The sequence below is a fragment of the Nerophis lumbriciformis genome, linkage group LG22 (assembly GCF_033978685.3).
Source record: "Nerophis lumbriciformis linkage group LG22, RoL_Nlum_v2.1, whole genome shotgun sequence".
Taxonomy (NCBI): Eukaryota; Metazoa; Chordata; class Actinopteri; order Syngnathiformes; family Syngnathidae; genus Nerophis; species Nerophis lumbriciformis.
Genome location: NC_084569.2, coordinates 6,301,100 through 6,373,188, shown reverse-complemented (window position 1 = coordinate 6,373,188; position 72,089 = coordinate 6,301,100). Strand labels below are relative to the sequence as shown.

At 40.3% G+C, this 72,089-nt stretch overlaps 2 protein-coding genes across 6 annotated transcripts in view; both read left to right on the top strand.

The window, feature by feature from the left end:
- The window catches only part of grid2ipa (glutamate receptor, ionotropic, delta 2 (Grid2) interacting protein, a), a 138,727-nt gene extending 120,262 nt beyond the window's left edge, over positions 1-18,465 (top strand). For 3 of the 4 annotated variants that reach the window (XM_061974350.2, XM_061974353.2, XM_061974351.2), the window contains 8 exons: positions 618-719; positions 4,918-5,114; positions 5,199-5,354; positions 10,278-10,364; positions 10,551-10,680; positions 14,057-14,175; positions 14,253-14,417; positions 17,435-18,465. In XM_061974350.2, coding sequence (XP_061830334.1) covers positions 618-719; positions 4,918-5,114; positions 5,199-5,354; positions 10,278-10,364; positions 10,551-10,680; positions 14,057-14,175; positions 14,253-14,417; positions 17,435-17,515 — 1,037 coding nt within the window. In that variant the 3' untranslated portion in view covers positions 17,516-18,465. The remainder of the gene's footprint in view (positions 1-617; positions 720-4,917; positions 5,115-5,198; positions 5,355-10,277; positions 10,365-10,550; positions 10,681-14,056; positions 14,176-14,252; positions 14,418-17,434) is intronic. The other variant, XM_072915834.1, reaches the window with a different exon arrangement.
- Positions 18,466-24,616: 6,151 nt separating this feature from the next.
- slc5a11 (solute carrier family 5 member 11) lies at positions 24,617-67,654 on the top strand. 2 transcript variants are annotated; one of them, XM_061974377.2, is made up of 16 exons: positions 24,617-25,430; positions 32,887-33,045; positions 33,122-33,193; positions 35,074-35,178; positions 37,650-37,709; positions 37,787-37,891; positions 37,967-38,072; positions 42,152-42,232; positions 46,446-46,651; positions 52,646-52,781; positions 60,893-61,000; positions 61,061-61,211; positions 61,333-61,441; positions 66,621-66,836; positions 66,913-67,024; positions 67,093-67,654. In XM_061974377.2, exons 2-16 carry the CDS (start codon positions 32,887-32,889, stop codon positions 67,314-67,316), a joined length of 1,950 nt encoding a protein of 649 aa, XP_061830361.1. In that variant the 5' UTR covers positions 24,617-25,430; the 3' UTR covers positions 67,317-67,654. The 2 variants fall into 2 exon arrangements, with proteins under 2 accessions (XP_061830361.1, XP_061830360.1); XM_061974376.2 differs by having other exon boundaries at positions 61,273-61,441; positions 67,093-67,653.
- Positions 67,655-72,089: the final 4,435 nt, after the last annotated feature.

Here is a 72,089-nt window from a genome sequence, read left to right as displayed (position 1 = left end):
CACTGTCAGGTTCCAACACCGAACTATCTTTTACACAAGACAAGAAAAACAAATCAGGCAGAGACAGAGTTCAATTTTTCTCATGAGGAGAGACGTATTGGGCTGTACACTCACTTACAATTTGATCCTACGCTCTAAGGTACAGTCCCACGTGCTCCTCTATTTATTCGGGAGGTCCCTGGTTAACATCACTGAAGCTGCTTCTGAAGGGAGGGGTAATGCAAGCAGCCCCAGTAGACACATTACATGATTATTCAGAATAGAAATGTGCTGGCACTCGTAATTTCGCCCTGTCTCTGCTTTGTCTGCGTTGAGGTACTCGATGTCCGTCCTCGGCTGTCAGCAGGCAGGGTCCGGAAACAAACTGCTGACACAAGACAACCCGCAATTGAATTATACAAGTTGTGCCTTTGCACAGATTGAAAAGTACAACTTCAGCACAATTGATAATAACTATAGCAACGGCCTTTAAGCATAAGAGTTGTGTGATAACTTACACATGATTATTCTAACACACACAGACCGAGACACGCCATTTGCAAATGATTTTGCTACAATAATACTTCCATAAATACCGCTTAAAATTTGCACACAACCGTTTTGTTTTATCTCCCAAGCTCTTCTTTTAGTGCCCACTCCAGAACCTTTGCCACAGCTCGAAGCATTTAAAAAAAAAGATGTGGTTGAAATTCTGTCCCACAAGAAGGCCTACAATGCATGTAAGTTGTTACATATACTATAATATTGTACATGGTAATTGGGATTTGTTATATATTGTATATATTATATGAAAAAATAATATAATATATCACTATATATTATATACTGTTTATATAATGTTTAAATATTACATATATATTATATTTTATATTGCTACTATGGTACATTTTTAGTCTACTTTATACCTCCTTTCCATCCTTACCCTCTCCATCCTTTGTAACTGAGCTACTGTTTGAGGTGGGCGGGGTTGGGGGGTCAGGGTTGAGGTGGGGACGGGGGGCGGTGTTTGGTCGTAGCGGGGGTGTATATTACAGCGTCCCGGAAGAGTTAGTGCTGCAAGGGGTTCTGGGTATTTGTTCTGTTGTGTTTATGTTGTCATTCTTGTTTGGTGTGGGTTCACAGTGTGGCGCATATTTGTAACAGTGTTAAAGTTGTTTGTACGGCCACCCTCAGTGTGACCTGTATGGCTGTTGACCAAGTATGAATTGCATATACACTTGTGTGTTTATAAAAGGCTCATATATTATGTGACTGGGCCGGCACGCTGTTCGTATGGAGGAAAAGCGGACGTGACGACTTCTGGGTATTTGTTCTGTTGTGTTTTTGTTGTGTTACGGTGTTGTAGAGGACGCTAAAGGCAGTGCCTTTAAGGCACGCCCCCAATATTGTTGTCCGGGTGGAAATCGGGAGAAATTCGGGAGAATGGTTACCCCGGGAGATTTTCGGGAGGGGCACTGAAATTCGGGAGTCTCCCGGGAAAATCGGGAGGGTTGGCATGTTTGCTCTAGACCAGTGTTTTTCCAACCACTGTGCCATACTTGCCAACCCTCACGGTTTTTCCATAGTGGATCTAACATTATAGTGAGAGAGTCCAGTCCATAGTGGATCTAACATAATAGTGAGAGTCCAGTCCATAGTGGATCTAACATAATAGTGTGAGAGTCCAGTCCATAGTGGATCTAACATAATAGTGTGAGAGTCCAGTCCATAGTGGATCTAACTTAATAGTGAGAGTTCAGTCCATAGGGGATCTAACATAATAGTGTGAGAGTCCAGTCCATAGTGGATCTAACATAATAGTGTAAGAGTCCAGTCCATAGTGGATCTAACATAATAGTGTGGGAGTCCAGTCCATAGGGGATCTAACATAATAGTGTGAGAGTCCAGTCCATAGTGGATCTAACGTAATAGTGTGAGAGTCCAGTTCATAGTGGATCTAAGATAATATTGTGAGAGCCCAGTCCATAGTGGATCTAACATAATAGTGTGAGAGTCCAGTCCATAGTGGATCTAACATAATAGTGTGAGAGTCCAGTCCATAGTGGATCTAACATAATAGTGAGAGTCCAGTCCATAGTGGATCTAACATAATAGTGAGAGTCCAGTCCATAGTGGATCTAACGTAATAGTGTGAGAGTCCAGTCCATAGTGGATCTAACATAATAGTGTGAGAGTCCAGTCCATAGTGGATCTAACTTAATAGTGTGAGAGTCCAGTCCATAGTGGATCTAACATAATAGTGAGAGTCCAGTCCATAGTGGATCTAACATAATAGTGAGAGTCCCGAATTTCAGTGCCCCTCTTGAAAATCTCCCGGGGCAACCATTCTCCCGAATATCTCCCGATTTCCACCCGGACAACAATATCGGTTGCGTGCCTTAAAGGCACTGCCTTTAGCGTCCTCTACAACACCGCAACACAACATAAACACAACAGAACAAATGCATTTGTTTTGGTATTGTCATATTGTGTCTTCCTTTTGGGTGGAAGTTGAAAAAATGTGTTTAAGGATTGGTTTGTTTATGAAGCTTGATGTGGTTTCTGTTATTTTGGGAGAGTTCATTGACAATCAGGATTTAATCAATTTAATTATAGTACTCGGTAAAAGGTTTATTTTTAAGGCCAAAAACAGATATTCACTTAGTATTACTTTCTTTAAAACATTTATTCAGTATTTTTTAACTTTAGAAAGTTGCATGGTTGAAAACGATAATGATGCCAAAAAACATTAAAAAAAGATGGGAAGTCCTCAAAGGCTTATGTTGAAAGTGTAATTATGTTTATAGATTATATGCTATCTGTTGTTGTATTCCCTAATTTTTAGTGACCTGAACATAATCTGGACTGTACATACATTTTTTTTTTTTTTTTTTTTTTTTTATAAATGTAATTTTGTTTATAGATTATATGCAATCTGTTGCGTTCCAAAATTTTCTTTTTTTTTTCTTTTTTTTTTTCTTTTTTTTTTTTTCTCTGTGTACATGAATGAAGGTGTGTGTTGCTGGACCCGACTTGGACATTATCTGGACTGGACCTGGTTTAAAAAACAAACAAACTTTAACTTTAAACGAAGCTAATTTCATTTACAACCAGGTCTGATGAAGATAAGGTCCTTTCTTTCTTTCCTTTTTTTTTTTTTTTTTTTTTTTTAAATAGATAAGATAAATAAATATTTTCTTGGATAAAAAGGAACGTAAAACAATATAAAAATAATTACATAAGGGAGAAAAAAAACCAAAAAACTATTAGCCGCACCTAAAAACCACAAATTTACTCAAAAGCTGACAGTGCAGCTTATAACCCGGTGCGCTTTATATATGGATTAATATTAAGATTCATTTTCATAAAGTTTTGGTCTCGCAACTACGGTAAACAGCCGCCATCTTTTTTCCCCGTAGAAGAGGAAGTGCTTCTTCTTCTACGCAAGCAACCGCCAAGGTAAGCACCCGCCCCCATAGAACAGGAAGCGCTTCTTCTTCTACTGTAAGCAACCACCCGCCCGCGTAGAAGAAGAAGAAGCGCGCGGATATTACGTTTCATTTCCTTTGTGTGTTTACATCTGTAAAGACCACAAAATGGCTCCTACTAAGCGACAGGTTTCCGGTTCATGAAAAGACGCAATCTCTCCATCCGCACACGGACTACTATTTCACAGCAACTGCCTAAAGACTTTCAAGGAAAGCTGGCTACTTTCCGTGCATATTGTAAAAACAAGATAGCTGAAAAAAAGATCCGGCCAGAGAACATTATCAACATGGACGAGGTTCCACTGACTTTTGATATTCCTGTGAACCGCACTGTGGATACAACGGGAGCACGTACGGTGAATATTCGCACCACAGGGAATGAGAAGTCATCCTTCACTGTGGTTCTAGCTTGCCATGCTAATGGCCAGAAACTTCCACCCATGGTGATATTCAAAAGGAAGACCTTGCCAAAAGAGACCTTTCCAGCCGGCGTCATCATAAAAGCTAACTCGAAGGGATGGATGGATGAAGAAAAGATGAGCGAGTGGTTAAGGTAAGTTTACGCGAAGAGGCCGGGTGGCTTTTTTCACGCAGCTCCGTCCATGTTGATATACGACTCCATGCGCGCCCACATCACGCTGGTTTTTAATATATTATTAAAGTTTGACTGACCTATCTGACTGTTTTTTGGACATTCCTTTAGCGCAGTTAGATGCGGCTTACAACACGGGGCGGCTTATAGGTGGACAAAGTTTTGAAATATGCCGTTCATTGAAGGCGCGGCTTATAACCCAGGGCGCCTTATGGTGCGGAAAATACGGTAATTAAATGAAAATGTTAGTGGACCAGCAGCACTGTGTTGTGTCCCTTGCAGAAGTGTTGTCCATGTTGTGGGAACCAGAATATTGATAGCAGAAAGAAACAACCCCTTTTGTGTGAGTGGGTGTGTATGAGTGTGAATGGGGGAGGGAGGGTGTTTTTTTTGGGTTGATGCACTAGGTGAAAGTGTATCGTGTGTTTTTTTTTCGATGTTGATTTAATAAAAAAATTAAAAAATATATATAAATAAAAAAAACTAAAAAAAATAATAAAAAAAACACAACAGAACAAATACCCAGAAGCCCTTGCAGCACTAACTCTTCCGGGACGCTACAATATACACCCCCGCTACCACCAAACCCTGCCCCCTCAACCTCGCCCACCTCAACCACCCCCCACGCCTCAAACACCCCCCCTCCCCGTCTCCCGAATTCTCAAGGTTGGCAAGTATGGTCTAGAGGTTTATTCGTGAAAATCAGCAGGTGGCGCCAAAGGACTCCACTCCGAAGTCAGAACTTTTCTTCCTGTCACTCACAAACACAACTGACTTGGAGACATTTTTTTTTTCTCCCAAAAAGTGTCTTATATTGGCATCGACGCAGTACTCTGTGTTCTTTCCGTCCTCGGTCAGCCATCCTGATAGCCCACCTGAAGCTGTCGCCAGGAGAGCTGCGCCAGGTGCTGATGAACATGACCTCCGACAGGCTGGAGCCGCCTCACATCAAACAGCTGCTGCTCTACGCGCCCGACGCGGAGGAGGTGAAAAAGTACAAAGAGTACAGCGACCACCCGGGAAAACTCAGCGAGCCGGACCAGTTTGTGCTGCAGGTACTGCACGGTGCGGCGTCGTTACGGTTCTTAAGTGGACCTGATCAACTCCCATCACTTGCTTTTGTTCACTTTATTCATCAGATGCTGTCAGTGCCTGAGTACAAGACCCGCCTGGAGAGCCTCCACTTCAAGTGCTCTCTGCAGGAGAAGACAGACGAGCTGCGGGGAGCTTATGAATGCATCTGTAAAGCATCCTCAGAGTTGAAGAGCAGCAAGAAGCTGGCAAAAATATTAGAGGTACATAAGCAGGGGTGTCCTGTCAGGGCCAGCAAGGCCTTCTCTAACATAACCAGAAATCATCATCATAATTAAAGATAAAAGTCATTTTTTATTTACTTTCCCTAAATATCTAAAAGTATTTACAGTCGTGGTCAAAAGTGTACATACACTTGTAAAGAACATGATGTCATGGCTGTCTTGAGTTTACAATCATTTCTTTTTTTTTTGTGATCCCGTCCATAGTGGATCTAACATAATAGTGAGAGTCCAGTCTATAGTGGATCTAACATAATAATGTGAGAGTCCAGTCCATAGTGGATCTAACATAATAGTGTGAGAGTCCAGTCCATAGTGAATCTAACATAATATTGTGAGAGTCCAGTCCATAGTGGATCTAACATAATAGTGTGAGAGTCCAGTCCATAGTGGATCTAACATAATATTGTGAGAGTCCAGTCCATAGTGGATCTAACATAATAGTGTGAGAGTCCAGTCCATAGTGGATCTAACATAATAGTGAGAGTCCAGTCTATAGTGGATCTAACATAATAGTGTGAGAGTCCAGTCCATAGTGGATCTAACTTAATAGTGAGAGTTCAGTCCATAGGGGATCTAGTTAATAGTGTGAGAGTCCAGTCCATAGTGGATCTAACATAATATTGTGAGAGTCCAGTCCATAGTGGATCTAACATAATAGTGTGAGAGTCCAGTCCATAGTGGATCTAACATAATAGTGTGAGTCCAGTCCATAGTGGATCTAACATAATAGTGTGAGAGTCCAGTCCATAGTGGATCTAACATAATATTGTGAGAGTCCAGTCCATAATGGATCTAACATAATATTGTGTGAGAGTCCAGTCCATAGTGGATCTAACATAATAGTGTGAGAGTCCAGTCCATAGTGGATCTAACATAATATTGTGAGAGTCCAGTCCATAGTGGATCTAACATAATATTGTGAGAGTCCAGTCCATAGTGGATCTAACATAATAGTGAGAGTCCAATCCATAGTGGATCTAACATAATATTGTCAGAGTCCAGTCCATAGTGGATCTAACATAATAGTGTGAGAGTCCAGTCCATAGTGGATCTAACATAATATTGTGAGAGTCCAGTCCATAGTGGATCTAACATAATATTGTGAGAGTCCAGTCCATAGTGGATCTAACATAATAGTGTGAGAGTCCAGTCCATAGTAGATCTAACATAATAGTGTGAGAGGCCAGTCCATAGTAGATCTAACATAATAGTGTGAGAGTCCAGTCCATAGTGGATCTAACATAATAGTGTGAGAGTCCAGTCCATAGTGGATCTAACATAATAGTTTGAGAGTCCAGTCCATAGTGGATCTAACATAATAGTGTGAGAGTCCAGTCCATAGTGGATCTAACATAATATTGTGAGAGTCCAGTCCATAGTGGATCTAACATAATAGTGTGAGAGTCCAGTCCATAGTGGATCTAACATAATAGTGTGAGAGTCCAGTCCATAGTGGATCTAACATACTTTTGACCCAGCACATTTGCTCACATTTTCAGTCGACCCATAATAAATTCATAAAAGAAGCAAATTTCATGAATGTGACCAACAAGTATGTGCTCCAATCACTCTATCACAAAAAAATAAGAGTTGTAGAAATGATTGTAAACTCAAGACAGCCATGACATTATGTTCTTTACAAGTGTATGTAAACTTTTGATCGCGACTGTATGTTCTCTTCATGTCATATTATGCATATTTTAGTTTTTAGTTTGTATCCAATCAGAATTCAGCGAGCTTATGTTGCCATTCTGTACCAAATCTGCTAAGGCCTTCAGAGTCAACAATGCGGGCGTCCGTGCACTGTTAGTGAACGGACACATACAGTTGATAGACAGTTGCGATAGCCAATCAGATCAGGAGTTGTTGTCAGTAAGGCCGTTTAACGTGACATTTACGCGTCCTGTGATTGGATACTCACCACCGGGATCGTTAGTGGATGAATTTGATAACACATACAGTTGATAGACAGTTGCGATAGCCAATCAGATCACAAATGGTTGACAGTAGCCTATCTAGGTAGCCTGATGTTAACGAGACTATGATTGGATACTCACTTGTGAGTATCCAATCACAAGTTTCAATAGGTCCTACTAATTGTAAGTTCAAATATGTTATTTTTTCACTTTTAATATGTTTTTAGCAGTTTTAATTTTAACAGTACCACATAAGATGTGTTTTAATTGCTGATGCGTTTTAATTGATTTCTAAATGTGCCAGAAAATAACCCGTTTTGTACACTGTTGATGTGATTCAATGGCCAGTAGTGCGTAAATATGTTAATGTATAGTATTTCTCCAGCAATGGTCATGTGGGGACATCAATTATGTTTTTTTGCGAGGTCATCTTTGAAGTCGGACATCACTGAAGGCCTAGGTGGGAAACTCACGGCCCGCCACTGTACAATAGTCGTAGGATAGTAAACAAACTATGATGTAGTATTGGGACCTAAGTTATTGATACTTTATATAAATGATATTTGTTCAGTATCTAATAAATGGAAATGTATTACTTTTGTAGATGATACAAATGTATATTGTTCAGGAGAAGACTTGAAGGAAGTGTTGAGGATAATAGAGGTTGTGTTGATTCAGCTAAAAAAAAAAAGTTATCATTAAATGATAAGAGAACTAAATGTATGGTGTTTAGTGGTGCAAGGACAAATTGTGAAGCAAAATTAAAATTAAATCAAGTGGAAATTGATAGAGTACCGTATTTTTTGGAGTATAAGTCGCACTGGAGTATAAGTCGCACCTGCTGAAAATGCATAATAAAGTAGGAAAAAAACATATATAAGTCGCACTGGAGCCCGGCCAAACTATGAAAAAAAACTGCGACTTATAGTCCGAAAAATACGGTATATGAAACTAAATTCTTGGGAATAATAATTGATCATAAATTATGTTGGAAACCGCATATTGAATATATAAAGGGAAAAATATCCAAATCCATTCTTTATAAAGTAAGACACATGCTGAATAAGACATGTCTGCATATGTTATCTTATTCTTTTATTTTTCCATATCTAACATATTGTGTTGAAGTTTGGGAAGATGTTTATAGAACAAACATAGACCCAATAATTAAACTTCAAAAAAGGGTCATTAGAATAATACACAAAGCGTGCTACTGTGAACATACCAATCCAGTATTTATAAGTTCTAATGTGTTAAAATGTTCATATATTGTGTTTTTAAAAACAATGGAAATTATGATGGAGTAAAGAAAAGTAAGAAGGAATATAAAATACAAATGTATTTCAGTTTTAGGAGTTAAATGGTGGAACAAGCTCAGTGATGAGCTGAAGACATGTAGTTCTTTGTTAAGGTTTAAGAAAGCCTTGAAAGGTGAAATTATGGAAAATGATCAAATATAGCAACGATTATTTTCATCCCATTGATTTTTTTTACGGCAATCTAATTTTCAGTGAAGGTATAGGATAGGCAAATATAAGCTTTGGCTTCAGCCTATTCCCTTTTCCGTCATTCTTTTTCTTTTCTTTTTGTGTGTAAATGCTTACTCGTCAGTGAAGCAGCCCGTCACGGTAATCTATCTTTATCGTATTATTCAAACGGACTTGAACCCAAGAATATAACATACGAAAGGACCTTGAACCTAAATCTTTATCGTATTATTCAAACGGACTCTAACCCAAGAATATAACATACGAAAGGACTTGAACCTAAATCTTTATCATATTATTCAAACGGACTCTAACCCAAGCATATAACATACGAAAGGACTTGAACCTAAATCTTTATCGTATTATTCAAACGGACTCTAACCCAAGAATATAACATACGAAAGGACTTGAACCTAAATCTTTATCGTATTATTCAAACGGACTCTAACCCAAGAATATAACATACGAAAGGACATTGAACCTAAATCTTTATCGTATTATTCAAACGGACTCTAACCCAAGAATATAACATACGAAAGGACTTGAACCTATATCTTTATCGTATTATTCAAACAGACTCTAACCCAAGAATATAACATACGAAAGGACTTGAACCTCCAACCATTCTAGTCACAGGTGAAAGATTTAAGACGCAATGACATGAGTTGGCCACCATATGCAATGGCGGACAAGGCAAAATGCAACCAATCCATCAAAATCGCCACTCTGTGTCTGGGGTACAAACAGTGTTTGACTTACATACTTCAAGACAGACTCCTAAAGCAGATTTTAGAAAAAGGCTCTGCTTACCTTGTTTTATGTTTGGCCGCTAGTGAGTCTGTCCAGAAGAGTGTAAGAGGTGTCCAATTCTCAGCGTGTCGCATCCCGGACGAGCCCCCAAATTGTTGCGTTTTGGACCAGTTGTTCCTCCCAGGGAATTCAAGTCACAAGTCGCTCCCAAGCTCTTTATGACACTTAAAGCTGAGTTGAAAAACCACCAGAGACAGAATAGGTATTTTGTAATATATTTGCAAAGCTTTGCATATACATTCAGACCAGTCCAGCATAGAACATTCAATTGCGTCGCCAAGATGGTCTTCCCCCCCCGACCAAACCCTCTCCCCTCTTAAGTCCCTGGCCGTCATGTCTCTCTAGCCAAAACAAATGCCCATTATCGCTCTTTCTAACATTCCAAAGCTTCAAGGTTAACACACACAGTTTACTTGCAGACAAACAGAAAGAGAACAAATGGAAAAACACGAGCTGTTTTCAAATATGACTATGAAATAAAAGAAGTAACACTTAAATTCGGATATATGTAAACATCTGCCTCCGACAATGTGTACGATTGTTAAATATGTATCATCTGTACTGTTAAACTACTCACACAAAATGCTTGATGGTTGATTATATGACCGAAATAAACTTATTTCATTCAAATTCATTCATGTATACTGCAATAATATCACAAGACTGTTTTTTTTTTCCTCATTTGTCAGTTTGTGTTGGCCATGGGGAACTACTTGAATAACAGCCAGCCTAAAACCAGCAAGACAACAGGCTTCAAGATCAACTTCCTGACGGAGGTACACAAATACACTTCAAATTAGATTCAGGAATGACATTTTCTCCTACATATGCTTTACCTTTCTCATAATAATGAGTCTATTATTCACTGAAAAATGCATCGTTTCAGTCAAGTGTTGTGTGTGTTTTTCCTCAATATAGCAGAAAAGTAAGACTTGTTTTAACTCAGTTGTACTTTTCTACAGTTAAGCACAACAAAGACGGTGGATGGCAAGTCAACATTTCTGCATATTTTGGTCAAGTCTTTGTGCCATCACTTTCCGGATGTGCTGGATTTTTCCAAGGATCTCACCAAGGTTCCACTTGCAGCCAAAGGTAAGTATTAAAGGGGAACATTATCACAATTTCAGAAGGGTTAAAACCATTAAAAATCAGTTCCCAGTGGCTTGTTTTATTTTTCGAAGTTTTTTTCAAAATTTTACCCATCACGCAATATCCCTAAAAAAAGCTTCAAAGTGCCTGATTTTAACCACCCGTCCATTTTCCTGTGACGTCACATAGTGATGCCAACACAAACAAACATGGCGCATAGAACAGCAAGCTATAGCGACATTAGCTCGGATTCAGACTCGGATTTCAGTGGCTTAAGCGATTGAACAGATTACGCATGTATTGAAACGGATGGTTGTAGTGTGGAGGCAGGTAGCGAAAACGAAATTGAAGAAGAAACTGAAGCTATTGAGCCATATCGGTTTGAACCGTATGCAAGCGAAACCGACGAAAACGACACGACAGCCAGCGACACGGGAGAAAGCGAGGAGGAATTCTAACCAACGTTTGGTATGTTTGTTTGGCATTAAAGGAAACTAACAACTATGAACTAGGTTTACAGCATATGAAATACATTTGGCAACAACATGCACTTTGAGAGTGCAGACAGCCCAGTTTTCATCAATTAATATATTCTGTAGACATACCCTCATCCGCTCTCTTTTCCTGATAGCCCATCTGTCCAGTTTTGGAGTTGAGGTCAGCAGGCCAGGGAAGCTAGGGTCGATATTCTTCTATGCCATCTCTGTCGTAGCATAGCTTTCGTCGGTAAAGTGTGCGGAACAAACGACTGACCATTTCGTCGGCTTTCCCCACAGCCTCGTATTTTTAACAAATTTCGTCTAATTTCTTGCCACTTTCGCATCTTTGGGCCACTGGTGCAACTTGAATCCGTCCCTGTTCGTGTTGTTACACCCTCCGACAACACACCGACGAGCATACTTGCCAACCTTGAGACCTCCAATTTCGGGAGGTGGGGGGTGGGGGTTGGGGGGCGTGGTTAAGATATATATATATATATATAAGAAATACTTGACTTTCAGTGAATTCTAGCAATATATATATATATATATATATATATATATATATATTTATTTTTTTTATTTTTTTATTACATATATATATATATATATATATATATATATATATATATATATATATATATAAATAAAAGAAATACTTGAATTTCAGTGTTCATTTATTTACACATAACACATAACACTCATCTACTCATTGTTGAGTTAAGGGTTGAATTGCCCATCCTTGTTCTATTATCTGTCACTATTTCAGAACACACACATTATACAAATATACATTATAAAATCAATAAGAAAACGGGAGCTCTAATGTGGGAGTCTGAATTAGGATCAGAAGTTCCTATATAAACATTGCGCACTCACGTCGCCTTTTTGTATTGATTACTGCAAGCTGTGCACTGGATTCATTCACAAATACAAACTACAACTCACAAACACTTTAGAGTTAGGCTCCACCATCAGAATGTGTACTTAAACTTATAAAGATCACATGGATATTATTCAGTGAGTTGATTCACCAAAACTAACCTGTTATGCAGGAGGAAAAAGCACACAGGACGTTTCAATTGTTCACAGACTGGTCGCGCTCATCAGAATGTGACAAGACACTTCCGGTCTGCAGGTGATAGCATTCAATTGGGAAGAAACGCCCTACTGCCCCCTACTGACCAATGTGAATACGTTAATGAAACTGCCTAATAAGAAACCAAGAACTTGCCCTCGATCATTAGCTGTTTATATTATGGGAAAGCGGACGTGTGAACAGGCTGTCAACACGTCACTCAGGTCCGCATGGAGCTGGAGGGGGCGTGGCCTCCAGCTCCGCCTGAATTTCGGGAGAGGCGCTGAATTTCGGGAGTCTCCCGGAAAACCCGGGAGGGTTGGCAAGTATGCCGACGAGGCATGATGTCTCCAAGGTACGGAAAACAGTCGAAAAAACGGAAAATAACAGAGCTGATTTGACTCGGTGTTTGAGAAAATGGCGGATTGCTTCCCGATGTGACGTCACAACGAGAGCGAATAATAAAAAAAGTGTTTAATTCGCCAAAATTCACCCATTTAGAGTTCGGAAATCGCTTAAAAAAATATATGGTCTTTTTTCTGCAACATCAAGGTATATATTGACGCTTACATAGGTCTGGTGATAATGTTCCCCTTTAAGCAATACAACACTTGAAGGTCCCCTATTATGTTGATGTCTCAAAAAGGGTAGAAATACAAGCACACACACTAGAGATGCGCGGATAGGCAATTATTTCATCCGCAACCGCATCAGAAAGTCGTCAACCATCCGCAATCCACCCGATCTAACATTTGATCAGAACCGCATCCGCCCGCATCCGCCCGTTGTTATATATCTAATATAGACGATGCAAGGCATTAGTGAGGTTATAAAGCTTTTGCCTGTTAAAGAAAGGAGACTGATCCAATGCAGCAGAGACATTCGCGTGCCACGCTGTCACGACCCAGACGCACACCAGTGCGCAATCATATGGGAGCCGCGCTGAGAGCACCTCCAAGCGCGTCTCGCTGCAGGCGACGGCCGGGTATATGGGCCCGACGCTCCAGCGCCATCCATTTTCAGGGCTAGTTGATTCGGCAGGTGGGTTGTTACACACTCCTTAGCGGGTTCCAACTTCCATGGCCACCGTCCTAGCTGCTGTCTATATCAACCAGGGTGAGCCCCACCCCTTTCGTGAGCGCACTGCGCGCGGAGTGACCCCTGTTACGCGCCCCCGGCAACAGGGGTGGCGGGCAGGTAAGCTGCGCGGGCGGAGGGCGCGGAGTGACCCCTGTTACGAGCCCCCGGCCACGGGGGTGACGGGCAGGTAAGCTGCTTACCTGCTGCGCGTGACGCCGGCCGCGGCGAAGGCGGACGAGGCGGGGTGTCGGTGCGGTGGGCGCGGTGGTGACCCTGGACGTGCGTCGGGCCCTTCTCGCGGATCGCCTCAGCTACGGCTCCCGGTGGGGCCCTCTCGGGGGAAGGGGCCTCGGTCCCGGACCCCGGCGAGGCGTCACTTCTCCACTCCGTAAAAGTGTCCATCTCTTTTTCTTTTTTTTTCTTCTGTTGTGGCATATGCTGCAGGTGCCTGCTCGTTTTTCGTATGTGGGTAACAACATTTAACTATGTATATATATTTCCCAATTGGTTTAACTGCCACCTGCCTGAATCTATTTAAAATCTAATTTTTTTTTAACCACCCGACCCGACCCGACCCGCGGATAAAATCTAATTTTTTTAAATTTCATCCGCCCGATCCGCATCTCTAACACACACACACACACACACAAATACATATTAGACAATAGTATAATATGGGACCTTGCCAGTGCATTCATCAGGAATATGGTGTTCCATATTTAATTAAACATGTGTTGCTCAGTCAATCAGAGGACCATCACGTCCGACGTTAACGACCTCCACGCCACCATCCAGACCATCCGCTCAGCCTGTCAAAAAATGCCCACGACAGCCGAGGACCGCTTCGCCGTGGTCATGAGCGTATCCTTCGCCGTTTAGGCCAGAGCATGCTCATGCGATGCACGACTAAGGAAGCCTTGACTCAACGACATTCCTAGAACTTTCTGGAAAACAGCCATCCGGCCGTGCAGTCGCTGGAGTCTCTGCAGCAGAGAGCCGTGGAGGAATTCTCCAAGACGGCTTCGTTCTTTGGAGAGGACAGCAAGAGCACCAACACTGAGGCCTTCTTTGGCATCTTTGCTGAATTCATCAACAAGTTTGAGGTGAGGAGACCAGATTTCAACGTGATTAGAGATGCAAATACAAAAAGTGAAGTTGTCACGTTGTGTAAATGGTGAATAAAAAGAGAATACAACAAATCCTTTTCAACTTATATTCAATTGAATAGACTGCAAAGACAAGATATTTCATGTTCACACTGAGAAACTTTGCAAATAATCATTAAGTTAGAATTTAATGGCAGCAACACATTGCAAAAAAGTTGTCACAGGGGCATTTTTACCACTGTGTTACATGGCCTTTCCTTTTAACAACACTCAGTAAAGGTTTGGGAACTGAGGAGACACATTTTTGAAGCGGAATTCTTTCCCATTCTTGCTTGATGTACAGCTTAAGTTGTTAAGCCTTCATATTGCACCACACATTTTCAATGGGAGACAGGTCTGGACTACAGGCAGGCCAGTCTAGTACCCACACTCTTTTACTACAAAGCCACGCTGTTGTAACACGTGGCTTGGCATTGATTTGCTGAAATAAGCAGGGGCGTCCATGATAACGTTGCTTGGATGGCAACATATGTTGCTCCAAAACCTGTATGTACCTTTCAGTATTAATGGTGCCTTCACAGATGTGTAAGTTACCCATGTCTTGGGCACTAATACACCCCCATACCATCACAGATGCTGACTTTTCAACTTTGCGCCTAGAACAAACCGGATGGTTCTTTTCCTCTTTGTTCCAGAGGACACAACATCCACAGTTTCCAAAAAACAATTGGAAATGTGGACTCGTCAGACCACAGAACACTTTTCCACTTTGCATCAGTCCATCTTAGATGAGCTCAGGCATTTCTGGGTGTTGTTGATAAATGTCCTTCGCTTTGCATAGTAGAGTTTTAATTTAGATTTAGATGTAGCGACAAACTGTAGTTACTGACAGTGTTTTTCTGAAGTGTTCCTGAGCCCATGTGGTGATATCCTTTACACACCGATGTCGCTTTTTGATGCAGTGCCGCCCGAGAGATCGAAAGTCGAGTACCCACACTCTTTTACTATGAAGCCACGCTGTTGTAACACGTGGCTTGGCATTGATTTGCTGAAATAAGCAGGGGCGTCCATGATAACATTGCTTGGATGGCAACATATGCTGCTCCAAAACCTGTATGTACCTTTCAGCATTAATGGTGCCTTCACAGATGTGTAAGTTACCCATGTCTTGGGCACTAATACACCCCCATACCATCACACATGCTGGCTTTTCAACTTTGCGCCTAGAACAATCCGGATAGTTCTTTTCCTCTTTGTTCCAGAGGACACGACATCCACAGTTTCCAAAAAACAATTTGAAATGTGGACTCGTCAGACCACAGAACACTTTTCCACTTTGCATCAGTCCATCTTAGATGAGCTCAGGCATTTCTGGGTGTTGTTGATAAATGTCCTTCGCTTTGCATAGTAGAGTTTTAATTTAGATTAGGTGTAGCGACAAACTGCAGTTACTGACAGTGGTTTTCTGAAGTGTTCCTGAGCCCACGTGGTGATGTCCTTTACACACGGATGTCGCTTTTTGACGCAGTACCGCCCGAGAGATCGAAAGTCGAGTACCCGCACTCTTTTACTACGAAGCCACGCTGTTGTAACACTTGGCTTGGCATTATCTTGCTGAAATAAGCAGGGGCGTCCATGATAACATTGCTTGGATGGCAACATATGTTGCTCCAAAACCTGTATGTACCTTTCAGCATTAATGGTGCCTTCACAGATGTGTAAGTTACCCATGTCTTGGGCACTAATACACCCCCATACCATCACACATGCTGCCTTTTCAACTTGGCGCCTATAACAATCCGGATGGTTCTTTTCCTCTTTGGTCCAGAGGACACGACGTCCACAGTTTCCAAAAACAATTTGAAATGTGGACTCGTCAGACCACAGAACACTTTTCCACTTTTGCATCAGTCCATCTTAGATGAGCTCAGGCCCAGCGAAGCCGGCGGGCGTTTCTGGGTGTTGTTGATAAATGTCCATCGCTTTGCATAGTAGAGTTTTAATTTAGATTTAGATGTAGCGACAAACTGTAGTTACTGACAGTGTTTTTCTGAAGTGTTCCTGAAGTGAAGTGAAGTGAATTATATTTATATAGCGCTTTTCTCTAGTGACTCAAAGCGCTTTACATAGTGAAACCCAATATCTAAGTTACATTTAAACCAGTGTAGGTGGCACTGGGAGCAGGTGGGTAAAGTGTCTTGCCCAAGGACACAACGGCAGTGACTAAGATGGCCGAAGCGGGGATCGAACCTGGAACCCTCAAGTTGTTGGCACGGCCGCTCTACCAACCGAGCTATACCGCCCATGTATATATATACTGAGCCCATGTGGTGATATCCTTTACACACGGATGTCGCCTTTTTGATGCAGTACCGCCCGAGAGATCGAAGGTCACGGGCTTTTTCTCCAGACTTTCTGAACTTTTTGATGATATTACGGAGCGTAGATGGTGAAGTCCCTAAATTCCTTGCAATAGCTGCTTGAGAAATGTTGTTCTTAAACAATTTGCTCAGGCATTCGTTGACAAAGTTGTGACCCCTCGCCCCGTCCTTGTTTGTGAATGACTGAGCTGCTTTTATACCCAATCATGGCACCCACCTGTTCCCAATTAGCCTGTCCAAATAAGTGTTTGATGAGCATTCCTCAACTTTCTCAGTCTTTTTTGCCACTTGTGCCAGCTTGTTTGAAACATGTCGCAGGCATCAAAATTCCAAATGAGCTAATATTTGCAAAAAAAATAACAAAGTTTACCAGTTTGAACGTTAAATATCTTGTCTTTGCAGTCTATTCAATTGAATATAAGTTGAAAAAGATTTGTAAATGATTGTATTCTCTTTTTATTTACCATTATTTACCATTATTTACCATTTACACAACGGTTTTGTAGTTAAAGATTATGTTATGTCATGTAAAGCCTTGGAATACTGTAAATTAAAGTTTGTTTTTTTATGACAGCATGTCTGATTTTTCCCCCCAAAAATAACTTTTTCAACACTTTTATTTATTCACCACAGAAGGCTCTGAGCGACCAACAAGTGGCAGAGAACCCAAAGAGCCCAAGAAGTCCTCGCATGGCCTCACCACTGGCCTGGTAGCTCCGCATATGAGATTAGGTGTACACTGGATTGACTTGGGACAGACACTTTATTAGGCACACCTGAGATGAATGGAATGTTGTGTGTGCATCATACAGAAAGTCAAACATGTTTCTGAAATGTTGCCTCGTTCTAAAGGTGAGTACATGCATATTATAAGCCTGTGCGGGTATACCTCAAGAGCGTTATATGACCCACAAATACATTTCCGGGCGAAAAAGCAGGACTTTTGTGACTTTTAACTAAAATTGTGTAAAATGCATCAAAGGCGGAGTATTGACCAATGATGTATTATAAACAAAATGTCTATAATAGGTTTTCTAAAGTCACTCATCGTTATAATATAAGAAAATAGAGTCATAGTTGTAACATCGTTCAAATGTTTTTGAGTTAATGGTTTAAAAAATACACACACAATTAGAGATGTCCGATAATATCGAAATTGCCGATATTATCGGCCGATAAATGCTTTAAAATGTATTATCGGAAATTATCGGTATCGGTTTCAAAAAGTAAAACGTATGACTTATTAAAACGCCGCTGTGTACACGGACGTAGGGAGAAGTACAGAGCGCCAATAAACCTTAAAGGCACTGCCAGTCACATATCTACGCCTTTTCACACACACAAGTGAATGCCCTGCATACTCGGTCAACAGCCATACAGGTCACACTGAGGGTGGCCGTATAAACAACTTTTTTTTTTTTTTTCCCCCAAATATTTTTATTGAATTTTGCAGACAGTACAGTATGATGGATCATGGCAACAGCAAGTTGAGGCATCTGCACATTTTACAATATGTAACATAGTAAACCCTACCCCTTACAGTACCCACCCACTTTAATTCCCAAGGTAATTGTCACCTAGTGCCCACAACAAATATAGACACACATGAATATATGCAAACTTAGATTCAATCAAACAAATATATTAAAGATAAACAAAAAATAAATAAGGTAAATAAAAAAATAAATACTACATAAGATGTGCAAAAAAATAATAATAATAATAATAATATAAGGTAAAAGTAAATAAACACAGGGAGTGAGGGTCGGGGGGGGCTTCAGCGGTCAGCTCTGTCTAAGTTGTGTTACTCGAATCGCTTGGGGTGATGTCAAGCTTGTCTCTAATAAGGTCTAGGAGGGGGCCCCAAGTTTTATGGAAAGATGACACAGATCCTTTCTGAGAGAACCGAAGCTTCTCTAACTGGAGACACCGCAAGACATCTTGTATCCAACTGTTATGGCTCGGCGGAGACGCAAGCTTCCATTTAAAAAGAATTGTACGCCTAGCCAGCAGAGTCGTTAACGCAATGACATGACGAGCGGTTGCAGGTAAACCGTCCACCTGGGGAATGCCAAACGTATAAACAACTTTAACACTGTTACAAATATGCGCCACACTGTGAACCCACACCAAACAAGAATGACAAACACACATTTCAGGAGAACATCCGCACCGTAACACAACATAAACACAACGGAACAAATACCCAGAAGCCGAAAATGCATAATAAAGAAGGAAAAAAAACATATATAAGTGTTGGTTTTCTGACATGGACTTGTTTCTTCAGCATCGTCCACACGTTTAAGTCAGGACTTTGGGAAGGCCATTCTAAAACCTTCATTCTACCCTTTAACACTTTTACTGTACACTGTTTGTCTAATCTTGAACGGGTTGGTGCTGAAAACAAAGTTTTGTTGTACCGTATTTTTCGGAGTATAAGTCGCACCGCCTGAAAATGCATAATAAAGAAGGAAAAAAACATATATAAGTCGCACTGGAGTTTAAGTCGCATTTTTTGGGGGAAATGTATTTGATAAAAGCCAACAGCAAGAATAGACATTTGAAAGGCAATTTAGAATAAATCAAGAATAGTGAACAACAGGCTGAATAAGTGTACGTTATATGAGGCATAAATAACCAACTGGTATGTTAACGTAACATATTATGGTAAGAGTCATTCAAATAACTATAACATATAGAACATGCTATACGTTTACCAAACAATCTGTCACTCCTAATCGCTAAATCCCATGAAATCTTATACGTCTAGTCTCTTACGTGAATGAGATCAATAATATTTGATATTTTACGCTAATGTGTTAATCATTTCACAGATAAGTCGCTCCTGAGTATAAGTCGCACCCCCGGCCAAACTATGAAAAAAACTGTGATTTATAGTCCGAAAAATACAGTAAACATTGCATACTTGGTCAACAGCCATACAGGTCACACCGAGGGTGGCCGTATAAACAACTTTAACACTGTTACAAATATGCGCCACACTGTGAACCCACACCAAACAAGAATGACAAACACACATTTCGGGAGAACATCCGCACCGTAACACAACATACCGTACTTTTCGGAGTATAAGTCGCTCCGGAGTATAAGTCGCACCGCCCGACATTTGAAAGGCAATTTAAAATAAATCAAGAATAGTGAACAACAGGCTGAATAAGTGTACGTTATATGAGGCATAAATAACCAACTGGTATGTTAACGTAACATATTATGGTAAGAGTCATTCAAATAACTATAACATATAGAACATGCTATACGTTTACCAAACAATCTGGCACTCCTAATCGCTAAATCCCATGAAATCTTATACGTCTAGACCAGGGGTCGGCAACCCGCGGCTCCGGAGCCGCATGCGGCTCTTTGATCACTCTGATGCGGCTCAGCTGCATACTTGCCGACCCTCCCGATTTTCCCGGGAGATTTCGGTGCCTCTCGCAGAAGACTACCGGGATTAATATTCACCGATTTTCACCCTTACAATAATTCTAAGGGCGTGCCATGATGGTACAGCATTTAGCGCCCTCTACAATCTGTACCAACAGCATGCCAGCCCAGCCTCTTGTTGTATGCATCTCCTACTTGCACACGCAAGTGACAGCAAGGCATACTTGGTCAACAGCCACACAGGTTACACTGATGGTGGCCATATAAAACAACTTTAAGACTCTTACTAATAATGCGCCACACTGTGAACCAAAACCAAATAAGAATGACAAACACATTTCGGGAGAACATCTATACCTTAACACAACATAAACACAACAGAACAAATACCCAGAATCCCATGCAGCCCTGACTACATTATACACCCTTGCCACCACCAAACCCCGCCCCCACCCCAACCCCGCCCCCACACACATCACCCCCCCCCCCCCCCCCCCCCCTACCTCCCTCCGTGTTGAGGTGGGCGGGGTTTGGTAGCGGGGGTGTATAATGTAGCCCGGAAGAGTGTGGGCCACGTGTCTGAGACACTTGGTTTATACATAGCACAAAGCAAAAAAAAACTTTGTATGTAGTGTTATTTCATTTTAAATTTCAACAGATTTTTGTGGCTCCCATTGTTTTCTTTAATTTGTGAAACAGGTCAAAATGGCTCTTTGACAGGTAAAGGTTGCCGACCCCTGGTCTAGTCTCTTACGTGAATGAGATAAATAATATTATTTGATATTTTACGCTAATGTGTTTAATCATTTCACACATAAGTCGCTCCTGAGTATAAGTCGCACCCCCGGCCAAACTATGAAAAAAACTGCCACTTATAGTCCGAAAAATACGGTAAACACAACAGAACAAATACCCAGAAACCCTTGCTTGCAGCACCAACTCTTCCGGGACACGACAATATACACCCCCCCCGCTACCTCCCAAAACCCTGCCCACCTCAACCTCCTCATGCTCTCTCAGGGAGAGCATGTCCCAAATTCCAAGCTGCTGTTTTGAGGCATGTTAAAAAAAAAAATGCACTTTGTGATTTCAATAATAAATATGGCAGTGTCATGTTGGCACTTTTTTTTTCCTTAGCTTGAGTTGATTTATTTTGGAAAACCTTGTTACATTGTTTAATGCATCCAGCGGGGCATCACAACAAAATGAGGCATAATAATGTGTTCATTCCACGACTGTATATATCGGTATCGCTAATTAAGAGTCGGACAATATCGGATATCGGCAAAAAAGCCATTATCGGACATCTCTACACACAATGGTAGCTTTTCCATTAGTTTTCACAGTGTGTGTTTCTACACGGAATGTACAAGTCAGCTTATATTCTCTTTCCAAATTTTTGACTTTATCATTTAAGACTTTAGTCTGATAAATGGCACTTTCTGGCGATCTCCTTGGATCTCTGACAAGTCAATGTCGCATAAAAGCGAGGCCGGCGTGCAGTCCTGTTTGCAAGGCACCCAACGCAAACACTCGGAAGTCCCAAAATGTTTCTTTTGTTGCTCATCTGGTGGGAGCTAGAATGCAAAAAGACAGAGTTTCAATGTAGCAGCATCTGCAGCAATGTACATAAATAGCTCATTATGCTGCAAATGTGCCAATGCTTTGTTGAGAAACAAGGCCTATAAATAGTAGGACAGATACTTATCGTTAAGCGTATACCCTCAGCTAATGAATTATTTGTTTTCTTCGTGCATCAGGCCAGGATGAAGTAACTGCGTGTTGGGAATGTGGATACATATAAATAGCTTTGATTGAATGAGTAGTTGATCACGCTGGATGTTAATGATCATAGACGCATGTCTTGTGTGCAGCCGAAGGATTATTATGGCCACAATCAAACGACAATTTCAGGAAAAATAAAAGACTAGTGCTGTGAGTTTATGTGAAATATGTTATAAACATGAGTTAATGCCCAGCAGCCGTTGTCGTCCTTTAGTGACAAACTATATTAACGTCCAAAAATATATCCATCCATCCATCCATCTTCTTCCGCTTATCCGAGGTCGGGTCGCGGGGGCAGCAGCCTAAGCAGGGAAGCCCAGACTTCCCTCTCCCCAGCCACTTCGTCCAGCTCTTCCCGTGGGACCCCGAGGCGTTCCCAGGCCAGCCGGGAGACATAGTCTTCCCCAACGTGTCCTGGGTCTTCCCCGTGGCCTCCTACCGGTCGGACGTGCCCTAAACACCTCCCTAGGGAGGCGTTCGGGTGGCATCCTGACCAGATGCCCGAACCACCTCATCTGGCTCCTCTCCATGTGGAGGAGCAGCGGCTTTACTTTGAGCTCCCCCCGAATGGCAGAGCTTCTCACCCTATCTCTAAGGGAGAGCCCCGCCACCCGGCGGAGGGAACTCATTTGGGCCGCTTGTACCCGTGATCTTGTCCTTTCGGTCATAACCCAAAGCTCATGACCATAGGTGAGGATGGGAACGTAGATCGACCGGTAAATTGAGAGCTTTGCCTTCCGGCTCAGCTCCTTCTTCACCACAACGGATCGATACAGCGTCCGCATTACTGAAGACGCCGCACCGATCCGCCTGTCGATCTCACGATCCACTCTTCCCTCACTCGTGAACAAGACTCCGAGGTACTTGAACTCCTCCACTTGGGGCAAGATCTCCTCCCCAACCCGGAGATAGCACTCCAGACCTTTTCCGGGCGAGAACCATGGACTCGGACTTGGAGGTGCTGATTCTCATCCCAGTCGCTTCACACTCGGCTGCGAAACCGATCCAGTGAGAGCTGAAGATCCTATATATTAAAAATCCAAAAAGTATTTATTTTGTTCATATTTTTTTTTAAATAAATTGGCATGAAATTTGTTTCTATTCTTGTAAAATTAAGATTTTTTTTTTTATGGTAACATTATATCTTTATTCTTGTAAATTCTGGAAAAATCCTTGTGACGTTCAAACTTTATTCTTGTGAAATTCACCTACCTTTTCATTTATATTCAAGATTCAAGATTGTTTATTGTCATATGCACAGTTAAACGGACAGTTTGCCGTACAATGAAAATCTTACTTATACCATAATTGCCAACCCTCACGGATTTTCCGGGAGACTCCCGAAATTCAGCGCCTCTCCCGAAAACCTCCCGGGACAAATTTTCTCCCGAAAATCTCCCGAAATTCAGGCGGACTCAGGTCCATAATAACAAATATTTTATTTGAGTATTAACCCACAATATAAACAGCATACCTGCCCAATCACATTATAACTGTAGATTGATCAATCAATCAATCAATCAATGTTTATTTATATAGCCCTAAATCACAAGTGTCTCAAAGGGCTGCACAAGCCACAACGACATCCTCGGTACAAAGCCCACATAAGGGCAAGGAAAAACTCACCCCAGTGGGACGTCGATGTGAATGACTGTGAGAAACCTTGGAGAGGACCGCATATGTGGGTAACCCCCCACCCCCCTCTAGGGGAGACCGAATGCAATGGATGTCGAGTGGGTCTGACATAATATTGTGAGAGTCCAGTCCATAGTGGATCCAACATCATAGTAAGAGTCCAGTCCATAGTGGGACCAGCAGGAAACCATCCCGAGCGGAGACGGGTCAGCAGCGCAGAGATGTTCCCAACCGATGCACAGGCGAGCGGTCCACCCCGGCTCCCGACTCTGGACAGCCAGCACTTCATCCATGGCCACCGGACCTGTGTCTGCCCCAATATTCTTTGGTGGTCCTCAGATTTCATGATGCCATGCACACAGTCAAGGCATCCGGTACCAGAAGCAGCTAAGCAACCCCAAAACATCAGTGAACCTCCACCATGTTTGACTGTAGGGATGGTGTTCTTGTCTTTGAGGGCCACGTTTTGTTTTCTGTAAACAGTGTGATGATGTGCTTTACCAAAAAGCTCCACTTTAGTCTCATCTGTCCACAGGACGTTCTCTCGGGAGGATTATGGCTTCCTCGGGTAAGTTTTTGCAAACTTCTTTATTGTCTCTGTCAGCAGCGGGGTCCTCCTGGGTCTCGTACCGTAGCGTCCCTTTTCATTGAGATGATAGGGTACAACAGTGTCAGCTCGCAGGTCAGCTTGAATTTGTTTGGAAGTGGATCCAGGTTCTTTATCCACAATTCTAACAATCCTTCGTTTCATCAATTGTTCTCTTCTTTGCACACAGTAGACACAGGAACATTTAGATATCTGGAGATGGACTTGTAGCCTTGAGATTGTCCATGCTTTTCCACAATCTTGGTTCCCCCCCCCCCCCCCCCCCCCTAAGGGGAAGGGGGGGTTACTGCCACTATTATGTTAGATCCACTATGGACTGGTCACCGACATGTGCGGTCCTCTCCAAGGTTTCTCATAGTCATTCACATCGACGTCCCATTGGGTTCAGTTTGTCCTTGCCCTGATGTGGGACCTGAACCGAGGATGTTGTTGTGGCTTGTGCAGCCCTTTGAGACACTTGTGATTTAGAGCTATATAAGTAAACACTGTTAATCTCTAAATACCAGAATGCATTTTTGTCAAATTTGACTCACTCTTTTAAAAATATTTCTTTAGTCTTGTAAATTCTGACATTATCCTCGTGAAATAAAGTCCCTGCTTGTGTACTTGGTTCTCATGAAAGAGGGCACGGGTTCACCATTTGTCAGTAACATGGTGATCCAGTGTGGAAATTAAACCAAAAGCATTCATGCGATTAACTTGCTGTGGTGAAGAAGAAAAAAAAAAAGGCACATTTTTCTTTGAATATTCTTTAGTTTCATTTCATTTCCGTCTCTAATACTCCAAAAATGCTCTTAATTCTTTAAAACAATGATGTAATAATAACAACAAACAATGCTTTTCTCATGACCTACAATTTTGTATTGTCTTTACCGGTGCAAGCACTTATAAAGTCCATGTTTGTGTGCACAATAATATACGCCATGTGAGACATGAACATGCACATGTTTATTATGCCTGTGACGTGGCTGCCAAAAACCTTGCAGCGCTATCTTTAACGACACCTGTAGCCATCATTTCGAGCAATAAATCCTTTACATTTTAACCAAGACTCCGTGTTGCGCTTGTGGGAAAGTGGAGTTTGATCTCGTGCAGAGCAGTTGAAGATTCAAGGCGAGAGTCGTCATCCCGTTGTTTCTTGGCCACTCTTTGTTGGGACGCTTTTAAAGTGCAAGTCTGCTGACAACCTTCAGAGAGGTGAGTTCCTTTCACGATTTACTATCATGCAACACAAAATAAACACAAGGTTGTGTTCACCGGCACAATCTAAGAAGATCCTACACTGCAAAAAGTCAGTGTTCAGAAACAAGGGGAAATTAAAGCTGCTTTGACGGCACATAAAATCCAAACCGGAGCAGTAATTAAAACTCTTTGGTCATCTTTTAATCAGAATGGTTCAATGTCTCTCCTGTGCTAGTTTGAAGCCGACACGACAAACGCGCTCAGAGGAGATAATGTTTGAAAAAAGGTGACCGGTTTTTACAAAAAATTGCAAACTTCCTGTTGATTTTTGCTGGGGGTTGTCAATTTATGTAATGTAGATCTAAGTGAGATCTACATAGAGGTTTTTGTTTCATGCCTCTAAGACATTCCTACTGGAAGTTACGGGCAGTTTTGTCTGAGTTTTCTTTCTAGTAACAGTTGTCTGTGTTTTCTTCCTAGGGGGCGCTAGAGCGCAATTTAGAGTTTTGGGGTTGGGGTTTTTTATTAGATCGCAATTTTTGCCAGTCCTGATGTGTGTGTCCAGTTTGTTGAGTTTTGAAGCATGTTAAGGGGGTCAAACTACAGCTCAAAGAGGCAAAAGTGACAGTTTTTACTAAATGTTTGTTTTGAAGGGGGAATTGCCAACTTCCTGTTGATTTTTGGTAAAAAAATGTCAATGTAAGAAATCTAGGTCCAAGGCAGACCTACATAGAGGTTTTTGTTTCATGTCTCTAAGACATTCCTACTGGAAGTTACAGGCAGTTTTGTCTGAGTTTTCTTCCTAGGAGCAGTTGTGTCTGTGTTTTCTTCTTAGGGGGCGCTAGAGCGCAATTTAGAGTTTTGGGGTTGGGGTTTTTATTAGATCGCAATTTTTGCCAGTCCTGATGTGTGTGTCCAGTTTGGTGAGTTTTGAAGCATGTTAAGGGGGTCAAACTACAGCTCAAGGAGGCAAAAGTGACAGTTTTTACTAAATGTTTGTTTTGAAGGGGGAATTGCCAACTTCTTGTTGATTTTTGGTAAAAGATGTCAATGTATGAAATCTAGGTCTAAGGCAGACCTACATAGTGGTTTTTGTTTCATGTCTCTATGACATTCCTACCGGAAGTTACAAGCAGTTTTGTCTGTGTTTTTTCCTAGGGGCGCTAGAGCGCAATTTAGAGTTTTGGGGTTTGTTTTTTTATGTGATCGCAATTTTTGCCAGTCCTGATGTGTGTGTCCAGTTTGGTGAGTTTTGAAGCATGTTAAGGGGGTCAAACTACAGCTCAAAGAGGCAAAAGTGACAGTTTTTACTAAATATTTGTTCTGAAGGGGGAATTGCCAACTTCTTGTTGATTTTTGGTAAAAGCTGTCAATGTATGAAATCTAGGTCCAAGGCAGACCTACATAGAGGTTTTTGTTTCATGTCTCTACGACATTCCTACTGGAAGTTACACACAGTTTTGTCTGAGTTGTCTTCCTAGGAGCAGTTGTGTCTGTGTTTTCTTCTTAGGGGGCGCTAGAGCGCAATTTAGAGTTTTGGGGTTGGGGTTTTTTATTAGATCGCAATTTTTGCCAGTCCTGATGTGTGTGTCCAGTTTGGTGAGTTTTGAAGCATGTTAAGGGGGTCAAACTACAGCTCAAAGAGGCAAAAGTGACAGTTTTTACTAAATGTTTGTTTTGAAGGGGGAATTGCAAACTTCCTGTTGATTTTTGTTGGGGGTTGTCAATCTATGAAATGTAGATCCAAGTGAGATCTACATAGAGGTTTTTGTTTCATGTCTCTAAGACATTCCTACTGGAAGTTACGGGCAGTTTTGTCTGAGTTTTCTTCTTAGGAGCAGTTGTGTCTGTGTTTTCTTCCTAGGGGGCGCTAGAGCGCAATTTAGAGTTTTGGGGTTGGGTTTTTTATTAGATCGCAATTTTTGCCAGTCCTGATGTGTGTGTCCAGGTTGGTGAGGTTTGAAGCATGTTAAGGGGGTCAAATTACAGCTCAAAGAGGCAAAAGTGACAGTTTTTACAAAATTGTTGTTTTGAAGGGGGAATTGCCAACTTCCTGTTGATTTTTGCTGGGGGTTGTCAATCTATGAAATGTAGTTCTAAGTGAGATCTACATAGAGGTTTTTGTTTCATGTCTCTACGACATTCCCAGTGGAAGTTACAGGCAGTTTTGTCTGAGTTGTCTTCCTAGGAGCAGTTGTGTCTGTATTTTCGTCTTAGGGGGCGCTAGAGCGCAATTTAGAGTTTTGGGGTTGGGTTTTTTTTATTAGACCGCAATTTTTGCCACTCCTGATGTGTGTGTCCAGTTTGGTGAGTTTTGAAGCATGTTAAGGGGGTCAAACTACAGCTCAAAGAGGCAAAAGTGAGTTTTTACAAAATTTTTGTTTTGAAGGGGGAATTGCCAACTTCCTGTTGATTTTTGGTAAAAGATGTCAATGTTTGAAATCTAGGTCTAAGGCAGACCTACATAGAGGTTTTTGTTTCATGTCTCTACGACATTCCTACTGGAAGTTACGGGCAGTTTTGTCTGAGTTTTCTTCCTAGGAGCAGTTGTGTCTGTGTTTTCTTCTTAGGGGGCGCTAGAGCGCAATTTAGAGTTTTGGGGTTGGGGTTTTTACTAGATCGCAATTTTTGCCAATCCTGATGTGTGTGTCCAGTTTGGTGAGTTTTGAAGCATGTTAAGGGGGTCAAACTACAGCTCAAAGAGGCAAAAGTGACATTTCTTACTAAATTCTTGTTTTGAAGGGGGAATTGCCAACTTCTTGTTGATTTTTGGTAAAAGATGTCAATGTATGAAATCTAGGTCTAAGGCAGACCTACATAGTGGTTTTTGTTTCATGTCTCTACGACATTCTTACCGGAAGTTACAAGCAGTTTTGTCTGTGTTTTTTCCTAGGGGGCGCTAGAGCGCACTTTAGAGTTTTGGGGTTGGGTTTTTTTTATTAGATCGCAATTTTTGCCAGTCCTGATGTGTGTGTCCAGTTTGGTGAGTTTTTAAGCATGTTAAGGGGGTCAAACTACAGCTCAAAGAGGCAAAAAAGACAGTTTTTACTAAATGTTTGTTTTGAAGGGGGAATTGCCAACTTCTTGTTGTTTTTTGGTAAAAGATGTCAATGTATGAAATCTAGGTCTAAGGCAGACCTACATAGAGGTTTTTGTTTCATGTCTCTATGACATTCCTACCGGAAGTTACAAGCAGTTTTGTCTGTGTTTTTTCCTAGGGGGCGCTAGAGCGCAATTTAGAGTTTTGGGGTTGGGGTTTTTTATTAGATCGCAATTTTTGTCAGTCCTGATGTGTGTGTCCAGTTTGGTGAGTTTTGAAGCATGTTAAGGGGGTCAAACTACAGCTCAAAGAGGCAAAAGTGACAGTTTTTACTAAATGTTTGTTTTGAAGGGGGAATTGCCAACTTCCTGTTGATTTTTGGTAAAAGATGTCAATGTTTGAAATCTAGGTCTAAGGCAGACCTACATAGAGGTTTTGTTTCATGTCTCTAAGACATTCCTACTGGAAGTTACAGGCAGTTTTGTCTGTGTTTTTTCCTAGGGGGCGCTAGAGCGCAATTTAGAGTTTTGGGGTTGGGGTTTTTTTATTAGATCGCAATTCTTGCCAGTCCTGATGTGTGTGTCCAGTTTGGTGAGTTTTGAAGCATGTTAAGGGGGTCAAACTACAGCTCAAAGAGGCAAAAGTGACAGTTTTTACTAAATTTTTGTTTTGAAGGGGGAATTGCCAACTTCTTGTTGATTTTTGGTAAAAGATGTCAATCTATGAAATCTAGGTCTAAGGCAGACCTACATAGAGGTTTTTGTTTCATGTCTCTATGACATTCCTACCGGAAGTTACAAGCAGTTTTGTCTGTGTTTTTTCCTAGGGGGCGCTAGAGCGCAATTTAGAGTTTTGGGGTTGGGGTTTTTTATTAGATCGCAATTTTTGTCAGTCCTGATGTGTGTGTCCAGTTTGGTGAGTTTTGAAGCATGTTAAGGGGGTCAAACTACAGCTCAAAGAGGCAAAAGTGACAGTTTTTACTAAATGTTTGTTTTGAAGGGGGAATTGCCAACTTCCTGTTGATTTTTGGTAAAAGATGTCAATGTTTGAAATCTAGGTCTAAGGCAGACCTACATAGAGGTTTTGTTTCATGTCTCTAAGACATTCCTACTGGAAGTTACAGGCAGTTTTGTCTGTGTTTTTTCCTAGGGGGCGCTAGAGCGCAATTTAGAGTTTTGGGGTTGGGGTTTTTTATTAGATCGCAATTCTTGCCAGTCCTGATGTGTGTGTCCAGTTTGGTGAGTTTTGAAGCATGTTAAGGGGGTCAAACTACAGCTCAAAGAGGCAAAAGTGACAGTTTTTACTAAATTTTTGTTTTGAAGGGGGAATTGCCAACTTCTTGTTGATTTTTGGTAAAAGATGTCAATCTATGAAATCTAGGTCTAAGGCAGACCTACATAGAGGTTTTTGTTTCATGTCTCTATGACATTCCTACCGGAAGTTACAAGCAGTTTTGTCTGTGTTTTTTCCTAGGGGGCGCTAGAGCGCAATTTAGAGTTTTGGGGTTGGGGTTTTTTATTAGATCGCAATTTTTGTCAGTCCTGATGTGTGTGTCCAGTTTGGTGAGTTTTGAAGCATGTTAAGGGGGTCAAACTACAGCTCAAAGAGGCAAAAGTGACAGTTTTTACTAAATGTTTGTTTTGAAGGGGGAATTGCCAACTTCCTGTTGATTTTTGGTAAAAGATGTCAATGTTTGAAATCTAGGTCTAAGGCAGACCTACATAGAGGTTTTGTTTCATGTCTCTAAGACATTCCTACTGGAAGTTACAGGCAGTTTTGTCTGTGTTTTTTCCTAGGGGGCGCTAGAGCGCAATTTAGAGTTTTGGGGTTGGGGTTTTTTATTAGATCGCAATTCTTGCCAGTCCTGATGTGTGTGTCCAGTTTGGTGAGTTTTGAAGCATGTTAAGGGGGTCAAACTACAGCTCAAAGAGGCAAAAGTGACAGTTTTTACTAAATTTTTGTTTTGAAGGGGGAATTGCCAACTTCTTGTTGATTTTTGGTAAAAGATGTCAATCTATGAAATCTAGGTCTAAGGCAGACCTACATAGAGGTTTTTGTTTCATGTCTCTAAGACATTCCTACTGGAAGTTACAAGCAGTTTTGTCTGAGTTTTCTTCCTAGTAGCAGTTGTGTCTGTGTTTTCTTCTTAGGGGGCGCTAGAGCGCAATTTAGAGTTTTGGGGTTGGGTTTTTTTTATTAGATCGCAATGTTTGCCAGTCCTGGTGTGTGTGTCCAGTTTGGTGAGTTTTGAAGCATGTTAAGGGGGTCAAACTACAGCTCAAAGAGGCAAAAGTGACAGTTTTTACTAAATTTTTGTTTTGAAGGGGGAATTGCCAACTTCCTGTTGATTTTTGGTAAAATATGTCAATGTGTGAAATCTAGGTCTAAGGCAGACCTACATAGAGGTTTTTGTTTCATGTCTCTAAGACATTCCTACTGGAAGTTACAGGCAGTTTTGTCTGTTTTTTTCTAGGGGGCGCTAGAGCGCAATTTTGAGTTTTGGGGGTTTTTTTTTTTTTATTAGATGGCAATTTTTGCCAGTCCTGATGTGTGTGTCAAATATGGCGAGTTTTGAAGCATGTTAAGGGGGTCAAATTACAGCTCAAAGAGGCGGCGGAATAATAATAATAAAATCTTACAATTACAATAGGGTCCTCTGTCCCAAAGGGACATTGCGGTCCCTAAAAATACAAAATTGAGGGGTATTTTACTTTAGCTGAGCAAAATTATCTGCCAATAGAGCAAGAAAATTTGGCTTGTCAAGACTTTCCAAAACAAGTAAAAAAAATTAAAGCCGCAAGCAGCGATGGACGGGACCGACTTTGACGGCACATAAAATCCAAACCGGAGCAGTAATTAAAACTCTTTGGTCATCTTTTAATCAGAAGGGTTCAATGTCTCTCCTGTGCTAGTTTGAAGCCGACACGACAAACGCGCTCAGAGGAGATAATGTTTGAAAAAAGGTGACCGGTTTTTACAAAACTTTTGTTTTGAAGGGGGAATTGCAAACTTCCTGTTGATTTTTGGTAAAATATGTCAATCTATGAAATGTAGATCTAAGTGAGATCTACATAGAGGTTTTTGTTTCATGTCTCTAAGACATTCCTACTGGAAGTTACGGGCAGTTTTGTCTGAGTTTTCTTTCTAGTAACAGTTGTCTGTGTTTTCTTCCTAGGGGGCGCTAGAGCGCAATTTAGAGTTTTGGGGTTGGGTTTTTTTTATTAGATCGCAATGTTTGCCAGTCCTGGTGTGTGTGTCCAGTTTGGTGAGTTTTGAAGCATGTTAAGGGGGTCAAATTACAGCTCAAAGAGGCAAAAGTGACAGTTTTTACTAAATGTTTGTTTTGAAGGGGGAATTGCCAACTTCCTGTTGATTTTTGGTAAAAGATGTCAATGTGGGAAATCTAGGTCTAAGGCAGACCTACATAGAGGTTTTTGTTTCATGTCTCTACAACATTCCTACTGGAAGTTACAGGCAGGTTTGTCTGTGTTTTTTTCCTAGGGGACGCTAGAGCGCAATTTCGAGTTTTGGGGTTTGTTTTTTTGATTAGATGGCAATTTTTGCCAGTCCTGATGTGTGTGTCAAATATGGTGAGTTTTGAAGCATGTTAAGGGGGTCAAACTACAGCTCAAAGAGGCAAAAGTGACATTTTTTACAAATGTTCTGTTTTGAAGGGGGAATTGCCAGCTTTCTGTTGATTTTTGGTAAAAGATGTTAATGTATGAAATCTAGGTCTAAGTCAGACCTACATAGAGGTTTTTGTTTCATGTCTCTACGACATTCTTACCGGAAGTTACAAGCAGTTTTGTCTGTGTTTTTTCCTAGGGGTATTTTACTTTAGCTGAGCAAAATTATCTGCCAATAGAGCAAGAAAATTTGGCTTGTCAAGACTTTCCAAAACAAGTAAAAAAATTAGCTAACCTCAATGAACCCAAAATACCTTAAAATAAGTATATTCTCACTAATAACAAGTGCACTTTTCTTGTTAGCAAAAACAAATATGAGACCTTTTTGCTCAATATGTTGAAAAATATTCTTAAATGAAGTAAATGCTAGTGCCATTATCTTGACATAATGATATGCGCTTGGTATTACATTTCTTGAAACCAGCAAACTTACACTAAAAACTATTTTATTTTTCTTAATGGAAAGGCAAAATGGCAACGCTCATGCAAATCATGTTGTCTAAAAATGCATTTTTCCATGGATAACATGACATCATCGCGCCAAGTGCGTGCTCTTTCAGTCAATTAGTGAGCAAGGAATGTATATGTGTGTGTGTATACATATATACCGTATTTTTTGGAGTATAAGTCGCTCCGGAGTATAATAAATAGTATTTATATTATATTTATTAGTAATAATAAATAGAATTATTGATGGAGCAATTTAAGGCAAAAAAGAACTTAGTGTACTATGTTCCATTTCCAGATGATGTTTGAGCATGCAGTGATGGTGACCCCCCAGGGAGGAAGTAGTGAGTCCACCACAGATTCTCCAGCCGGAGGAGGATCCACAGCCAACTTTGAGGCCGTGGACATTGTGGTTCTGGTGCTCTACTTTGTGCTGGTGCTGGCCGTGGGCTTCTGGGTAATTGTTGATTTATAATACATGAGAGAAATGTTGTGGGATGTGATGTATTTATTGTTTGTGGTGTTTGTACCAGTCCATGTGGAGGACCAAGCGGAGCACGGTAGATGGCTACTTCCTGGCAGGGAAGAGCATGACATGGTGGCCGGTGAGTGTGTATATAGAAATATATATAGAAAATGGATATGTGTTTGTGTGTGTGTGTGTGTGTGTGTGTGTATATATATATATTTATGTATATGTGTATATGTACGTGTATATATGTATACATATGTGTATATGTATGTGTATATATGTGTATGTATGTGTATATATGTATACGTATGTGTATGTATGTATACGTATGTGTATATATGTATACGTATGTGTATATATGTATACATATGTGTATATATGCATACATATGTGTATATGTATGTGTATATATGTATGTGTATATATGTATACGTATGTGTATATATGTATACATATGTGTATATATGTAGACATATGTGTATATATGTATACATATATGTATATATGTATACACATGTGTATATATGTATGTGTATATATGTATACATATGTGTATATGTATGTGTATATATGTATACATGTGTATATATGTATACATATGTGTATATGTATGTGTATATATGTATACATGTGTATATATGTATGTGTGTGTATATGTATACATATGTGTATATGTATGTGTATATATGTATACATGTGTATATATGTATGTGTATATATGTATACATATGTGTATATATGCATACATATGTGTATATGTATGTGTATATATGTATATGTATGTGTATATATGTATACATATGTGTATATATGTAGACATATACGTATATATGTAGACATATACGTATATATGTATATGTATGTGTATATATGTATATGTATACATATGTGTATATATGTATACATATGTGTATGGTATATATGTATGTGTATATATGTATACATATGTATATATATGTATACATATGTGTATATATGTATATGTATATATGTATATGTGTATATATGTATACATATGTGTATATATGTATACATATGTGTATATATGTATACATATGTATATATATGTATACATATGTGTATATATGTATATGTATGTGTATATATGTATATGTGTATATATGTATACATATGTGTATATATGTATACATATGTGTATATATGTATACATATGTGTATATATGTATACATATGTGTATATATGTATATGTATGTGTATATATGTATATATGTATACATATGTGTATATATGTATACATATGTGTATATGTATGTGTATATATGTATATGTATATATGTATGTATATACATAAATGTGTATAAATATATACATAAATGTGTATATATACATGTATGTGTATACATGTATATGCATATGTAAATATGCATATATATATATATATATATATATATATATATATATATATATATATATATATATATATATATATATATATATACATATATATACATATATATATATATATATATATATATATATATATATATATATATATATATATATATATATATATATATATATGTGCCAGTAACAGGACTGTACATGCCGGTAGCAGTAGTGTACATGCCAGTAACAGTAGTGTATGTGCCAGTAACATTACTGTATGTGTCAGTAACAGTAGTGTATGTGCCAGTAACAGTAGTGTATGTGCCAGTAACAGTAGTGTATGTGCCAGTAACAGTAGTGTATGTGCCAGTAACAGTAGTGTATGTGCCAGTAACAGTAGTGTATGTGCCAGTAACAGTAGTGTATGTGCCAGTAATAGTATTGTACGTGCCAGTAACAGTAGTGTACGTGCCAGTAACAGGACTGTATGTGCCAGTAACAGTAGTGTATGTGCCAGTAACAGTAGTGTATGTGCCAGTAACAGTAGTGTATGTGCCAGTAACAGTAGTGTATGTGCCAGTAACAGTAGTGTATGTGCCAGTAACAGTAGTGTATGTGCCAGTAACAGTAGTGTACGTGCCAGTAACAGTGTTGTCTCCATGCAGGTGGGGGCCTCACTGTTCGCCAGTAACATCGGCAGCGGACACTTGATCGGCCTGGCCGGGTCAGGAGCCGCAGCAGGAATCGGAGCGATAGCGTATGAGTGGAATGTACGATATCACAAGTCAGTTACCAGAGAGAATCATGTCCATCCTTGTGGTGATCAGCGTGGTGAAGGGCAACTGTTCTACTTGTTTTTGTGTACGTGGAATCTGCCAACATTCCACATCAAACCACGGAGGCATGGCGGAGATGTTTAGAAAACAATCTTGCCTTCCTCCAAACAAGCCGTTTGGAATTTTCCCCATTTGTGATGTCATTATATACACATGTTGTTATGTTACAGCCTTATTACAAAGTGGAATACATTCATTTTATCCTCAAAATGCTCCACACGATACCCCATAATGACAATGTGGGGAAAAAAGTTCAAGTTTCTGGTCGCTCCCAAGCTCTTCACGACACTTAAAGCTGAGTAAAAGAACCACCAGAGACAGAATAGGTATTTTGTCATATATTTGCAAAGCTTTGCAAATATAATGAGACCAGTCCAGCATAGAACATTCAATCGCGCAACTAGAATGGTCTGCCCTAAAATATGGAAACCCTCTATTCTATAAAGTCTCTCTCCCTCCCACCCTCGCTGTCTCGTCTTTCCCGCCCAAACACATGCCCATTGTCCTCCGCAGCTGGACACAAGAAGAGATAAGGAGAAGGATTATCTCTCCTCCTTACATTCCATAGTCAAGGTTAGCACAGAGTATTTGCAGACAACCAAAAGACCACAATTGGAAGAAAAACACTAGCTGTTTTGTAATATGATTACCGACTCAGTGGCCTAGTGGTTAGAGTGTCCGCCCTGAGATCGGTAGGTTGTGGGTTCAAACCCCGGCCGAGTCATACCAAAGACTATAAAAATTGGACCCATTACCGCCCTGCTTGGCACTCAGCATCAAGGGTTGGAATTGGGGGTTAAATCACCAAAAATGATTCCCGGGCGCGGCCACCGGTGCTGCCCACTGCTCCCCTCACCTCCCAGGGGGGAACAAGGGGATGGGTCAAATGCAGAGGACAAATTTCACCACACCTTAGTGTTTGTGTGACAATCATTGGTACTTTAATCTTTAATATGATTATGAAAATAAAGAAGTAACACTTAAATACGGATATATGAAAATATCTGCCTCCGACAGTTTATAAATTAATGAATAATAATAATAGATTTTATTTGTAAAAAGCACTTTACATTGAGTAAACAACCTCAAAGTGCTACCAAAAAAAAAGAAGATAATAAATTAAAACAGCCAAATAGCTAAAACTAGTATGCATATATCTAAAAATTAAAAAAAAAGGCTTTTTTAAAAAGGCGGGTTTTTAAGCCTTTTTTTAAAAGCATCCACAGTCTGTGGTGCCCTCAGGTGGTCAGGGAGAGTGTTCCACAGACTGGGAGCGGCGGAGCAGAAAGCCCGGTCTTCCATAGTTCGTAGTTTTGTCCTCAGAGGTTGTTCATAACTTTTATGGACAGAATTTCTAGGCGCAGTCAAGGCGTTGAGGGGTTCCAGTTTGGTGGCTGCAGGATTAGGTCTCTGCTTTTTGCAGATGATGTGGTCCTGATGGCTTCATCTGGCCAGGATCTTCAGCTCTCACTGGATCGGTTCGCAGCCGAGTGTGAAGCGACTGGGATGAGAATCAGCACCTCCAAGTCCGAGTCCATGGTTCTCGCCCGGAAAAGGGTGGAATGCCATCTTCGGGTTGGGGAGGAGACCCTGCCCCAAGTGGAGGAGTTCAAGTACCTCTGAGTCTTGTTCACGAGTGAGGGAAAAGTGGATGGTGAGATCGACAGGCGGATCGGTGCGGCGTCTTCAGTAATGCGGACGCTGTATCGATCCCTTGTGGTGAAGAAGGAGCTGAGCCGGAAGGCAAAGCTCTCAATTTACCGGTCGATCTACGTTCCCATCCTCACCTATGGTCATGAGCTTTGGGTCATGACCGAAAGGACAAGATCACGGGTACAAGCGGCCGAAATGAGTTTCCTCCGCCGAGTGGCGGGGCTCTCCCTTAGAGATAGGGTGAGAAGCTCTGTCATCCGGGGGGAGCTCAAAGTAAAGCCGCTGCTCCTCCACATGGAGAGGAGCCAGATGAGGTGGTTCGGGCATCTGGTCAGGATGCCACCCGAACGCCTCCCTAGGGAGGTGTTTAGGGCACGTCCGACCGGTAGGAGGCCGCGGGGAAGACCCAGGACACGTTGGGAAGACTATGTCTCCCGGCTGGCCTGGGAACGCCTCGGGATCCCCCTGGGGGGGAGCTGGACGAAGTGGCTGGGGAGAGGGAAGTCTGGGCTTCCCTGCTTGGGCTGCTGCCCCCGCGACCCGACCTCGGATAAGCGGAAGAAGATGGATGGATGGAAGGGTTGGAGGAGGTTAGCCTGTCCGGAGCGGAGGTGTCGTGTGGAGGATTTGGGGGGGTGAAAGTTTCTGTGGGGCCCGGTATCAAATGCGTTGGGGACCACTGATGTAGACCACAAGGAAGCATTTTAAATGTAGACACAAAACAAATCCCTTTTAATGTTGCTTGACCACAGGGCTTGTTTATGGTGCTGCTGCTGGGTTGGATCTTCCTGCCCATCTATCTGGCGTCTGGGGTACCCTCATGCAACACACACACTTCATCTGCACTTTATCTACCACGTTTACATCTCTGCGGTCTGTGTTCCTGCAGGTGACGACCATGCCCGAGTACCTGCAGAGACGCTTCGGCGGGAGAAGAACACAATTGTTTATAGCAGTCTTGTCTTTGTTTATTTACATCTTCACCAAGATATCGGTAGGTTTTTTTTTTTTTTTGTACCTTTTAGAAAGACCTTTGTGAGAAGTGACTAGTGGTTGTGTGTGATGTCAGGTGGACATGTATGCTGGAGCTTTGTTCATCCAGCTGGCTCTGCAGTGGAACATCTACCTGGCTGTGGTGCTCCTCCTGTCAGTCACTGCTCTCTACACTGTCGCAGGTGAGACTTGTTTCCTGTCTACCATCTATTTGCTCATCCATTCATTTTATTGACTTACTTATACGTTTGTTTTCTACTTTATACATGCTTGAGATGAAATCTTGGACATTTTTTTTCAAATATTGAGGAATTGCTCGTGTCTTAGCAAGGAGCATTGGCGTTGCTAGGTCTATTTTAGGGGGGCTCAAGCCCCCCTAAAATATTCTTAAGCCCCCCTAAATAATTTGCTGTTTTTTTTTACAAATACATGCCGACATATTCATTATAAAGTGGCCCGAATATGGGTTTAAATAAATAATAATATAACCTGTCATTATTCACTCAGTTTCCCCTCACTTCATAGCGTAAGGTAGAGAGCCCCTTTAGTGCGTCAGTGTCCAATCCATTCCACTTGTTCATATAGAAAATGCCAACATCACTCAAAATCCAGTCCGCATTTTCTCTGCGATATATATATATATATATATATATATATAATCCTCAATCTGATTGACAAACACTTTCCCAAAGACAACACCCTAAGAAAAGTATTCAACAAGAACAACATTAAATTGAGCTACAGCTGCATGAACAATATACGACAAATCATCTCAAACCACAACAAAACAATTGCAAATGAGCCGTCGGCCCCCAGACAGAGCGACCCCAAAACCAACAAAGACTGTAACTGCCGAAAGAAGCCTGATTGCCCTCTCAACGGGGGGTGCTTACAAACATCAGTTGTCTACCAATCTAAGGTAACACGCAAGGACATTAACACATCCGACACATATGTAGGATTAACCGAGGGTGAATTCAAAACCAGATGGAACAATCACAAGGCTTCTTTCAGGAACCAAAACCTGCGAAATACCACAGAACTCAGCAAACACATTTGGGACCTCAAAGACAGTAATGTTGAATATTCAAAAACATGGCAAATTCTTGCATCCAGCAGACCTTACAATAGTGGTAATAAAAGATGCAACCTATGCTTGAAAGACAAACTGTTTATTATATACCGTCCAGACCTGTCATCCCTCAACAAGCGCAGTGAAATTGTAACAGCATGCCGCCACAGACGGAAACACCTCCTAGGTAACACATGAGCCAATCACCACGCCCCTACGCCAGCCTGTACCCACCCACTCTGTGCCCTATATAAACCATGGTATGCGAATGCTCCCATTAAAATCTCCTGATGATTGAGGGTACCCCCCCCCTCATGAAACAGGCCTGTAGAGATGAAATAGTCTTGTGATTTTTTTCCCACACATACATATATATATATATATATATATATATATATATATATATATATATATATATATATATATCCTTACGTAACATCACCAGAATGATTGACAATTAGGAGGACCAATAGTCAACATGATCCACAACATCCTCTATCCATTCATCCATTTTCTACCGCTTATTCCCTTTGGGGTCGCGGGGGGAGCTGGAGCCTATCTCGTATACCTTTAAGTTTTTCATATATATATACATATATATATATATATGTATGAAAGACTTAATATGTATTTATATATATATATATATATATATATATAAGAAAAACCCAGACACCATCTTTGTAGTCATTTTTCTCCTGCGTGGACTTCCGTCTTCCTTTACAATGAGTGAAGCTGCACAAAACCTTGTGTCTGCAATTGTAAATAATTTAGTTTTTAAGTTTTGTGTTTCTTGTAGAATCCATATAAAGTAATATACATTAGCCTATTGTTAAAATAATGAAAAAAACATCATTAAATATATTTGTTTTATTGTATTGTTACATTAATAGCTGTTTTATTATTATAGGATGGCTTGTTAAACATTTCATAGGATATTCAGAGGGAGGAAAAACCAAGACATTTAATATAAAATGTAAAATGAATAAATACATAAAAAAGAAAAAAAATGGTTAAAAGCCATCGTCCCGGAGAGCATTTAATTTCGTCCCGTGAATTTTTTTTACCGTCCCCGGGACGACGGGACTACGTTACTCTCAAGCCCTGGAAGTTACATTTTATTGTTTGCATTATTTGTTTCAGCATTGAAATTTGAAGATGATCCCTCAGCTCTTTGACAGCTTTGGCTCTTTTTCAGATCAGCAGACGGACTCTAAGTCTTTCTTATTTACAGTATATATAAACCTTTCTCATTTCTATTCAGACTTCCATATATATTTAATTTCCTAAACGACTTGCCATAATATATATATATAAATATATTATATACAAGCCACATTATCCCGATCCAGATATTACTTTAATTCAAGTAATTAAGTAATATTTCCAGGGCTTGAATTTACAACCATTTTAGTCACATATGTGCCCAAAATGTAATCTGTGCAACTGGAAAAATATTTGGGAACAAACAATTATTGTATTGTAAGCGAAAGTGGTGGCATTAGCCTCTATGTTGTGAAGTAATAACATAGAGGCTAATGCCATGACTTTCATTGTGTTTCAGTGTATCTTGAAGGGTCATGCAAGTCATTGTTTCTTGTTGATGCTGTAAACAAAATGTCACCATGTTTGTTGTTGTACTGAACACAGATTGAAAATAAACCCCCTGAAATAATAATAATAACAATGAATAATTTATAAGTCTTTGTTAGCCAATTGTGAGGTTTTGTGCTCGTGCGCTACGTTCGCTCACATCCTGTGCATCTCCTGGGGGCTAAGCCCCCCCTGTCCTTAAAAGCTAGTGACGCCCCTGGCAAGGAGACATTATTTATTGGTCTAATATGACTGATTTTTTTTGTATTATATTAGATGTTAATTAAGGCTGTCAAACGATTAAACTATTTAATCTTGATTAATCACATTTTGGCCATAGCTAACTCATAATTAATCATGATTTTCTCAAATAGAATGGTTTTTTTGAATCTTTAATAAGTGTATCTTATGTATGAGTTGAACTATAAAATCAATCAATATCAATATTCTTTATTTGGGTAAAAAAACTAATTGAGATTCAAATTTATTTTCCAATAGTGGACAGCAAAACAAAGTTAGAGAAATACATATCACAAAAAAGCAACAGTCACACAACACAGTTAAAAATATAAATTACATACAAAACACAAAAGCAGTGAAGTTGTCACGTTGTGTAAATGGTAAATAAAAAGAGAATACAACAAATCCTTTTCAACTTATATTCAATTGAATAGACTGCAAAGACAAGATACTTAACATTCGAACTGGAAAACTTTTGTTATTTTTGCAAATAATCATTAACTTATGCAAAAAAGTTGTCACAGGGGCATTTTTACCACTGTGTTACATGGCCTTTCCTTTTTAACAACACTCAGTAAAGGTTTGGGAACTGAGGAGACACATTTTTGAAGTGGAATTCTTTCCCATTCTTGCTTGATGTACAGCTTAAGTTGATCAACTTCTCAGTTGTGCTATTTTAGGCTTCACACATTTTCAATGGGAGACAGGTCTGGACTACAGGCAGGCCAGTCTAGTACCCGCACTCTTTTACTATGAAGCCACGCTGTTGTAATACGTGGCTTGGCATTGTCTTGCTGAAATAAGCAGGGGCGTCCATGATAACGTTGCTTGGATGGCAACATATGTTGCTCCAAAACCTGTATGTACCTTTCAGCATTAATGGTGCCTTCACAGATGTGTAAGTTACCCATGTCTTGGGCACTAATACACCCCCATACCATCACACATGCTGGCTTTTACACTTTGCGCCGAGAACAATCCGGATGGTTCTTTTCCTCGACGTCCACAGTTTCCAAAAAAACAATTGGAAATGTGGACTCGTCAGACCACAGAACACTTTTCCACTTTGCATCAGTCCATCTTTGATGAGCTCGGGCCCAGCGAAGCCGGCGGCGTTTCCGGGTGTTGTTGATAAAAATATGAGTTCAAGTCCAAGTTGAGTCACAAGTCGTGACTGGAGTTCAAACCTCTGCTCTGTACCATACATGAACATTTTAGAGCTGTTATACCATAACATTCTGTATTCAATATAAAACATTTTAGAAAATGTTTTATATATACAGCACGTTGTCGTCATACCACAATATTGTGAAAATGTATCATGAATGATACATGAAAGTGAAACTGACGTTGCAGGTGGTCTGGCTACAGTCATCTACACCGACGCTGCCCAGACCGTCATCATGCTGACAGGAGCACTGATCCTCATGGTCTACAGTAAGTGGACCTTCACATGACATGGACTTCAGTAAGTGGACCTTCACATGACATGGACTTCAGTAAGTGGACCTTCACATGACATGGACTTCAGTAAGTGGACCTTCACATGACATGGACTTCAGTAAGTGGACCTTCACATGACATGGACTTCAGTAAGTGGGCCTTCACATGACATGGTCTTCAGTAAGTGGACCTTCTCATGACATGGACTTCAGTACACTCTTAGAAATAAGGGTTCTAAAAGGGTTCTTCTACAAGGGCTGAGGTTCTAACTGGAACCATTTGCTTCTGAAAAACCCTTTCCCGAAGAAAGGGTTTTTCAAGGGTTCTTGGTAACGCTAATGGTTCCAGTAAGAACCATTTTGATCCAGAGAACCCTTTAAAACCCCTTTTCTGAATAATTGGTTTTAAAAGGGTTCTCACTAACACTAAGGGTTCCAGTAAGAACTATTTTGATCCAGAGAACCGTTTTGGGAAGAAAGAGTTCTTCGGGGATTGTTGAAAGCATGGGTAAGATCCTGTGTCACCAGGGACATACTTCCTGATAACATTTGCCAATAATGGTGCCTATCTTTAAATAAATGTTTTTCTCATTAAAATGTTTTGAATGTTTGTTCAATGTCAACATGACAAATGACCACAATATAATATGAACTAAACTGATCTGTAGAATACAATATGGTTCTTTATAGAACCCTCAGAAGACAAGACGGTTATCGGTGAAAACCTTTGAAAAGGGATGTTTTTAGAACCCCCTGTGTCAGGTCTAGATGAAACCCTTGAAACATGAAAGAGTTCTTTGTGGAACTCCCTGTGTGGGTTCTAGATGAAACCCTTGAAACTTGAAAGGGTTCTTAGTGGAACTCCCTGCATAGGTTCTAGATGAAACCCTTGACAAACGAAAGGGTTCTTAGTGGAACTCCCTGTGTGAGTTCTAGATGAAACCCTTGAAACATGAAAGGGTTCTTAGTGGAACTCCCTGCATAGGTTCTAGATGAAACCCTTGACAAACGAAAGGGTTCTTAGTGGAACTCCCTGTGTGGGTTCTAGATGAAACCCTTGAAACATGAAAGAGTTCTTTGTGGAACTCCCTGTGTGAGTTCTAGATGAAACTCTTGAAACACGAAAGGGTTCTTAATGGAACTCCCTGCATAGGTTCTAGATGAAACCCTTGACAAACGAAAGGGTTCTTAGTGGAACTCCCTGTGTGGGTTCTAGATGAAACCCTTGAAATACGAAAGGGTTCTTAGTGGAACTCCCTGCGTGGGTTCTAGATGAAAGTCTTGAAATACAAAAGGGTTCTTAGTGGAACTCCCTGTGTGGGTTCTAGATGAAACCCTTGAAATACGAAAGGGTTCTTAGTGGAACTCCCTGCGTGGGTTCTAGATGAAACCCTTGAAATACGAAAGGGTTCTTAGTGGAACTCCCTGCGTGGGTTCTAGATGAAAGTCTTGAAATACAAAAGGGTTCTTAGTGGAACTCCCTGTGTGGGTTCTAGATGAAACCCTTGAAACATGAAAGAGTTCTTTGTGGAACTCCCTGTGTGGGTTCTAGATGAAACCCTTGAAACCTGAAAGGGTTCTTAGTGGAACTCCCTGCATAGGTTCTAGATGAAACCCTTGACAAACTACAGGGTTCTTAGTGGAACTCCCTGTGTGAGTTCTAGATGAAACCCTTGAAACATGAAAGGGTTCTTAGTGGAACTCCCTGCATAGGTTCTAGATGAAACCCTTGACAAACTAAAGGGTTCTTAGTGGAACTCCCTGTGTGAGTTCTAGATGAAACCCTTGAAACATGAAAGGGTTCTTAGTGGAACTCCCTGCATAGGTTCTAGATGAAACCCTTGACAAACGAAAGGGTTCTTAGTGGAACTCCCTGTGTGGGTTCTAGATGAAACCCTTGAAACATGAAAGAGTTCTTTGTGGAACTCCCTGTGTGAGTTCTAGATGAAACTCTTGAAACACGAAAGGGTTCTTAGTGGAACTCCCTGCATAGGTTCTAGATGAAACCCTTGACAAACGAAAGGGTTCTTAGTGGAACTCCCTGTGTGAGTTCTAGATGAAACCTTTGAAACACGAAAGGGTTCTTAGTGGAACTCCCTGCATAGGTTCTAGATGAAACCCTTGACAAACGAAAGGGTTCTTAGTGGAACTCCCTGTGTGGGTTCTAGATGAAACCCTTGAAACATGAAAGAGTTCTTTGTGGAACTCCCTGTGTGAGTTCTAGATGAAACTCTTGAAACACGAAAGGGTTCTTAATGGAACTCCCTGCATAGGTTCTAGATGAAACCCTTGACAAACGAAAGGGTTCTTAGTGGAACTCCCTGTGTGAGTTCTAGATGAAACCTTTGAAACATGAAAGGGTTCTTAGTGGAACTCCCTGCATAGGTTCTAGATGAAACCCTTGACAAACGAAAGGGTTCTTAGTGGAACTCCCTGTGTGGGTTCTAGATGAAACCCTTGAAATACGAAAGGTTTCTTAGTGGAACTCCCTGCGTGGGTTCTAGATGAAAGTCTTGAAATACAAAAGGGTTCTTAGTGGAACTCCCTGTGTGGGTTCTAGATGAAACCCTTGAAATACGAAAGGGTTCTTAGTGGAACTCCCTGCGTGGGTTATAGATGAAACCCTTGAAATACGAAAGGGTTCTTAGTGGAACTCCCTGCGTGGGTTCTAGATGAAAGTCTTGAAATACAAAAGGGTTCTTAGTGGAACTCCCTGTGTGGGTTCTAGATGAAACCCTTGAAACATGAAAGAGTTCTTTGTGGAACTCCCTGTGTGAGTTCTAGATGAAACCCTTGAAACATGAAAGGGTTCTTAGTGGAACTCCCTGCATAGGTTCTAGATGAAACCCTTGACAAACGAAAGGGTTCTTAGTGGAACTCCCTGTGTGGGTTCTAGATGAAACCCTTGAAACATGAAAGAGTTCTTTGTGGAACTCCCTGTGTGAGTTCTAGATGAAACTCTTGAAACACGAAAGGGTTCTTAATGGAACTCCCTGCATAGGTTCTAGATGAAACCCTTGACAAACGAAAGGGTTCTTAGTGGAACTCCCTGTGTGAGTTCTAGATGAAACCTTTGAAACACGAAAGGGTTCTTAGTGGAACTCCCTGCATAGGTTCTAGATGAAACCCTTGACAAACGAAAGGGTTCTTAGTGGAACTCCCTGTGTGGGTTCTAGATGAAACCCTTGAAACATGAAAGAGTTCTTTGTGGAACTCCCTGTGTGAGTTCTAGATGAAACTCTTGAAACACGAAAGGGTTCTTAATGGAACTCCCTGCATAGGTTCTAGATGAAACCCTTGACAAACGAAAGGGTTCTTAGTGGAACTCCCTGTGTGAGTTCTAGATGAAACCTTTGAAACATGAAAGGGTTCTTAGTGGAACTCCCTGCATAGGTTCTAGATGAAACCCTTGACAAACGAAAGGGTTCTTAGTGGAACTCCCTGTGTGAGTTCTAGATGAAACCTTTGAAACATGAAAGGGTTCTTAGTGGAACTCCCTGCATAGGTTCTAGATGAAACCCTTGACAAACGAAAGGGTTCTTAGTGGAACTCCCTGTGTGGGTTCTAGATGAAACCCTTGAAATACGAAAGGGTTCTTAGTGGAACTCCCTGCGTGGGTTCTAGATGAAAGTCTTGAAATACAAAAGGGTTCTTAGTGGAACTCCCTGTGTGGGTTCTAGATGAAACCCTTGAAATACGAAAGGGTTCTTAGTGGAACTCCCTGTGTGGGTTCTTTGTAGAACCTCTCATGGGGGGTTCTGGGTGGAACCTTACACACACAGTTCTAGGTAGAACCCTCCAAAGGGGTTCCAGGTGGAACCTTTATAAAAAGGTTCTACCTGGAGCCAAAAAGGGTTCTCCTATGAGGACGAGCCGAAGAACCATATATGGTTCTACTTAGCACTTTTATTTCTAAGAGTGTAAGTGGACCTTCACATGACATGGACTTCAGTAAGTGGACCTTCACATGACATGGACTTCAGTAAGTGGACCTTCACATGACATGGACTTCAGTAAGTGGACCTTCACATGACATGGACTTCAGTAAGTGGATCTTCACATGACATGGACTTCAGTAAGTGGACCTTCACATGACATGGACTTCAGTAAGTGGGACCTTCACATGACATGGACTTCAGTAAGTGGACCTTCACATGAACATGGACTTCAGTAAGTGGACCTTCTTATTTCCTCATTTTGGCGTTCAGGTTTTGTTGAGGTGGGAGGTTGGAACGCTCTGATGACAGATTACCCCAAAGCCATCCCGTCGGAGCGCGTGCCCAACTCCACGTGTGGCGTCCCTCGAGAGGACGCGTTCCACATATTTAGAGACCCCGTGACCTCTGACCTCCCGTGGCCTGGCGTCATCGTGGGGATGTCCATTCCTTCCATGTGGTACTGGTGCTCAGATCAGGTGAGCCTGGGAGATCAAATAAAACCTGCAGGGATTTATACTTTATTTTTCTTTTACAAACCCCAAAAGCAGTGAAGTTGTCACGTTGTGTAAATGGTAAATAAAAAGAGAATACAACAAATCCTTTTCAACTTATATTCAATTGAATAGACTGCATCCATCCATCCATCCATCTTCTTCCGCTTATCCGAGGTCGGGTCGCGGGGGCAGCAGCCTAAGCAGGGAAGCCCAGACTTCCCTCTCCCCAGCCACTTCGTCCAGCTCTTCCTGTGGGACCCCGAGGCGTTCCCAGGCCAGCCGGGAGACATAGTCTTCCCAGCGTGTCCTGGGTCTTCCCCGTGGCCTCCTACCGGTCGGACGTGCCCGAAACACCTTCCTAGGGAGGCGTTCGGGTGGCATCCTGACCAGATGCCCGAACCACCTCATCTGGCTCCTCTCGATGTGGAGGAGCAGCGGCTTTACTTTGAGCTCCCCCCGAATGACAGAGCTTCTCACCCTATCTCTAAGGGAGAGCCCCGCCACCCGGCGGAGGAAACTCATTTCGGCCGCTTGTACCCGTGATCTTGTCCTTTCGGTCATAACCCAAAGCTCATGACCATAGGCGAGGATGGGAACGTAGATCGACCGGTAAATCGAGAGCTTTGCCTTCCGGCTCAGCTCCTTCTTCACCACAACGGATCGATACAGCGTCCGCATTACTGTAGACGCCGCACCGATCCGCCTGTCGATCTCACCATCCACTCTTCCCCCACTCGTGAACAAGACTCCGAGGTACTTGAACTCCTCCACTTGGGGCAAGATCTCCTCCCCAACCCGGAGATGGCACTCCACCCTTTTCCGGGCGAGAACCATGGACTCGGACTTGGAGGTGCTGATTCTCATCCCAGTCGCTTCACACTAAGCTGCGAACCGATCCAGTGAGAGCTGAAGATCCTGGCCAGATGAAGCCATCAGGACCACATCATCTGCAAAAAGCAGAGACCTAATCCTGCAGCCACCAAACCAGATCCCCTCAACGCCTTGACTGCGCCTAGAAATTCTGTCCATAAAAGTTATGAACAGAATGGGTGACAAAGGGCAGCCTTGGCGGAGTCCAACCCTCACTGGAAACGTGTCCGACTTACTACCGGCCATGCGGACCAAGCTCTGACACTGATCATACAGGGAGCGGACTGCCACAATCAGACAGTCCGTTACCCCATACTCTCTGAGCACTCCCCACAGGACTTCCCGAGGGACACGGTCGAATGCCTTCTCCAAGTCCACAAAGCACATGTAGACTGGTTGGGCAAACTCCCATGCACCCTCAAGGACCCTGCCGAGAGTATAGAGCTGGTCCACAGTTCCACGACCAGGACGAAAACCACACTGTTCCTCCTGAATCCGAGGTTCGACTATCCGGCGTAGCCTCCTCTCCAGTACACCTGAATAGACCTTACCGGGAAGGCTGAGGAGTGTGATCCCACGATAGTTAGAACACACCCTCCGGTTCCCCTTCTTAAAGAGAGGAACCACCACCCCGGTCTGCCAATCCAGAGGTACCGCCCCTGATGTCCACGCGATGCTGCAGAGTCTTGTCAACCAAGACAGCCCCACAGCATCCAGAGCCTTAAGGAACTCCGGGCGGATCTCATCCACCCCCGGGGCCTTGCCACCGAGGAGCTTTTTAACTACCTCGGCAACCTCAGCCCCAGAAATAGGAGAGCCCACCACAGACTCCCCAGGCACTGCTTCCTCATAGGAAGACGTGTTGGTGGGATTGAGGAGGTCTTTGAAGTATTCCCTCCACCGATCCACAACATCCGCAGTCGAGGTCAGCAGAACACCATCCTCGCCATACACGGTGTTGGTAGTGCACTGCTTCCCCTTCCTGAGGCGGCGGATGGTGGTCCAGAATTGCTTCGAAGCCATCCGTAAGTCGTTTTCCATGGCCTCACCGAACTCCTCCCATGTCCGAGTTTTTGCCTCTGCGACCGCTGAAGCCGCACACCGCTTGGCCTGTCGGTACCCGTCCGCTGCCTCAGGAGTCCTATGAGCCAAAAGAACCCGATAGGACTAGAATAGACTGCAAAGACAAGATATTTCATGTTCACACTGGAAAACTTTGTTATTTTTGGCAAATATTAGCTCATTTGGAATTTGATGCCTGCAACATGTTTCAAAAAAGCTGGCACGAGTGTCAAAAAAGACTGAGAAAGTTGAGGAATGCTCATCAAAACACTTATTTGGAACGTCCCACAGGTGAACAGGCTAATTGGGAACAGGTGGGTGCCATGATTGGGTATAAAAGCAGCTTCCATGAAATGCTCAGTCGTTCACAAACAAGGACGGGGCGAGGGTCGCCACTTTGTCAACAAATGTGTGAACAAATTGATTAAGAACAACATTTCTCAACCAGCTATTGCAAGGAATTTAGGGATTTCACCATCTACGCTCTGTAATATCATCAAAAAGTTCAGAAAGTCTGTCATGTCTGTGTAACCATGTTTTGTTTTAGTCATGTCATGTTTTGTTTTGTTTAGTTATTGGACTCTTTGGTTTCTGGCTTTTCACTCCCTTGTCTTGTTTCCACAGTTACCCATTAGTTTCACCTGTTCCACGTTTGGACTCATTGTGCACTCTTGTTTGTCACCTGTGTAACCATGTTTTGTTTTAGTCATGTCATGTTTTGTTTTGTTTAGTTATTGGACTCTTTAGTTTCTGGCTTTTCACTCCCTTGTCTTGTTTCCATAGTAAACCCATTAGTTTCACCTGTTCCACGTTTGGACTCATTGTGCACTCTTGTTTGTCACCTGTGTAACCATGTTTTGTTTTAGTCATGTCATGTTTTGTTTTGTTTAGTTATTGGACTCTTTAGTTTCTGGCTTTTCACTCCCTTGTCTTGTTTCCATAGTAAACCCATTAGTTTCACCTGTTCCACGTTTGGACTCATTGTGCACTCTTGTTCGTCACCTGTGTAACCATGTTTTGTTTTAGTCATGTCATGTTTTGTTTTGTTTAGTTATTGGACTCTTTAGTTTCTGGCTTTTCACTCCCTTGTCTTGTTTCCATAGTTACCCATTAGTTTCACCTGTTCCACGTTTGGACTCATTGTGCACTCTTGTTCGTCACCTGTGTAACCATGTTTTGTTTTAGTCATGTCATGTTTTGTTTTGTTTAGTTATTGGACTCTTTGGTTTCTGGCTTTTCACTCCCTTGTCTTGTTTCCATAGTAAACCCATTAGTTTCACCTGTTCCACGTTTGGACTCATTGTGCACTCTTGTTTGTCACCTGTGTAACCATGTTTTGTTTTAGTCATGTCATGTCATGTTTTGTTTAGTTATTGGACTCTTTAGTTTCTGGCTTTTCACTCCCTTGTCTTGTTTCCATAGTAAACCAATTAGTTTCACCTGTTCCACGTTTGGACTCATTGTGCACTCTTGTTCGTCACCTGTGTAACCATGTTTTGTTTTAGTCATGTCATGTCATGTTTTGTTTAGTTATTGGACTCTTTAGTTTCTGGCTTTTCACTCCCTTGTCTTGTTTCCACAGTTACCCATTAGTTTCACCTGTTCCACGTTTGGACTCATTGTGCACTCTTGTTTGTCACCATAGCAACCCATTAGTTTTCACGACACACGCATCTGTCTTTAATCATATCACTATTATTTAAGCTTCCAGTTGCCAGGCTGTCTGCCTGGCGACATCACACCCCTGTCACACTCTTGTTTACCTCTGCGTACTTCATGCCCTGTCCAAGTAAGGTTTTTTTTGATTCATGCCACAGTTAGCGACTTAGTTTTTTGCCCACGTGCAAGTATTGGTTTCATTTGTCAAGTTTGTACCTCCGCCTTGTGCGCACCTTTAGTTTGTTCTTTTTGTTATAGTAAAATTAAATATGTCTTCACCTTCACGCCATGTCTGGTCCAAATGTTCATTTGCACCACAAGAGAACAAACCACGCCATACAGTGACCTTCGATCTCTCGGGGCGGTACTGCATCAAAAAGCGACATCGGTGTGTAAAGGATATCACCACATGGGCTCAGGAGCACTTCATAAAACCCACTGTCAGTAACTACAGTTGGTCGCTACATCTGTAAGCGCAAGTTAAAGCTCTCCCATGCAAGGCGAAAACCGTTTATCAACAACACCCAGAAACGCCGTCGGCTTCCCTGGGCTTGAGCTCATCTAAGATGGACTGATGCAAAGTGGAAAAGTGTTCTGTGGTCTAATGAGTCCACATTTCAAATTGTTTTTTGGAAACTGTGGACGTCCTGTCCTTCGGACCAAAGAGCAAAAGAACCATCCGGATTGTTCTTGGCGCAAAGTGTAAAAGGCAGCATGTGTGATGGTATGGGGGTGTATTAGTGCCCAAGACATGGGTAACTTACACATCTGTGAAGGAACCATTAATGCTGAAAGGTACATACAGGTTTTGGAGCAACATATGTTGCCATCCAAGCCAGGCCCGGCCCTAACCAATCTGGCGCCCTAGGCAAGATTTTAGGTGGCGCCCCCCCACATCGGCAGTGAAGTGTATATACTCACAAGAAACCGAATAGCTTTGTCTTTGACCTTTTTTTTACTTAAAGAAAGCAAATTAACAATCAGAATAGTTAACAAGATAAAAAAAATATGAATAAATAAATTAATGCAAAAAATAAAAAATGAATATATGAAATACAATATTTTTTACATACATATTACTTAATTAACATTAATGATGTGCACTTTAACAACTAGGCTTACAACTATACCTAATATATAAAGGGGTGGAAAAGTGACTATTACCTGCAGGGCAAACATTAGCTAACCAGAAGGCAATAACAATGTAAACAAAAAACACCTGCTTAAAAGATCTAATACAAATGTCCCTGAGGAATGTAAGGTGGGAGTACTGTAATTACCTAACGTTACATTATTATTTTCCATAACAATTTAGCCCCCTACACAATATTAACCCGACGTTAAAACAGAACTAGCTATTTATTGATTAGCAATTGCCGAATCATGTAACATTAGCTTAATGCTAAAAAGCCAGGTTACTATCACATTCTGTAACAGACAAATAATTTCATGTAGGCTAACGTTACCTACCTGCTACCTCTGTCTTTTCTCGTTTCTCCTCCTCTTCTTTTCTCTTTTTTCTTCCCTGGGCACCTGACAGTTTTGGCCGTTTTGACATCTTGTGTTGATTTTTTGATGTGGTGACGTCCAAAAAGAGTCATGATACGGGAAGGGAGGGGGCGCACCGTGCGGGGGGGGGGGCGTAATATTGTAACAAATAATATTTCTATTAAATAGGCTTTACTTTGCATTTTAATTAACGTGGGATTATTTTTTGTATTTAGAAATAATAGTACCAACTTTTTTTTTTTCTTTCTCCAACATTTGTGGCACTGGCGTGGCGCCCCCTGATGGACGGCGCCCTTAGCATTTGCCTATACGGCCTATGCCACGGGCCGGCCCTGATCCAAGCAAAGTTATCATGGATGCCCCTGCTTATTTCAGCAAGACAATGCCAAGCCACGTGTTACAACAGCGTGGCTTCATAGTAAAAGAGTGCGGGTACTAGACTGGCCTGCCTGTAGTCCAGACCTGTCTCCCATTGAAAATATGAAGGCTAAAATATGAGAAGGGAGACTGTTGAACAACTTAAGCTGTACATCAAGCAAGAATGGGAAAGAATTCCGCTTCAAAAATGTGTCGTCTCAGTTCCCAAACCTTTACTGAGTGTTGTTAAAAAGGAAAGGCCATGTAACACAGTGGTAAAAATGCCCCTGTGACTACTTTTTTGCAATGTGTTGCTGCCATTAAATTCTAAATTAATGATTCTCAGTGTGAACATGAAATATGTTGTCTTTGCAGTCTATTCAATTGAATATAAGTTGAAAAGGATTTGTTGTATTCTCTTTTTATTTACCATTTACACAACGTGACAACTTCACTGGCTGGGGGTTTATACTTCACTGCTTTCCCCCCTCTCTAACTGTCATGGTGGTCCTGATGCAGGTGATCGTGCAGCGTTCTCTGGCCGCCAAGACGCTGACTCATGCAAAAGGTGGCTCGCTGCTGGCAGCTTACCTCAAGCTTTTGCCTTTCTTCGCCATCATGTTGCCCGGGATGATCAGCAGGATACTTTACACAGGTGGGGGGTTTTTTTTTTTCATTTTTATTTGAGCAGCGCCAGTTACTTTAGAAAACGCCTTTTTTTAAAATGACATGGTAGTTACAATTTAGCTGCTTACAAAAAGTCAAAATAATGGCTTTATTTTCAGCTATAAATTCCCACTTCTCTCTATTTGTATTTGTGTTACTTGCTGCTTAGTGTGTACATCAGACCTGGGCAAATGAAGGCCCGGGGGCCACATGTGGCCCATTAAGCTTTTCAATCTGGCCCGCCGGACATTCCCAAATAATTACTTTAGATGTTTAAGATGTAAAGTGTAGCTGCCATTATGATGTGTACTCATCTTTTATAATGATTCTACTATACTAAGTCTTTCAATGCTTGGAATCTGCATGATATACTAGTTACTATGGTCATCTAATTAGTTACTATAGTCATCTATTTAGTTACTATGGTCATCTAATTAGTTACTATGGTCATCTAGTTACTATGGTAATCTAATTAGTTACTATGGTCATCTATTTAGTTACTATGGTCATCTAATTAGTTACTATGGTCATCTAGTTACTATGGTAATCTAATTAGTTACTATGGTCATCTAATTAGTTATTATGGTCATCTAATGAGTTACTTTGGTCATCTAAGTAGTTACTATGGTAATCTAATTAGTTACTATAGTCATCTAATTAGTTACTATGGTCATCTAATTAGTTACTATGGTCATTTAATGAGTTACTATGGTCATCTAACTAGTCACTATGGTCATCTAATTAGTTACTATAGTCATCTAAGTAGTTACTATGGTAATCTAATTAGTTACTATAGTCATCTAATTAGTTACTATGGTCATCTAATTAGTTACTATGGTCATTTAATGAGTTACTATGGTTATCTAACTAGTCACCATGGTCATCTAATTAGTTACTATGGTCATTTAATGAGTTACTATGGTCATCTAATGAGTTACTATGGTCATCTAATTAGTTACTATGGTCATCTATTTAGTTACTATGGTCATCTAACTAGCTACTATGGTCATTTAATGAGTTACTATGGTCATATTATTAATATTATTAGTTACTATGGTCATATAATTAGTCACTATGGTAATCGAATTAGTTACTATGGTCATCTAATTAGTTACTATGGTCATCTAGTTACTATGGTAATCTAATTAGTTACTATGGTCATCTAATTCGTTATTATGGTCATCTAATTAGTTACTGTTGTCATCTAGTTACTATGGTAATCTAATTAGTTACTATGGTCATCTAATTCGTTATTATGGTCATCTAATTAGTTACTATGGTCATCTAGTTACTATGGTCATCTAATTAGTTACTATGGTCATCTAATTAGTAATTATGGTCATCTATTTAGTTACTTTGGTCATCTAAGTAGTTACTATGGTAATCTAATTAGTTACTATAGTCATCTAAGTAGTTACTATGGTCATCTAATTAGTTACTATGGTCATCTAACTAGTTACTATGGTCATATTATTAGTTACTATGGTCATATAATTAGTTACTATGGTTATCTAATTAGTTACTATGGTCATTTAATGAGTTACTATGGTCATCTTACTTGTTACTATGGTCATCTAATTAGTTACTATGGTCATTTAATGAGTTACTATGGTCATCTAATGAGTTACTATGGTCATTTAATGAGTTACTATGGTCATATTATTAGTTACTATGGTCATATTATTAGTTACTATGGTCATATAATTAGTTACTATGGTCATCTAATTAGTTACTATGGTCATCTAACTAGTTACTATGGTCATCTAATGAGTTACTATGGTCATATTATTAGTTACTATGGTCATCTAACTAGTTACTATGGTCATCTAATTAGTTACTATGGTCATCTAGTTACTATGGTCATCTAATTAGTTACTATGGTCATTTAATGAGTTACTATGGTCATATAATTAGTTACTATGGTCATCTAATTAGTTACTAGGGTCATCTAATTAGTTACTATGGTCATTTAATGAGTTACTATGGTCATCTAATTAGTTACTATGGTCATCTAGTTACTATGGTCATCTAACTAGTCACTATGGTCATTTAATGAGTTACTATGGTCATATAATTAGTTACTATGGTCATCTAATTAGTTACTATGGTCATTTAATTAGTTACTATGGTCATTTAATGAGTTACTATGGTCATATAATTAGTTACTATGGTCATTTAATGAGTTACTATGGTCATATTATTAGTTACTATGGTCGTCCAATGAGTTACTATGGTCATCTAATTAGTTTCTATGGTAACCTAATTAAAAGTTAAAGTTAAAGTACCAATGATTGTCACACACACACGAGGTGTGGCAAAATGATTCTCTGCATTTGATCCATCTTCATGTTCACCCGCTGGGAGGTGAGGGGAGCAGCTAGTTACTATGGTCATCTAATTAGTTACTATGGTCATCTAATTAGTTACTATGGTCATCTAATTAGTCACTATGGTAATCGAATTAGTTACTATGGTCATCTAAGTCACAGCAGCTCAGATGGGGTACCATGTGGGTGGGGAGTGTTTCCACAGAGTGTTTCCAGAGCCTGAAATGTGGGTGTCAGGGACAGATGCGGAGGGAGATTTTCACAACTCAGAGGGGTACCTCTCGATTGGTTCCGTTCTTACCTATACGGAAGGCAACAATGTGTATGCGTCAATGATCACAATTCACCCTGTATGACCATAAATTATGGGGTTCCCCAGGGATCCATCTTGGGGCCTCTCCTTTTTATCCTATACATAAATGATTTTGTAAACTCCTCCGAAATTTTTCATAAAATAATTTTTGCTGACAATACAAATTTGTCCATGTCATGTTAGGTCAAGGTCATATAGTCGGTACAGAAAAAGGTGGTCATGTTAGGTCAAGGTCATATAGTCGGTACAGAAAAAGGTGGTCATGTTAGGTCAAGGTCATATAGTCGGTACAGAAAAAGGTGGTCATGTTAGGTCAAGGTCATATAGTCGGTACAGAAAAAAGTGGTCATGTTAGGTCAAGGTCATATAGTCGGTACAAAAAAGGTGGTCATGTTAGGTCAAGGTCATATAGTTGGTACAGAAAAAGGTGGTCATGTTAGGTCAAGGTCATATAGTCGGTACAGAAAAAGGTGGTCATGTTAGGTCAAGGTCATATAGTCTGTACAGAAAAAGGTGGTCATGTTAGGTCAAGGTCATATAGTCGGTACAGAAAAAGGTGGTCACGTTTGGTCAAGGTCATATTAATTAGAGGGCGATAGAAGAAAGTATCTTGTGTAGTTTCAGCATGCTATTAAAGTGTTCTTAACGGGGCTATTAAAGTGTTATAAACGGGGCTATTAAAGTGTTCTTAACGGGGCTATTAAAGTGTTCTTAACGGGGCTATTAAAGTGTTCTTAACGGGGCTATTAAAGTGTTCTTAACGGGGCTATTAAAGTGTTCTTAACGGGGCTATTAAAGTGTTCTTAACGGGGCTATTAAAGTGTTCTTAACGGGGCTATTAAAGTGTTCTTAACGGGGCTATTAAAGTGTTCTTAAAGGGGCTATTAAAGTGTTCTTAACGGGGCTATTAAAGTGTTCTTAACGGGGCTATTAAAGTGTTATAAACGGGGCTATTAAAGTGTTCTTAACGGGGCTATTAAAGTGTTATAAACGGGGCTATTAAAGTGTTAACGGGGCTATTAAAGTGTTATAAACGGGGCTATTAAAGTGTTATAAACGGGGCTATTAAAGTGTTCTTAACGGGGCTATTAAAGTGTTCTTAACGGGGCTATTAAAGTGTTCTTAACGGGGCTATTAAAGTGTTCTTAACGGGGCTATTAAAGTGTTCTTAACGGGGCTATTAAAGTGCTCTTAACGGGGTTATTAAAGTGTTCTTAACGGGGCTATTAAAGTGTTCTTAACGGGGCTATTAAAGTGTTCTTAAAGGGGCTATTAAAGTGTTCTTAACGGGGCTATTAAAGTGTTCTTAACGGGGCTATTAAAGTGTTATAAACGGGGCTATTAAAGTGTTATAAACGGGGCTATTAAAGTGTTATAAACGGGGCTATTAAAGTGTTATAAACGGGGCTATTAAAGTGTTCTTAACGGGGCTATTAAAGTGTTCTTAACGGGGCTATTAAAGTGTTCTTAACGGGGCTATTAAAGTGTTCTTAACGGGGCTATTAAAGTGTTCTTAACGGGGCTATTAAAGTGTTCTTAACGGGGCTATTAAAGTGTTCCTAACGGGGCTATTAAAGTGTTCTTAACGGGGCTATTAAAGTGTTCATAACGGGGCTATTAAAGTGTTATTAACGGGGCTATTAAAGTGTTATTAACGGGGCTATTAAAGTGTTCTTAACGGGGCTATTAAAGTGTTCTTAACGGGGCTCTTAAAGTGTTCTTAACGGGGCTATTAAAGTGTTCTTAACGGGGCTATTAAAGTGTTCTTAACGGGGCTATTAAAGTGTTATTAACGGGGCTATTAAAGTGTTCTTAACGGGGCTATTAAAGTGTTCTTAACGGGGCTCTTAAAGTGTTCTTAACGGGGCTATTAAAGTGTTCTTAACGGGGCTATTAAAGTGTTCTTAACGGGGCTATTAAAGTGTTCTTAACGGGGCTATTAAAGTGTTCTTAACTGGGCTATTAAAGTGTTCTTAACGGGGCTATTAAAGTGTTCTTAACGGGGCTATTAAAGTGTTATAAACGGGGCTATTAAAGTGTTATTAACGGGGCTATTAAAGTGTTATTAACGGGGCTATTAAAGTGTTATTAACGGGGCTATTAAAGTGTTCTTAACGGGGCTAATAAAGTGTTCTTAACGGGGCTATTAAAGTGTTCTTAACGGGGCTATTAAAGTGTTCTTAACGGGGCTATTAAAGTGTTCTTAACGGGGCTATTAAAGTGTTATAAACGGGGCTATTAAAGTGTTCTTAACGGGGCTATTAAAGTGTTATAAACGGGGCTATTAAAGTGTTCTTAACGGGGCTATTAAAGTGTTCTTAACGGGGCTATTAAAGTGTTCTTAACGGGGCTATTAAAGTGTTCTTAACGGGGCTATTAAAGTGTTATAAACGGGGCTATTAAAGTGTTATAAACGGGGCTATTAAAGTGTTATAAACGGGGCTATTAAAGTGTTCTTAACGGGGCTATTAAAGTGTTCTTAACGGGGCTATTAAAGTGTTCTTAACGGGGCTATTAAAGTGTTCTTAACGGGGCTATTAAAGTGTTCTTAACGGGGCTATTAAAGTGTTATTAACGGGGCTATTAAAGTGTTCTTAACGGGGCTATTAAAGTGTTCTTAACGAGGCTATTAAAGTGTTCTTAACGGGGCTATTAAAGTGTTCTTAACGGGGCTATTAAAGTGTTCTTAACGGGGCTATTAAAGTGTTCTTAACGGGGCTATTAAAGTGTTCTTAACGGGGCTATTAAAGTGTTCTTAACGGGGCTATTAAAGTGTTCTTAACGGGGCTATTAAAGTGTAATTAACGGGGCTTTTAAAGTGTTCTTAACGGGGCTATTAAAGTGTTCTTAACGGGGCTATTAAAGTGTTCTTAACGGGGCTATTAAAGTGTTATTAACGGGGCTATTAAAGTGTTATTAACGGGGCTATTAAAGTGTTCTTAACGGGGCTATTAAAGTGTTATTAACGGTGCTATTAAAGTGTTCTTAACGGGGCTATTAAAGTGTTCTTAACGGGGCTATTAAAGTGTTATTAACGGGGCTATTAAAGTGTTATTAACGGGGCTATTAAAGTGTTCTTAACGGGGCTATTAAAGTGTTCTTAACGGGGCTATTAAAGTGTTCTTAACGGGGCTATTAAAGTGTTATTAACGGGGCTATTAAAGTGTTCTTAACGGGGCTATTAAAGTGTTCTTAAAGGGGCTATTAAAGTGTTCTTAACGGGGCTATTAAAGTGTTATAAACGGGGCTATTAAAGCGTTCTTAACGGGGCTATTAAAGCGTTATTAACGGGGCTATTAAAGCGTTCTTAACGGGGCTATTAAAGCGTTCTTAACGGGGCTATTAAAGCGTTCTTAACGGGGCTATTAAAGCGTTCTTAACGGGGCTATTAAAGCGTTCTTAACGGGGCTATTAAAGCGTTCTTAACGGGGCTATTAAAGTGTCATTAACGGGGCTATTAAAGTGTCATTAACGGGGCTATTAAAGTGTCCTTAACGGGGCTATTAAAGTGTCCTTAACGGGGCTATTAAAGTGTTCTTAACGGGGCTATTAAAGTGTTCTTAACGGGGCTATTAAAGTGTTATTAACGGGGCTATTAAAGTGTTCTTAACGGGGCTATTAAAGTGTTCTTAACGGGGCTATTAAAGTGTTCTTAACGGGGCTATTAAAGTGTTCTTAACGGGGCTATTAAAGTGTTATAAACGGGGCTATTAAAGTGTTCTTAACGGGGCTATTAAAGTGTTATAAACGGGGCTATTAAAGTGTTCTTAACGGGGCTATTAAAGTGTTCTTAACGGGGCTATTAAAGTGTTATTAACGGAGCTATTAAAGTGTTATTAACGGGGCTATTAAAGTGTTCTTAACGGGGCTATTAAAGTGTTCTTAACGGGGCTATTAAAGTGTTCTTAACGGGGCTATTAAAGTGTTATAAACGGGGCTATTAAAGTGTTCTTAACGGGGCTATTAAAGTGTTCTTAACGGGGCTATTAAAGTGTTCTTAACGGGGCTATTAAAGTGTTCTTAACGGGGCTATTAAAGTGTTCTTAACGGGGCTATTAAAGTGTTCTTAACGGGGCTATTAAAGTGTTATTAACGGGGCTATTAAAGTGTTCTTAACGGGGCTATTAAAGTGTTCTTAACGGGGCTATTAAAGTGTTCTTAACGGGGCTATTAAAGTGTTCTTAACGGGGCTATTAAAGTGTTCTTAACGGGGCTATTAAAGTGTTATAAACGGGGCTATTAAAGTGTTCTTAACGGGGCTATTAAAGTGTTATTAACGGAGCTATTAAAGTGTTATTAACGGGGCTATTAAAGTGTTCTTAACGGGGCTATTAAAGTGTTCTTAACGGGGCTATTAAAGTGTTCTTAACGGGGCTATTAAAGTGTTATAAACGGGGCTATTAAAGTGTTCTTAACGGGGCTATTAAAGTGTTCTTAACGGGGCTATTAAAGTGTTCTTAACGGGGCTATTAAAGTGTTCTTAACGGGGCTATTAAAGTGTTCTTAACGGGGCTATTAAAGTGTTCTTAACGGGGCTATTAAAGTGTTCTTAACGGGGCTATTAAAGTGTTCTTAACGGGGATATTAAAGTGTTCTTAACGGGGCTATTAAAGTGTTATTAACGGGGCTATTAAAGTGTTCTTAACGGGGATATTAAAGTGTTCTTAACGGGGATATTAAAGTGTTCTTAACGGGGCTATTAAAGTGTTCTTAACGGGGCTATTAAAGTGTTATTAACGGGGCTATTAAAGTGTTATTAACGGGGCTATTAAAGTGTTCTTAACGGGGCTATTAAAGTGTTCTTAACGGGGCTATTAAAGTGTTATTAACGGGGCTATTAAAGTGTTCTTAACGGGGCTATTAAAGTGTTCTTAACGGGGCTATTAAAGTGTTCTTAACGGGGCTATTAAAGTGTTCTTAACGGGGCTATTAAAGTGTTCTTAACGGGGCTATTAAAGTGTTCTTAACGGGGCTATTAAAGTGTTCTTAACGGGGCTATAAAGTGTTCTTAACGGGGCTATAAAGTGTTCTTAACGGGGCTATTAAAGTGTTCTTAACGGGGCTATTAAAGTGTAATTAACGGGGCTTTTAAAGTGTTCTTAACGGGGCTATTAAAGTGTTCTTAACGGGGCTATTAAAGTGTTCTTAACGGGGCTATTAAAGTGTTCTTAACGGGGCTATTAAAGTGTTCTTAACTGGGCTATTAAAGTGTTATTAACGGGGCTATTAAAGTGTTCTTAACGGGGCTATTAAAGTGTTCTTAACGGGGCTATTAAAGTGTTATTAACGGGGCTATTAAAGTGTTCTTAACGGGGCTATTAAAGTGTTCTTAACGGGGCTATTAAAGTGTTCTTAAAGGGGCTATTAAAGTGTTCTTAACGGGGCTATTAAAGTGTTCTTAACGGGGCTATTAGAGTGTTATAAACGGGGCTATTAAAGTGTTCTTAACGGGGCCTGCAGATGATGTGGCGTGTGCAGATCCTACGTTGTGTACCCAGATCTGCGGTAACCCAGTAGGATGCACGGACACAGCCTATGTCAGACTGGTCATGGAGTTGCTCCCTGCAGGTTAGTTCCACTTCCTGTTTGGCCTCCTCGGGCTCTAAAAGCCGCTCCTACGTCCCTCAGGCCTGCGAGGTCTGATGATGGCGGTGATGATCGCCGCCCTGGTCTCCTCACTCACCTCCATCTTCAACAGCGCCAGCACCATCTTCACCATGGACCTGTGGAAGACCTTCCGCTCCAGCGCCTCCGAGTGGGAGCTGATGATCGTGGGCAGGTAAACCTTCACACCAGACTCCTGTGGAATGGAGCAGATGTGGTTTTTGAACACCTTGTAGAGTGTTTGTGCTGGTGCTGGTGGTGGCGTCCATACTGTGGATTCCTGTGGTCCAAGCCAGTCAGGGCGGGCAGCTCTTCATCTACATCCAGGCCATCAGCACCAACCTGCAGCCGCCCGTCTCCATCGTCTTCCTCATGGGATGCTTCTGGAAGAGGACTAATGAGAAGGTAGCATCTCTTCATACGCAATTAGACACCTTTCATTAGCAAGAGAAAATACACTATAATTCAATGCTACAAGTTAGGATACATTTTCATTGAACATTTTTCATTTATTTTATATTCAGCATTTCAAAATAAAGTGCTTTGATAGAAGCAAAATGATCTGCTCTCTATTTTATGCTGCAGTAGTTACATATACTGTAATATTGTACATGGTAATAGTTATATATTAGAGATGCGCGGATATGCAATTATTTCATCCGCAACCGCATCAGAAAGTCGTCAACCATCCGCCATCCACCCGATGTAACATTTGATCAGAACCGCACCCGCCCGCACCCGCCCGTTGTTATATATCTAATATAGACAATGCAAGGCATTAGTGAGGTTATAAAGCTTTTGCCTGTTAAAAAAAGGAGACTGATCCAATGCAGCACAGACATTCGCGTGCCACGCTGTCACGACCCAGACGCACACCAGTGCGCAATCATATGGGAGCCGCGCTGAGCGCACCTCCAAGCGCGTCTCGCTGCCGGCGACGGCCGGGTATGGGCCCGACACTCCAGCGCCATCCATTTTCAGGGCTGGTTGATTCGGCAGGTGGGTTGTTACACACTCCTTAGCGGGTTCCGACTTCCATGGCCACCGTCCTGCTGTCTATATCAACCAGGGTGAGCCCCACCCCTTTCGTGAGCGCACTGCGCGCGGAGTGACCCCTGTTACGAGCCCCCGGCCACGGGGGTGGCGGGCAGGTAAGCTGCTTACCTGCTGCGCGTGACGCCGGCCGCGGCGAAGGCGGACGAGGCGGGGTGTCGGTGCGGTGGGCGCGGTGGTGACCCTGGACGTGCGTCGGGCCCTTCTCGCGGATCGCCTCAGCTACGGCTCCCGGTGGGGCCCTCTCGGGGGAAGGGGCTTTGGTCCCGGACCCCGGCGAGGCGTCCCTTCTCCGCTCCGTAAAAGTGTCCATCTCTTTTTTTTTCTTCCTTCTGTTGTGGCATATGCTGCAGGTGCCTGCTCGTTTTTCGTATGTGGGTAACAACATTTAACTATGTATATATATTTCCCAATTGGTTTAACTGCCACCCGCCTGAATCTATTTAAAATCTAATTTTTTTTTATTTCAACCGCCCGACCCGACCCGCGGATAAAATCTAATTTTTTTTAATTTCATCCGCCCGATCCGCGGATAATCCGCGGACTCCGCGGTTGTGCCCGCAAACCGCGCATCTCTAGTATAATATATTGTATATATTATATAAAATATAATATATCAGTATATATTATATACTGTATAATATATTGTATATATTATATAAAATATAGTATATCAGTATATATTATATACTGTATATATAATATGTAAATATTACACGTTATATTTTATATTACTACTATGGTACATTTTTTGTCTACTTTATACCTTTATACCAACCTTACCCTTTCCATCCTTTGTAACTGAGCTACTGTGTGGAACAATTTCCCTTGTGGATCATTAAAGGGGAACATTATCACCAGACCTATGTAAGCGTCAATATATACCTTGATGTTGCAGAAAAAAGACCATATATTTTTTTAACCGATTTCCGAACTCTAAATAGGTGAATTTTGGCGAATTAAACGCCTTTCTATTATTCGTTCTCGGACAACGTGACGTCACATCGGGAAGCAATCCGCCACCGAGTCAAATCAGCTCTGTTTTTTCCGGTTTTTTTCGACTGTTTTCCGTACCTTGGAGACATCATGCCTCGTCGGTGTGTTGTCGGAGGGTGTAACAACACCAACAGGGACGGATTCAAGTTGCACCAGTGGCCCAAAGATGCCAAAGTGGCAAGAAATTGTTCCGCACACTTTACCGACGAAAGCTATGCTACGACAGAGATGGCAAGAATGTGTGGATATCCTGCGACACTCAAAGCAGATGCATTTCCAACCATAAAGTCAAAGAAATCTGCCGCCAGACCCCCATTGAATCTGCCGGAGTGTGTGAGCAATTCAGGGACAAAGGACCTCGGTAGCACGGACGAGCGAGCTAAACCCCCTGGATGTCTTGGCTCACACCGTCCCTTACGCCACCGAAGATGATCAAGAGAAGAATATCGACCCTAGCTTCCCTGGCCTGCTGACATCAACTCCAAAACTGGACAGATCAGCTTTCAGGAAAAAGAGAGCGGATGAGGGTATGTCTACAGAATATATTCATTGATGAAAACTGGGCTGTCTGCACTCTCAAAGTGCATGTTGTTGCCAAATGTATTTCATATGCTGTAAACCTAGTTCATAGTTGTTAGTTTCCTTTAATGCCAAACAAACACATACCAATCGTTGGTTAGAAGGCGATCGCCAAATTCGTCCTCGCTTTCTCCCGTGTCGTTTTCGTGGGTTTCGCTTGCATACGGTTCAAACCGATATGGCTCAATAGCTTCAGTTTCTTCTTCAATTTGGTTTTCGCTACCTGCCTCCACACTACAACCATCCGTTTCAATACATGCGTCATCTGTTGAATCGCTTAAGCCGCTGAAATCCGAGTCTGAATCCGAGCTAATGTCGCTATATCTTGCTGTTCTATGCGCCATGTTTGTTTGTGTCGGCATCACTATGTGACGTCACAGGAAAATGGACGGGTGTATATAACGATGGTTAAAATCAGGCACTTTGAAGCTTTTTTTTTAGGGATATTGCGTGATGGGTAAAATTTTGAAAAAAACTTTGAAAAATAAAATAAGCCACTGGGAACTTATTTTTAATGGTTTTAACCCTTCTGAAATTGTGATAATGTTCCCCTTTAAGGTTTGTCTAAGTCTGATATATATTAAAATGGTAATACAATTGGAATTAAAGGTTTTACCTTGGTAATAACCTGCACATAAAATGTTTTGGCATTTAAAAATAAGAGATTTGATCAAATCAAAATAATTAAAAAAAAAATTTTTTTTGGGGTGTATTAAAAACGATATAATGAGAAGGTAATACAATTGGAATGAAAGGTTATACCTTAATAAAACCTTGCAAATTAAGTTTTAGCATTTAAAAAAATTCATAAATGTGATTCTATAAAAGCAAAATATAACAAAAAATATAAAAGGTTCTAATGAGAGCATTTTGAGTGGATTTAAAAAATATACAGTACAGGCCAAAAGTGTGGACACACCTTCTCATTCAATGTGTTTTCTTTATTTTCATGACTATTGACTATTAGACTATTCTAGTTTCTTCAAAATAGCCACCCTTTGCTCTGATTACTGCTTTGCACACTCTTGGCATTCTCTCCATGAGCTTCAAGAGGTAGTCACCTGAAATGGTTTTCACTTCACAGGTGTCATAGTTGTGATGCCTTCAGTGACAATCTACAATGTAAATAGTCGTGAAAATACTATTTACTTTTGGCCTGTACTGTACATTAAAACCTGCACATACAATATTTAAAAAAAATAAGTGATTTGATCAAATCAAAATAATTAAAAAAATAAATAAAATAAATACATTTTGGGTGTATTAAAATCTATATAATGAAAAAGTAATACAATTGGAATTAAAGGTTATACCTTAATAAAACCTTGCAAATTAAGTTTTAGCATTTAAAAAAAAAAGGGAATTTATAAAAGCAAAATGATAAAAAATATAAAAGGTTCTAATAGGAGCATTTTGAGTGGATTTAAAAAACATACAGTACAGGCCAAAAGTGTGGACACACCTTCTCATTCAATGCGATTTCTTTATTTTCATGACTATTGACTATTAGACTATTAGACTATTCTAGTGTCTTCAAAATAGCCACCCTTTGCTCTGATTACTGCTTTGCACACTCTTGGCATTCTCTCCATGAGCTTCAAGAGGTAGTCACCTGAAATGGTTTTCACTTCACAGGTGTCATAGTTGTGATGCCTTCAGTGACAATCTACAATGTAAATAGTCATGAAAATAAAGAAAACACATTGAATGAGGAGAAGGTGTGTCCAAACTTTTGGCCTTTACTGTGTATTAAAATGGTAATATAATTGGAATTAAAGGTTGTACCTTGGCAATAACCTGCACATAAAATATTTTTAAAAATAAGTGATTTGATCAAATAAAAATAATAAAAATAAATAAATAAATACATTTTGGGTGTATTAAAAAGTATATAATGAAAAGGTAATACAATTGGAATTAAAGGTTATACCTTAATAAAACCTTGCGAAATTAAGTTTTAGCATAAAAAAAAAAAGGGATTTTATTAAAGCAAAATGATAACAAAAAATAGAAAAGGTTCTAATGGGAGCATTTTGAGTGGATTTAAAAAATATACAGTACAGGCCAAAAGTGTGGACACACCTTCTCATTCAATGTGTTTTCTTTATTTTCATGACTATTGACTATTAGACTATTCTAGTTTCTTCAAAATAGCCACCCTTTGCTCTGATTACTGCTTTGCACACTTTTGGCATTCTTGGTAATAACCTGCACATAAAATATTTTTAAAAATAAGTGATTTGATCAAATCAAAATAATAAAAATAAATAAATAAATAAAAACATTTTGGGTGTATTAAAAAGTATATAATGAAAAGGTAATACAATTGGAATGAAAGTTTATACCTTAATAAAACCTTGCGAAATTAAGTTTTAGCACAAAAAATAAAATCAAGTGATTTTATAAAAGCAAAATGATAACAAAAAATAGAAAAGGTTCTAATGAGAGCATTTTGAGTGGAATTTAAAAAATATATATTGAAAAAAAAAAAACAATTTAAATTGAAAATTTTGAGTGGAATTTAAAAAATATATATTGAAAAAAAAAAAATACAATTTAAATTGAAAGTTATACCTTGGTAATAATAATTTTCAAATTATACACACATCAAAGAAAATTATTTTTTTAATGGATTTCTCCGGTATAATAATAATGTATGATTTCAATTAGCAATTGCCAATTTCCTACACGCATTTCTTTACTAGCATTAATGACCTGAAAAGCAGTTAAAGGTTAAAATAAAATTACCATAAATTCTGCAAAAATTGTGCAGTTTAATTTAATAAAATAACCTAAATATTTCGATCATAAGTCTAGGCGCAAAAGAATCAAGAGCCCTGACCTCAACCACCTTTGATGTGACTCCTGACCTCACATATGGACACAACTCTTGTAGTCTTTCACCTCATACATCCAGGTGTCCTAATAACATTTAACATACCACTCCCGCCAACAGGGTGCATTCTGGGGCCTGGTGGTGGGCCTGCTGGTGGGCTGCATGCGCATGCTGCTGGACTTCATCTACCCGGCCCCCCTCTGCTTCGAGCGCGACAACAGGCCCGCCGTGATCAAAGACGTCCATTACCTGTACTTCTCCATAGTTCTGTCCCTCATCACGCTGGTGGTGGTGGTGGGAGTCAGTCTGGCCACAGAGGAGCCCACAGCAGAGCAGGTCAGACCGCTTGTGTTGAAGTCACTAGTCGTGCACAAAAATCACAGCATTTACTCCATTGTTTTTTTTCCCCCAGATTAATGGTCTGACTTGGTTCACACGATTTGTCCACGTGGAGCGCAAAGAGCTCAACTTGGAGTTGGTCACGCCTCAGACGGACGAGGTAGCAGGAAGACCAGACGAGAGCAGTAAGAGAAAAGGTTTTTCTTGTCCAGGTCTGAGTCTTCATCTGTTCTCCAACATGCACACCCTGTAGGCTCAACAACGCCCAGCGGGAGACGTCCATCCAGGCTGGTGTCTGCCCTCTACTGGCTGTGTGGCATGGACACCAGAACAAAGGAAGGACGGAAGATGCCGGAGATTCCTGCAGAACCTGAACGCAACAAACTGGAAGAAAATCCTTCTCTGCAGCATCTGGTGAACGTAAACCTGATCATCTGTCTCTCTGTGGCTGCTTTTGTCATCGGCTACTGGGCCTGAGGACTCTTCTGGAAGGAAAGAGGAGCCTTTTGGACTTCAAGGTTGTGTAGCCTTTTCAACTCATCTTCTATGACAGCGCCTTCTTGTCGTTAAATCTGTTTTTTTTTAAATCATTTTTACTCAGAATTATTTCTGGTATAAAGATCTGCCAAATTTGGCGTTTTTCTCTCTCTAAATGTGTCTAATACGGGTGAGATGTTTTAAATTTGTATATTTTTATTCAGAATGTATATAAGGATTCATTTCAGTAATGTAATAAGTTATTCATTATACATTGAAATATTTATCAATAATAATAATAAACAATTATGATGGATGTTTGTATAAAATAATTCTTTATAATTAAATATTTAGATGACCCTTTAATTTGTTTTTGTTTGTCAAAAGTCCATCCTTCTCATTCCGCATATCTGAGGTCGGGTCGCGGGGGCAGCAGCCTAAGTTAAGAAGCTCAAACCTCCCTCTCCCCAGCCACTTAGTCCAGCTCCTCCCAAGGAGTCCAGAGGCGTTCCCAGGCCAGCCGGGAGACATAATCTCCCCAACGCGTCCTGGGTCTTCTCCGTGGTGTTTGTCAAAAATGTTACATTTTCATAAAAAAATTTAGAAAATGACTCGTTACAACAAATAATGCATTTAGTAAGTTGCTCAATTAATATATTAATATATATATATATATATATATATATATATATATATATTAATATATATATATATATATTAATATATATATATTAATATATATATATATTAATATATATATATATATATATTAATATATATATATATATATTAATATATATATATATATATTAATATATATATAAATATATATATATATATATATATTAATATATATATATATAAATAAATACATATATAAATAAATAAATACATATATAAATAAATAAATACACACATATATACACATTTATATATACACACAATATATATATGTATATATACATATACACATGTGTATATATATATATAAATAAATAAATACATATAAATAAATACACACATATATACACATTTATATATACACACAATATATATATATATATATATATGTATATATACATATACACATGTGTATACATAAATACACACATATATACATATTTATATATACACACTATATATATATATATACATATATATATATATATGTATATATACCGTATTTTTCGGACTATAAGTCGCGCCGGAGTATAAGTCGCACCAGCCGAAAATGCATAATAAAGATGGGAAAAAACATAAGTCACACTGGAGTATAAGTCGCATTTTTTGGGGAAATTGATTTGATAAAAGCCAACAGCAAGAATAGACATTTGAAAGGCAATTTAAAATAAATAAAGAATAGTGAACAACAGGCTGAATAAGTGTACGTTATATGAGGCATAAATAACCAACTGGTATGTTAACGTAACATATTATGGTAAGAGTCATTCAAATAACTATAACATATAGAACATGCTATAAGTTTACCAAACAATATATATATATATATATATATATATATATATATATATATATATACATAGATGGATAGATAGATAGACAAAAGAAAGTCATGGCAAGTTGTTCTCTGGACAAGAAAATACTATTTTTCGCCGTGAGAAGAGACGACATCCCCGCAGCAAACGCCTGCTGCACGTGTCGTTTAGAGGTGGGTGGTGCTTCACTTTCGTGTTCAGACTACGTTAAGATGCAGTGATAACATAACATTTAGATTGTTACTGTGACTGCTTTAGTAAGTAAGAAGACATAAAAGCTCAGCAGAAATGAAAGACAGTGGGTAGGAAGTCGAAAGGAGACTTTTTTTACACATAAAGATGCATCAATAATCGATTTTAATCAAATCGTAGCTCCCGAATCGTAATCGTAATCGAATCATGAGGTTCCCACCTCTCGCGCAGCTGTAACGTCACAGCTTTACAGATGCCAGGGCGGCTCTGCAGGCTGTTTGTTTGTGCCAATATTCTGTTTCCCAGGAGAACAAGGAGGTGTTTATTTGAGGTATGTTGGGTATCTATTCAAGTGGAGGTCTTTATTTGAGTAGTCAGGGCCTAGTGTAGCAGATAAAGATCATTTTCAAAGTGTTTTCCAAGAAGCTACAAGGTTGCAAAATGTGGAACAAAGTTTATTGAGGGTTGCATCACAACATGAATATGTCATATGTGCAGCAGAACAAACACTGTAAAGAAACAATCTATAAAAGGTTTCAATATATTTGGTCAAAGCTTTAAGCTGGAGAACAATTGCTCATTTGCCAGCATTAACAAAAATACTATTTTTAAATAAAGAAAACCTTTTAATAATACGATATCCTCAAATCAGTGGAAAATGTGAGGTCATTGTATGACAATATGTACTGAACCTCTAATGTGTGCTCTAGAGCAAGTGTTTTTCAACCTTTTTTTAAGCCAAGTCATATTTTTTTCACTGAAAAAATCCGGAGGCTCACCACCAGCAGAAAACATTAAAAAATTAAACTCGGCAGCCGATATTGACAGTAAAAGGTTGTTGCCGCAATTGTTGGATATGAATTTAAAGCAGAACCAAGCATGCATGAATATAGCTCTTATCTCAAAGTAGGTGTACTGTCACCACCTGTCACGTCACACCCTGACTTATTTGGAGTATTTCGGTGTTTTCCTGTGTGTAGTGTTTTAGTGTTCCTATTTTGGTGGCTTTTCCTGTAGCAGTTTCATGTCTTCCTTTAAGCGCTTATTCCTCACACCTGCTTTGTTTTAGCAATCAAGACTATTTAAGTTGTTGCTATTCTTCTTTTCTGATCGTCATGTCATGTACGGATTTACTTTGTGGACGCCTTCTCAGCTCCACACGCTGTAAGTCTTTGCTGTCGTCCAGCATTCTGTTTGTTTACTTAGTAGCCAGTTCAGTTTTAGGTTCGTTCTGCATAGCCTTCCCTAAGCTTCAATGCCTTTTCTTAGTGGCACTTACCTTTTGTTTACTTTTGGTTTAAGTATTAGATACCGTTTTACCCGCTGTCGTATGCAAATTGTGATCACGACAACAAACCGTGTTCCCGACATCTACAAAGCAATCAGCTACCTGCTGCCACCTACTGATATGGAAAGGTATTACGGTTACTCTGCTCTAGACCATACTTGCCAACCTTGAGACCTCCGATTTCGGGAGGTGGGGGGGGAGTGGGGGCGTGGTTAAGAGGGGAGGAGTATATTGACAGCTAGAATTCACCAAGTATGTCATACATATATATACCGGTATATACCGTATTTTCCGCACTATTAGCCGCACCTAAAAACCACAAATTTACTCAAAAGCTGACAGTGCGGCTTATAACCCGGTGCGCTTTATATATGGATTAATATTAAGATTCATTTTCATAAAGTTTCGGTCTCGCAACTACGGTAAACAGCCGCCATCTTTTTTCCCGTAGAAGAGGAAGTGCTTCTTCTTCTACGCAAGCAACCGCCAAGGTAAGCACCCGCCCCCATAGAACAGGAAGCGCTTCTTCTTCTACTGTAAGCAACCACCCGCCCCCGTAGAAGAAGAGCGCTGATATTACGTTTCATTTCCTTTGTGTGTTTACATCTGTAAAGACCACAAAATGGCTCCTACTAAGCGACAGGTTTCCGGTTCATGAAAAGACGCAATCTCTCCATCCGCACACGGACTACTATTTCACAGCAACTGCCTAAAGACTTTCAAGAAAAGCTGGCTACTTTCCGTGCATATTGTAAAAACAAGATAGCTGAAAAAAAGATCCGGCCAGAGAACATTATCAACATGGACGAGGTTCCACTGACTTTTGATATTCCTGTGAACCGCACTGTGGATACAACGGGAGCACGTACGGTGAATATTCGCACCACAGGGAATGAGAAGTCATCCTTCACTGTGGTTCTAGCTTGCCATGCTAATGGCCAGAAACTTCCACCCATGGTGATATTCAAAAGGAAGACCTTGCCAAAAGAGACCTTTCCAGCCGGCGTCATCATAAAAGCTAACTCGAAGGGATGGATGAAGAAAAGATGAGCGAGTGGTTAAGGTAAGTTTAAGTTTACGCGAAGAGGCCGGGTGGCTTTTTTCACGCAGCTCCGTCCATGTTGATATACGACTCCATGCGCGCCCACATCACGCTGGTTTTTAATATATTATTAAAGTTTGACTGACCTATCTGACTGTTTTTTTGACATTCCTTTAGCGCAGTTAGATGCGGCTTATAACACGGGGCGGCTTATAGGTGGACAAAGTTTTGAAATATGCCGTTCATTGAAGGCGCGGCTTATAACCCAGGGCGGCTTATGGTGCGGAAAATACGGTATATATATATATATATATATATATATATACATCCTGAAAATATGCAAACAAATCTGTGTTTAGATCATTGATACTTCAAACTTGCATAAATATAACATGAATATAACATAACTTGGCTTCTGAGAGCTTCAAATTGTAATGAATATAATGGTAAAGTTGTTGATAAACAAGCAATTATTTTAATAATTAAATATGGTAATTTTAAATGAATTATTATGATAATTTAAAATTAATTATTTCAAATATGTTTGTTTTAATGTACCGGTATAATTCTATGGCTGGATGTAATAAGGAGTCAGAAAAAATACAAATAAAAATACAATTAATTTTGATGTTTTTAGCAAAATATTGTAAAAATGTATTTCGTTTTTTTAAATTTTTTTATTAATAAATATATTTATTTTTAGGTAAGATAAACATAATAATACAATTTATCTCTAGTCTGGATGATTTAGTTCT

Coding starts and splice junctions, on each gene's coding strand:
- slc5a11 (XM_061974376.2), top strand. CDS start 32,887: ATGATGTTTGAGCATGCAGTGATGGTGACCCCCCAGGGAGGAAGTAGT. Junction 33,046..33,121: donor TGCTGGCCGTGGGCTTCTGG/GTAATTGTTGAT, acceptor TGTTTGTACCAG/TCCATGTGGAGGACCAAGCG. Junction 66,837..66,912: donor AGGAGCCCACAGCAGAGCAG/GTCAGACCGCTT, acceptor TTTTTCCCCCAG/ATTAATGGTCTGACTTGGTT.